This window comes from Coenobita brevimanus, chromosome 107 (genome assembly GCF_032717465.1).
Source record: "Coenobita brevimanus isolate Jiangsu-jjx chromosome 107, ASM3271746v2, whole genome shotgun sequence".
In the NCBI taxonomy this organism is placed as follows: Eukaryota; Metazoa; Arthropoda; class Malacostraca; order Decapoda; family Coenobitidae; genus Coenobita; species Coenobita brevimanus.
In genome coordinates, this window is record NC_137060.1 from 26,878,797 (window position 1) to 26,950,885 (window position 72,089).

At 40.8% G+C, this 72,089-nt stretch overlaps 3 protein-coding genes and 1 non-coding gene across 4 annotated transcripts in view; 1 reads left to right on the forward strand and 3 right to left on the reverse strand.

Moving 5' to 3' along the window:
- Positions 1 to 20,892: 20,892 nt before the first annotated feature.
- TRNAT-CGU (transfer RNA threonine (anticodon CGU)) lies at positions 20,893 to 20,964 on the reverse strand. The gene has a single exon. It is a non-coding gene; the product is annotated as a tRNA-Thr (tRNA).
- Positions 20,965 to 21,393: 429 nt separating this feature from the next.
- On the forward strand, positions 21,394 to 22,631 carry LOC145416754 (SPRY domain-containing SOCS box protein 3-like). Its single transcript, XM_080285678.1, has 2 exons — positions 21,394 to 22,187; positions 22,562 to 22,631. The coding sequence occupies exons 1-2, from the start codon at positions 21,394 to 21,396 to the stop codon at positions 22,596 to 22,598; spliced, it is 831 nt and encodes a 276-aa protein (XP_080141804.1). The 3' UTR covers positions 22,599 to 22,631.
- Positions 22,632 to 26,220: 3,589 nt separating this feature from the next.
- Positions 26,221 to 35,087, reverse strand: eIF3h (eukaryotic translation initiation factor 3 subunit h). The gene is made up of 6 exons (XM_080285615.1): positions 34,978 to 35,087; positions 33,302 to 33,452; positions 31,953 to 32,120; positions 30,678 to 30,880; positions 29,381 to 29,563; positions 26,221 to 26,710 (listed from the first exon to the last, which is right to left on the reverse strand). Exons 1-6 carry the CDS (start codon positions 35,050 to 35,052, stop codon positions 26,495 to 26,497), a joined length of 996 nt encoding a protein of 331 aa, XP_080141741.1. The 5' UTR covers positions 35,053 to 35,087; the 3' UTR covers positions 26,221 to 26,494.
- An 11,367-nt stretch (positions 35,088 to 46,454) lies between these two features.
- LOC145416755 (uncharacterized) overlaps positions 46,455 to 72,089 on the reverse strand; it is a 44,448-nt gene continuing 18,813 nt past the window's right edge. Inside the window, exons 8-31 of the mRNA XM_080285679.1 lie at positions 69,463 to 69,591; positions 68,784 to 68,977; positions 67,800 to 67,866; positions 66,584 to 66,745; positions 65,613 to 65,764; positions 64,878 to 65,023; positions 64,240 to 64,342; positions 63,187 to 63,326; positions 62,677 to 62,850; positions 61,759 to 61,932; positions 61,377 to 61,434; positions 60,694 to 60,752; positions 60,613 to 60,618; positions 59,353 to 59,472; positions 58,210 to 58,428; positions 56,289 to 56,474; positions 55,301 to 55,383; positions 54,435 to 54,605; positions 51,659 to 52,366; positions 50,491 to 51,070; positions 49,672 to 49,835; positions 48,142 to 48,247; positions 47,638 to 47,787; positions 46,455 to 46,630 (exon numbers count right to left, since the gene is read on the reverse strand). Of these exons, the coding sequence (XP_080141805.1) occupies positions 46,473 to 46,630; positions 47,638 to 47,787; positions 48,142 to 48,247; positions 49,672 to 49,835; positions 50,491 to 51,070; positions 51,659 to 52,366; positions 54,435 to 54,605; positions 55,301 to 55,383; positions 56,289 to 56,474; positions 58,210 to 58,428; positions 59,353 to 59,472; positions 60,613 to 60,618; positions 60,694 to 60,752; positions 61,377 to 61,434; positions 61,759 to 61,932; positions 62,677 to 62,850; positions 63,187 to 63,326; positions 64,240 to 64,342; positions 64,878 to 65,023; positions 65,613 to 65,764; positions 66,584 to 66,745; positions 67,800 to 67,866; positions 68,784 to 68,977; positions 69,463 to 69,591 (4,209 nt within the window). The 3' untranslated portion in view covers positions 46,455 to 46,472. The remainder of the gene's footprint in view (positions 46,631 to 47,637; positions 47,788 to 48,141; positions 48,248 to 49,671; positions 49,836 to 50,490; positions 51,071 to 51,658; positions 52,367 to 54,434; positions 54,606 to 55,300; positions 55,384 to 56,288; positions 56,475 to 58,209; positions 58,429 to 59,352; positions 59,473 to 60,612; positions 60,619 to 60,693; positions 60,753 to 61,376; positions 61,435 to 61,758; positions 61,933 to 62,676; positions 62,851 to 63,186; positions 63,327 to 64,239; positions 64,343 to 64,877; positions 65,024 to 65,612; positions 65,765 to 66,583; positions 66,746 to 67,799; positions 67,867 to 68,783; positions 68,978 to 69,462; positions 69,592 to 72,089) is intronic.

Here is a 72,089-nt window from a genome sequence, read left to right on the forward strand (position 1 = left end):
AACTCATTCACCAAGCCTTGCAGTTCACATTCATCCTCACTTAACAATACAGTATCATCAGGAAGTAACAGTCCAGAAAGTTTCCACACTTTTCCCTCTCTCATTAGATACTCAATATATTCACTTCCCTCCATATTGTCTCTCTTATAGCTCTGTCCATATACAAATTGAACAACCACAGAGACAACACACAGAAACATGACATACACAAAAACATGACATAAAACATAACACAAGGAGATATGACACACACACACACACACACATGTAGACCTGAGATTTTTGTCTTTATGCAGATTTACTTCCCATACCCCACTGGTAGAATAAGATAGCACTGTGGCCCAACATCCATTCCATAGCAGTTCTTCATGACTAGCACCATATTAGTTTTGTTTCAAGTAGCATTTACAAAGGAGTGATGGTAATTTAATGCCCCTGACTTAAACAGAGCATAGTTGAATACCCAGTAACTATTTCTGAAAGTTGTCAAAATACCTGCATCCCCCATACTAACAGACTGAGCTGACAACACATAATATATATATGGGCAGCCCTGTATTATGGTCCAGTAAATTGTGGGCTGCTGTTGTGGTGGTCCTGTATTCCTCTGTAGTGTTGTTGTAACCAAACCACTTCTCTGAACCAACATAGTGTCAGTTTCAGCATTTTTACAGCACTGTACAGTACTTGCTCCCTGACTAAGTGAAACAGTGTCAGTTGTTTGTGTAGCTTATATGTGTGTGCTGATCATCTAGCTTCTTGAATGAGATGTTGCTAAATGAGGTTTGAAATTTTGCGAAGGATATATGCTTGTCATTTTCCAAAGCAGGCTGCTGGTAGTATGATCCACATACACGTCAGAAAATTATTATTAGAGGATACTTTGTGTTGTAAGGATAATTTTGGAGCTTCCCTCTTCCGAAAGGTCATTATGCAGCTTTTCTTTCATTAAATTTGAGTACTGTATTTAGTTTCTCTAGCACTGATTGTGAATGTTAAGAAATAAAATGAGCCTGCGACTACCACAACAGCATGTATTATCCGCCCAAAAGATGATAAAAAAAAAGGTGGCAGATAAAAGGACTTATAGAAAGTCATAGTGGTTTTTTACCCAACAATAACAATAGGTGTTTTGCATATATTATCCTACTTGAAAAATTGATTTTTGGTGTGTTACATTCTTATGTCTGTTTTCTTGTATTGATATGTTATTTTTTGCATTTTTTTTATTGTCATGTCATAGTGATGTACTGCACAGTCTGCCACAGGGATAAATATGCTGAAAAATATGCACCTACTGTATAGTCCTTTTTTGGAAGAAATTGGCAACAGGTTAACTTTGAAACTGTTGTCCATAGTCTTTATTTCCCTCTCCTTATGACCTCGTCATAAGGAGAGGGAAATAAAGACTGCAATAAAGACTGCAATGTGTGCAGGAATCTCAAAATTAAATGATCTTGAATCAGTCTCACTTTTATTTATTCTTAAAGCCTTTTGTTTCTTTTCTGCATTTAAAAAAATATTGCTCTGAATACCTTTGATAAATTAAAAATAACGAGCATCCTTGGTTAACTATTATTGAGCATCTTGAGTTGTTTCCCTTTGTTTATATCCAAGAATAACAACCAGTCTGAGCTGATTCCCTTCATTTACTGTATAGAGTCCGAGCATTTACAGTTTGTATTTTCTGTTAACTTATTTTTTTTTTTTCTGTGGCTGACTGTACTTTTATATATTGATTAGGGTATGTTTTTTTTTGCTTGTTTACTTTTCTTGATTTACTCTGTAGTCAGTTTGTTTTCATCTGACAGATTTATTACCTCTTAGCTTGGTTGATGGCCAAGTGCTGTCAGACTAGAGAGTTAATTGGACGAGTAACCTAGGAGGCTCATCCCTACTTCATCACAAAGGATTTTAGAATTATATACACCCATGATGTAGTACTGAAGTTAAAAAAGTTGGCTGGCTTTGTGAGCTGAAAACAAACTGACTACAGCAACTCAGTATATGTATGCCTAAGATATAAATATATTTAAATACATCATCTCAGATCTACAGGCACATTTTCCACATTATTTCAAACTGAATATGCGTAAATTGTGTTTCGTTTGTGTATATTGCCAGCAAAAAGTAATACCTCATTTAATGATCGATATATATTCCTGTAAATTCCTGATAGGTGAACAATGATTTTAGTTAGGATTAGGTCCCAGCAAGAGGGAATTTTTCTCAAGCATTTAAGGATCATATTCAAGACAGGAAGTAAGTAACAAGATATTTATAAATGCTAAATTTAAAATAGTGATATTTAAAGATGAATTAACCTTGATCTTTCACAAAACACTTTTGAGTTTAAGTAAGAAGTTTGTGAAAAGTGTTTGTATTTTGACAGACAGATTAAGAAAGAAATTGTGCTTAGTGAAAATATCTTAAGTGAGGAATTACTGATAGGGGTTTCAGGGTTGGTTATTAATACTATTATTATTTTTACACTAACAAGCAAATTCTGAAGCTTAAATTAATGATACCTCTTGTTGGCATTGTATGACAATTGAAAATTATTATTATTATTATTTTTTTTTTTTTTTTATTTTTTTTTTTTAAAGCCTCTCTCCCTCCTTCCACTCCCCTTTCTTTCCCTCCTCCTCTTTCTTCCCCTTCGTTTCTTGTTCCTTCTTCCTCCTCCTCACCTTAGCACACATCGATCCTTCCTACAACACCACCATGCAATCAACCTTCCTACCACCACCACCATGCAATCAACCTTCCTACCACCACCACCATGCAATCAAACTTCCTACTACCACCACCATACAACCAACTTTTCTACCACCCCCACCATGCAAACAACCTTAACACCACCACTACCCTGCAACCAACCTTAACACCACCACTACCCTGCAACCAACCTTACCACTGCCCTGCAACCCACCCTACCACCACCACCACCACCATCCTGCAACCTACCCTACCACCACCACTGCCCTGCAACCCATCCGACCACCACCATCCTGCATCCCATCCTACCACCACCCTGCTCTGCTATCTTTCCTTTCCTGCCCTTCTCCCTCCCTTTCCCTTCCCAGTGTTCTGCCCTGCCCTTAAATTGCATCCTTGCCATCATTGATGTGCCCTCCCCTTCACCATTGCAGTACGCAGCCATCTCTTACCTTCCCTGCACCCTTACTGTGCCCTGCCATCCATGCTCTTCTTGCCTTGCTGTGTCCTGGCCTGCCTCTCTGCTGTGTTCTATTATTATTGTCTTGTGTCCTGTCCTGTCCTATTTTTGACCTGCCATGCTGTCCATCCTCTGCCCTCTTCTTCCCTGTTCTGTAAAATGTGTATTTTTGTTATATAATTTTTCATTAATAATTCAGATTTCTTAGTTTCTATAATTATCAAACTACAAGCAGAATTAATGTATCTTTTTGAATATGTTCATGCTCAGCTTTTGCATATTCCTAAGTCCTGTTTCATGTGTTCTAAAGACTCTATTTTCTAAGTCCAGTTGCTAAGTGCAAAATTTGTCAAAGTTCAAAAATGTTTATATGTCCATCAACAATTGGCTTTTCCATATATAGTACAAAGTGATCTCTCCTTCGTACTATTCATGTCTGTTGTAGTCTTTTTCAAAGTCCATATATATATATATATTGATGTAAGTGATATGTACAAAGAAGGTATAGAATAAAGAAATAGTAGTATAAGACATTGGTTTTATTTCCACTAGATATACACAAGAGTGGTGGATGTCAAAAAATAACCTATCTCGATAAATAGGCCAAAGAAATACGGACTGGTAACCCCAAGGTGTGAGGGTTGCCAGTCAGTATTTTTGCGGCCCATTTATCGAGATAGGTTCGGCGCCCTTCCCCAAGATACTTCCAAGAGCGTGCCCTGCTCATCACTTTGCATATGCCATGTCTCGTATTGCTGAGCAGAGCTATACACATAAACATGGCAATCAACAAAGGATCAGAAGGGCTTTGTTAACATGCACTGATTACTAAACACATTGTGCACCTTGTGTTTGCATTAATGCATGTTAAAGATCAACACAAAAATCACACGTCAAAATGGCATATCAAAGAACTGACTAGGGACAATTTACCTCTTCAGTACAAGGACATTTTATGCCTGTTGACACCACACGAGTTTACTCAGCTTAAGGTGACATACTGAAGGGGGAGGGCATGGCATATGTATGGGTATAGCAAGGGGGTGACTTCATCCTGGACGGGTAGGGCAGGGATGATGCAAGAATAAACCTTAATAAAACATGTGGGATGTTGCAACAATAAACTGGCAAAAGGCATCACTGTAATGAAGGGGTTCAAAGATACTAACATGCACTGGTTGTGATACATGCTAAATATCAATCAACAAAATCACATTGTACTGAACCTAGCAATTTCATACTCTTCACTGTCATTTGGCCCAATTTTTCATTCTTTTCCACCTGCGGCATAGAAAGACAATGCTAGGGCTCAAAAGCATTTCACAGTGTGTGACCAGCATCATATTTTAAGACTTACAACTCATAATCCAGGCTGGAAATGTTTAAATTTTTGCCCAAGTTAAATGTTCCAAGTACAATCTCAGCAAACAAATCTTTTAAAATATGTTACTCAAGGCCATATTCCTATAACAAAGGTGTGGACAAGCTCTCTCTCTCTCTACCTATAACCAGATTCACTAATCCTGTACGGGTACAATTTGCCTCACTGTCCCTTGCCGTTTCGCTGCCCTCCCTCCAATTTATAACCCTCTCTTTCACATACCTCCCCACTACATCCCTCCATCTCATCCTCAGTCTCTTCCCATCTATCACCTCAATCACAAACTCAAGTCTCCTAATCTCCATTCCCCCAAATAACATCTGCCTCCCCTCTCATATATATCTCCTCACTCCATCCCTCAGTCTTCCCCTGCCTCTTCCCTCACCTCCACCTCACTCACATACACTCCTAGTTAGTCTCACTCTCCATCCCCCCAATTTACACCATCCTCTCTCTCATACCTCTATTACATCCCTCCATCTCATCCTAAGTCTCCCCCTCCACCTCACACACACACTCCTAGTTAATTTTCTCTCTCCATTATCTCCATATCATCCTCAGTCTCCCATTTCTAATTTTTGGAGCGAAAGACAACAGAATGACCTATTTCTGAGTAGACTAAGATGTGAAATGCAGGCACATCAACCAAAAACAGGTCTTCCTTAATAAGACACCTTCACTCCAGTGATAATAAATATGGCCACAAGTTACACACAGTATTTTACAAGTTATGATGCACTATTTCTTGCCTTTAAGACTGTTCCTTTAAAAAAATTGGGGAAAGAGGGGTTGGGTTATACATTTATGAACAGCCTCCTACAGTTTACATCCCTCAGTAATTTCTTGATCATAAAATAAACAGACATGCAACTTAACCGAAACAGGCTGAAGTTTAAATTTATCGCTCATAGTCTGGTGAAATTACGCAACTAATAAAGTAATGTATGTACGGTACAAAATCAGTATGTTCCTGGCCTATTCAGCCATTTCATACCCAGGCAAGTGGTCTTAAGTCCAACATGACAGATGAACACTACAGCAGATAACTTTTAGCCAACGTTGTTCCCACAATGATTTAAATATTTTATGTAAGGAAGAAGGAACCAAAGGCTAGAAAGCATGAAACACTGTTCCCTCCAACCAAAAAAAAAAATTCATGAGCCAAATTCAAGATTCATTCCTTTTGAGATGCCTGGACACAGCATTTAGAAGACTGGAGGATCATAGGCAGTAAGAAGTGAAGAGGAGGGCAGTTTCAGAGTCGACCTGTTGCACACATGAAGGAATGGGAGTAATGGTTAACTCCTGCATTAGAGAGCTGAACAGAACAGGGATGCGAGTTTGCTGCTAGACAGGTGCTACGCACCACCCAGAGTGATGGAGGGATGCAAGCCGATGTGTCAGAGAAGCAGTGACCAATGACGTAACAAGAGAAATATATATGCAACAGTTGCAGCCAGATGGAATAAAAAATGGCATGCTGCACCACTATGTTCCACCATTGCAAAATGTCAAGAAGTTTCAAATAATAGTTTGTCTGCACCAGGAGCTTTTTTTTTTTTTTTTTTTTTTTTTCAGCTCTTTGGTTGTGTTTAGTATTTTTACTGAGAGTTGCAACTATACTTTACTCAGTGGCAAAACAAATGAAGTAAGGTTTTTAAAAGCATAATTATTTTTTATACATCCAAAATATCGGAAATTGTACGACTGCCTTGTCAAAATTAAGCTGTTTTTCATATTATAAAAGTGTTAAAGGCAAGAAATTGTGTACTCTAGATAGAATATTAAAACTTTTATATTAAAGAATCATTTATTGGAATAAAGAAAATATTCTTTGAAAGCAGTGATAAGAAACAGGGAAGTGAGCATGGAAGTGAAAAAGTTACTACATGACAGTATTGTGATACCAACTCTAACGTACGAAAGTGAAGCTTGGACATTGTTGGAAGGACACAAGTGAAGAGTGAGAGCAGTGGAAATGAGTTATTTAAGAGGAGCCTGTGGAGTCACGTGGAGAGACAGGCTGACGAATGAGGATATAAACGAGCGTTGTGGTGTGGATGTGGATGTGATAGGAAGCGTTATGAGGAACACACTGAGGTGGTTTGGCCATGTGGAGAGGATGGAGGGTGAAAGACTGACGAAGAGAGTGTATGTGAGTGAGGTGGAGGGGGGAAGAGGGAGGGGGAGGCCGAGGATGAGATGGAGGGATATATGAGAGAGGGGGGTGTGAGTTGGGAGCAGGGCAGTGAAATGGCGGGGTACAGGGCGACTTGGAGGCGATTTGTTTGTGGCCACCCCAAACGGGATTGAGGCGTCTGGCAATAGATAGATAGATAGAAAAAAATATTTTATGGTCAGCACATATAAATACACAAATAATGGATGTGGGATCATGAGGGCCGCTATATATTAAAATCTACATGAGTGAAGAACTGAAATATCAAATGGTCTGGCTGAATGGCCAAGAGATGCTCCCACATCATTAAATACAGACAGTGCATATACAGATGTCCTCGTTTAGCCACAGGCATGGCCTAAACTAACAGTATTCCCTTCATGCAACTGGTAATGAAAATTTTGTACCCTGACTAAGCTTTATATGAACACTATTCGGCTGACAGAACCGTAAAAAAATTAAAAAGGGGAGGGGGGGGAGGAGAGGGGCTGCATTATTTGACAATCCTTACTTATGAGGTATTAATCAGCTTCCTTGGTTACTTCGTTTACTTTCCTATCTCTTACAAAGACTTCAACATGCTTGCATGAGTCGGCCTTGGTCACCTAATGGCAACTCTCCATGCTACTTGATCTCCGGCAGTTTCCTTGTCCAGTCCCTTATCCCTGAGGTCTCACTATGACTTCATCCTAGGTCTCTTTTTTTTGTCTGCCTCTCACAGCTCTACCCTAAACAATCACAGCCCTCAGCCACCATCCTCTCCACATGTCCAAACCATCTCTATCTACCCGTCATCGCTACACCAATGCATTCAAATCCCATCCTTCATCTCAACCCTCCAACTGCAGTCCTAACACCCCTCCCAAGGCCTGTCATTCAATGATGCACTATATATACAAATCTAATCGGTTGTCATTTGTGTGTGGTTAAGCCTACGAACATCCTCATCCTTCACTACCCAGGTCTCACTAATATACAGTATTACACTCCAAACAAATGCCACATACAAAGATCCCTTTGCACTGAGGAAGAGCCCTCTCAATATCAGAAGGCAACAGCTCTCTGAACTTCCTCCAACCACTCCTTACCCTAGCCACAGAGTCAACACCAGCCCCACCTCCTGCGCATATCTAAAAAATAAAAAAATAAAAAAATCCACACACACACAACTCACCATCAAAATCAATCCTTTCATGTCTGATTCTCCATATGCTCTCCCCACACACACACCAAATCACCATTTTTCACAGTCTACCTCTAATACCACTAGCTACATCTCATGCACCCTCTTAACAAACACTGAACAATATGCATTTACTCCCCACATCCCTGTCGGCAAACCACACATGGCCACACTCCCTCTGCTCTGGCAGTAGGCTACTGCCACCAGCCCTAGATACCATCACCCTTGGTTACTAGTCATATCAACCCTCCAATCTGACAACACACTGCCATCAACTAAGACAAGGGAACAGGGATCAATCAGGTTTGAAAACATTCTATAACAGTTAAATTTAACAGACAATGGAGAAGGTTGCCTTCAAGAGGTGGCACAGTCTCCTTGGTTATGGTTACTAGTCATATCAATGTGGTATAGAAATAGACTTTACAGGTACAGGAGACTTGCTTTCAACAGTCTCCTTGTACTAGTTCCTCAGGTGGTAAGTGATTGTGATCATCTACTTATATATATATATATATATATATATATATATATATATATATATATATATATATATATATATATATATATATACTGTATATATACAGAACAACTTCAGATTCAAAGTTCTTGCATCCAAACTATTTGAACTTTTGACAAATTTGAACTTTTAACAAAGCATTGCTGTGGCTGTCCTTATTCTCATGGTTTAGACATGCTTTTGACACAAGCATTGTTGTTTGATCTAACTAGCTGGCTTCAGGCATCCTATTTTCCAATGTTAACACTACCATTTAGCTCATCTCTTAACTCAAGGTAATAATTATCAGTACAATTATAGCTAAAATCCTTGAAGTATGTTTCACATTTCTCTTTCCTCATCTTATGTATGTCCCCTTGTTCTAAAATGCTTTACAATTGTATTCATAATTAACATCCACCATTAAGTTGTAAGGGACAATAAGTTTGCATTCATTTTATGTAAAAACTACAGTACTGTATATGATTATTGACATCTTTCAGCAACTCACTTGTAGTGCTGCCTACTTCTTCCTTCATCTTTATCATTCTTTTTCTGTCTGTCCTCCTCCCTTCCTATTTCTCCCATCTTTGCTGTCACTCTTCTTTCCTCTTCAGGCGGCTTTACACTGAGTAACAAGCCTAATGGTTTCCAGCAAGCCAGGAAACCATTTACAAAGCTAGATACTAACCATATAACCAATCCATGCGCGTTCCTTACATGTCACCAAGTGGGTTGGCAGAGCCTTCGTACCCCTCCCCATAAAACAACTAACTCACATTCAAACAGCCACACCTTACAGGATTATGATGTCTGGCTATGGACAGATATAGCCCATCATCTTGCACTGCGTAGCGGGTTACCAGCCGATTTATGTGGTGTGATACTACACTTTTCTTCAAGTGTTGTGCAATGCTCACAGAATGCTTAGTTAATTTTATGTATTATGGTAATGTACATTTACTGCAAGTCTCCATTTTTGTAATCTTGCAGAAATATTGAAATTTTCAATAGTGATGCAGTATGTGTGTACACTGTGCTGGTGTGAAACAACTGTAAAAAAATGATGGAGGTTTATATCTACTAGACTGCACAGTAGTTTTACAATGATGCAAGCCATCTTTAAAAAAAAAAAAAAAAAAAAAAAAAAAAAAAAAAAATGGCTGCCAACCAACAATCATGCTAATTTCAATAGTGAGTAAAATTACTTGACGTCTGCAAGTGCTGTTCCATGGTGCTGCCTGGTTATGGAATATTTACAATAATTTCACCTGACGAACTTAAAATCTTATCACACTGTCTTGTCATGGAATATACTGTCATGTTTAACACCACCACAACCTTTGAAAATACGTCCAAGTTCTTTAGTTTCTGTCAGTACAAAACTATCTTCACTTTTTGGTCCTAAATGGCTGTCTTCATCACTACAATTGGTTCTCACACACACACACACAAACACACTATGTAGTTGCTGCTGCATTGTTATGTTGCATACTGTTTTTCTTCCACTGCAAAGCTAATCAGTAGAGCTAGGACACCTTTTTGAAGCCACAATTATGGTGGAATCTGAATACAATAAAACTGATTCAAAGAATCCAGAGCTTCTTAACCACAAGGAGGAAAGGCAATGTTTATTATGGGTGACCAGACACTTTACAGTGGGGTCATTAGTACTGGTTAAATGTAGCTGTCAATTTTAAATGCTGGTCTCCAGTAATTTGAGCTTATTATGGGAAATAAAAATTTATTATAGTATTCAAACTTTTCAGGTTGTTCTGTGGTATTACCTACTTCTTCCTTCAACTCTATTATTGTTTGTACTTTGTCCCCTCTCCCTTCTCCTTTTCCTTCCTATCACATTTTATTTCTCTTCTTTCCACTTCAGGAGGTTCTACAGTGGGTGACATGCCCAACGGTTTCCTGCAACCCAGGAAACCATTTATACCGCTCGGTGGTAATCATATAACAAAACAGGATGATAAGAAGCCTCCTATGGTGCCCATGTTAACTGAGTGGAGATGCAACTGCAGTATCCATCCAGGAACCAATCCTCCACACTATTTCCCACACCTTGGTATTGCAAGGCACTGTCAGCTGCAAGGGAACATTGGTTCACTGCGTGAGGTGGCCCTGCAAGGGGCTGTCACTTGCCTGTGCTTGATGTGTCTGCTTGGCCAGACAGACTGGGGCTGATCAACAACTACCGTGCCAGTAGTCCCTCAATTCACAATCCCATTAAACAAAACGTCCCTCAATTCTCTCCCTATCTTCCCTAATGATAATGGTGGACTACAGGAGTTTCCTTCATTACTAGTTATTAACTCACTTCATAGGCACTAGATGGGGTTGCCTTCATGAGTCTCCTTAGCTACTAGTCATATACCTCCCTATCCTCAAAAGGATAATGGCGGACTACATGTGAAAGGCAAATTCAGTCTGCAGACTACCATGTTTATGTTCTGGTGAGCTTGGGGATAATTCAGCACTTCTACATGGCTGGCATATAAACAAGTCTGGGGACAAAATGAGTAAACTGCTTGGATCTGAAAAAAAGTAAACGAAGACATTCGTTGTGTACAGCTATAAATCTTTCACTAACTTTCCACATCACAGTACAAATGAGGACTCTGTATATACAGCTATAGTTTTCACCTGAGGCTGGCCAAGATTTATCCTTTAGCAGCTTAATTTAGAGAAAGAAAAAAAAAAAATAGCAAAGGCTCTACGTCCTTTCCATGTACTTTGTGACTAGCATCACTAATTTTAATCTACAGTCATAGCTAAGTACTTAAGATTCAAATACGTTAATTTTAGCCCACGGTAGAAAAAAAAAAATGCAGTTTTAACACATTACCATTTTTCTTCAAACATAGGGTATTTTCCATTATACAGCTGCATTGATCTTGCTCTCTTGATACCATCTTCAACCATCTTGTTATAAGTCATCTCACCTCCTGCAGATACAGAAAGACATTACTTTTTTTTTCATCTGATGGAACTGAACCACTCCCAAAACAAATACTTAAACTGTGGCAGCAGAGGCACCAGGCACCTAAACAGTGTATCACCAGAAACCTCACCCCACCCGACCACCACCCTAATCCACTGGACCACCAGGCACCCAAACTCTCTAGATCACCAGGCACTTATACACAGTAACCTAATCTAAACACACTAACACCTACATTCAAACACCTGTCATGTGGATCATCTCAACACAGGATCAGAAATACAAATTCCATACCTAAAAAAGGACCTAATATTCCAAAGCACATCTAGCTCGACCACCATGTATATACAGTAAATAACAGACAGCAGCAAACACACCCACTTAAAATTCAAACATTAGCAATTGGGAGCACCTTGACGACGACGATGGCCAAATTTCTCTGGTACGGTAGCTGCAGTGGTGACAGCTCAGTACAGCTAAATGCACTGACGCCAGAATGGGTGGTCACAAGTTTGCCTCCGTCTTTTTGCCCATGTTGCCCTCCCCCACCTCACACTCCTGAAAAAGAATAAGACTACACTAAACACTCATCAACCATAGAATGTCCATGAAAATAAAAGCCAAACTCTGCACCCCAAACCTGTGCTCTCCACCGACCCCAATTCTTTTCAGCTTTTACAATTTTAATTATCTGAGAAAACTTTAGAAATGCTCAGGAGTATTTACAATATAAATTTAAATAATCGCCATAATCATAAAAGCAATTTGGAGGAAGAAAACGAAAAAACAGCTTACCGGTACCAAAAGTACCAACACCCTTCACCACTCCCAACTCCCGCTAGACTGACCACAGCCAGCAAGTTCTCCCTCTCCCCCAAATTCCTTCCTCCCACTTGTTCCCTCCCCAGACTAGTTTCCTCCCCCTCCATTAACTAGCCTGTTTCCACCACCTCCCTCTCGTCATTCCCCTTCTTCCTCCTCCCCTCCACCTCCTCTATCTTCCTTTTGCTCCTTTCATTTCCCCTCTTTGTCTTTACACCTCTTCCTCCTCTATGAAAAGCATGTTTCCTCCATCCTCCCATTCCTCCTCCCTCCCCTCCACCCCCCCTTTCTACTCCCCTCCACTCCCTCCCTCCTCCCTCTCCTTTAATCCTGCTTCCCCCCATTTTCGTTCTCCCATTCTCTCTGACATCCTAGAATATTCGAAATTTGGGGGCCATATATATATTACACACACACACACACACACACACACACACACACACACACTGAAAAAAGTATCAGAGGAAATCTGTAGTAAAGACATAGAGGAACACAAAAGGTTAGGGAAATACGAGAAAAGCAAGACAAGACCTCTAAAGGTGACTTTCCAGAGTGTAAACACTGTGGAGGAGATACTAAAAAATGCAAAGAATCTTATGGAAAAAGATGAGTTCAAAAATGTATGGATAAAAAGATGTCTAACACAAGAGGAACAGGAATTACTGAAAGAGAAAAGGGAGGAAGCAAAAACAAAAAATGAGGGAAGATCAGAAGAGGACAAGAAGAAATTTTTTTTACAAAGTAATAGGATTGCAGGTACGAAAGTGGTACACAAACAGGATGGAAGAAAAAGGAGGAAGTTAGTCGAACCATGTCATGACAAGTATATAAACAAGATGATAAAGTTGATGTACTCAAATGTGGATGGAATGGTATCTAAATTACTAGAGATGAATGATTATGTCAGAGAAAATGAACCACAAATAATATGCCTAACTGAGACAAAATTAACACCAAAGATATCCAATGACATACTAAACTTAGAGGAATACTATATATGGAGAAGAGACAGAAATTTAAAAAAAAGGAGGAGGAATTATAATATTAACTAAGAAAAATCTAAAAGTCAAGGAAATAAACCTAGATATACCATCACAAGTAGAACTGATTGCAGTAGAGATCGACACATCTGAAGGTAAAGTAATTGTAGCCAATTTGTATATGCCACCCAGATCAAACACATGGGAAAGAGACGAATATGAGGACCTGGCAGAGAGTACAATTCAGAGTATAAGATCCTTGCTACATAAAATGGAAGAGAAATCGGAAAGAATTATACTAACTGGGGATTTCAATACAAATATAAATTGGAATACTCTAGATATAAATAGCCAAGAAAGCTGTTGGGACCAAAAGCTCCTGGATCTCGTACAAGAGTTTTTCTCAACGCAACATGTGAGGGAAACCACTAGAAAAAGAGGACTTGATGTACCTTCAGTAATAGATCTAATATTTACTAGGCAAGAAAATGACATTGACAGTTTAATATATCACCCTCCACTCGGCAAAAGCGATCATGCAGTACTAAATTATAACTTCAGGATAGCATATGACATAGTAAACAGCAATGACAGTTACAAAAAGAGACTAAACTATAAAAAGGGAAATTATCAAGACCTAAAGAAGTATTTCTTAGAAGTTGATTGGGAAAATGAGCTTAGAGGACAAGATTTAAATGCTGTATATAAAAAATTTTGTGAATTTTATGAAATAGGAGTCCAGAAGTACATCCCACAGCACAAAGAAGCAGATAAGAAAATACAGAAATGGTTCAATACAGAATGTAAAAAATCAAAAGAAAGAAGAGATTTTTTGTGGAATAGATACAGAAGACACAATAGTGAAAGGGCGTACAATAATTACAAACAGGCAAGAAACGACTATACAAGAATAAGGAGGGAAGCCCAAAAACAGTTTGAGGAGGATATAATAAATAAAAGTAGTGATCAACCAAAGCTGTTTTACAGCTATATCAGAAGCAAAACCAAAGTAAAAGATATAATACAATCCATCACGGACGAGGGAATCACATACACAAGAGAAAGATATATGTGAAGCACTAAATAAGAATTTCCAATTAGTTTTTACAGAAGAAATAAATTTTGAGAGGGAATATGTGGAACACACATGTCCACACATACTACCAGATATACAAATAGCAGAAAAAGTAATACAAGAGGAGTTAAGTAGATTAGACAGAGGAAAAGCAAGTGGTCCTGATGAAATTTCATGTTGGGTGTTACGAGAATGTGCAAAGGAGTTAAGTAAACCATTATTTTTAATTTTCAAGAAATCCTTGAGTCAAGGGAAACAACCTGATATTTGGAAAAAAGCAAATATAGTCCCCTTATTCAAGAAAGGAAATAGACAAAATCCTCTCAACTACCGACCAGTATCACTGACCAGTGTTGTAAGCAAGGTATTAGAAAAACTTACAAGAAAAGCTTGGGTAAATCATTTAGAAGAACACAGTATGATAACAGAAAGACAGTTTGGTTTCAGAAAAGGAAAATCATGTGTTACTAATCTGTTGAGCTACTATGACAGAGTAACAAACACAATACAGGAAAGGGAAGGATGGGTGGACAGTATCTATTTAGATTTCAAGAAAGCTTTTGACACAGTACCACACCAAAGACTTTTATGGAAGCTGTACCATCAAGGAGGAATTCGAGGCAAACTGTTTTGTTGGATGCAAGACTTTCTCATAAAAAGAGAAATGAGGACAGTACTAAGAGGAAACTACTCATCATGGAAAGAAGTGACTAGTGGAGTACCACAGGGTTCGATGCTGGCACCAATCATGTTTCTAGTGTACATAAATGATATAAACAGTAACACTGGAAATGAGAGCTATCTGAATATGTTTGCAGATGATGCAAAAATACAAAGGAGAATTACTAGCACAGACTCTTGTAGGGAGCTACAAGAAGAATTAAATAAACTTCATGAATGGAGTAGTACATGGCAAATGGAATTCAATGTGGACAAGTGTCACTTAATCAAGTTTGGTAAAAGTGGAAAAAGACCTGATTGGGATTATAAGTTAGGAAATAAAACCCTATACACATCAGAAAGAGAGAAAGACCTAGGTGTGATTATCAATAACAGACTATCTCCGGCTGACCACATCAGCGAGAAGGTACCGTACGGAACATGTATACACTGCTTGCAAATATGAGAATAGCATTCACATACATAAATGAAGACATGCTAAGAAGGATTATAACATCATTCATTAGACCAACCCTGGAATATGCATCAATAGTCTGGAGTCCTCATCTCAAAAAGCATATAGACAAGATTGAAAAAGTTCAAAGGGCCGCTACAAGATGGATACCAAGCTTAAGGGACCTAAGCTACGAAGAAAGACTAAATAAACTGAATCTACCAACACTACAGGAGAGAAGGAAAAGAGGTGACATGATAATGCTATATAAGTGCATATCAGGAAAGGAGAAAATAGACATAAATGATTACTTAACATATGGAGAAGCATCAGCAAGAGGACACTGCAAAAAACTGCATAAGAAGAGAGGTGATAAAGACGTAAGGAAATTCAGTTTCCCAAACAGAGCAATTGATCAATGGAATGCACTACCGAATGAAATAGTGTGTGCCAAAACAATTCACAAATTTAAGGATATGTACGATAAATATGGTCTAAGACACGGGACAATATGAGCTTGACTCATTCCTGTAAAGATACAATTAGGTAAGAACAATTAGGTAAGAACACACACACACACACACACACACACACACACACACACACACACTATCTATAGGATGATGATGATGATTACACCAATTTTAATGGTTTTATGATCAGCCAGAATTACCATTACCACAATTACCACCAAGAACCACCATCATTACCACTATTACCCATTACAACTACCACCACCAACAACCACCACAACCACCAACAACTACCATCATTACAACCATCCCCAACTACCACCATTACAACCATCACTACCAACTACGACCACTACAACCACCACCAACTAGGCCTACCACTAATAAAACCATGACCTCCACCAACTACCACCATTACAACCATGACCACCACCACCACCAACTACCATCATTACCAAAACGACCAACCACAACTATCAACTCCCACCATTAACATCACCACCAACTACCACCATTACCATCACCACCAACTATCAACATCATCATATCACCACCACCAACTACCACCACCACCATCAGCAACTACCAACAACAACAACCAACTGCCACTTACTACCACCATCAACTACCACAATTACTGTCATCACCACCAATTAAAACCATTACTACCACCACCACCAACTTACCATTACCAGAACCACAACCACCAACAACCAGCACCACTACCACCAACTACCAGCACCACAACCACCAATTACCACCATCAGCACCCCCACCAACCATCACCATGATCACCACCACCAACTACAGACCCCCCCAGGAGAGGAATCACACCAACCGCGAGCCGATACATATCTAGCGCGGCTCGGAACATGAGCTTGACCTTGACCTACTTTCACCAATTTCGAACTCGTAATATATTTTCATCCCTACTACACACCTGTAAAATTTTGTGATGATACCTTGAGCGACTGCGAAGTTATCTGGCTAACAGACACAAAGACCTTGACCTACTCTCACCAATTTCGAACTCGTAGGAGATTTTCATCCTTACTACAAACCTGTAAAATTTTTTAACGATCTCGAGCGGTTGCGAAGTTAATCGTGCTAACAGATACACACACGGACTGACAAACTGAAAACAATACCAGCTTCGCTATCGCGACTGGTATCAATGACCACACTTAAAAGCAATTACCATCACCACAATCCTCTACCACTATAACCATCAACGACTAGCCTACCTTTACTTCTACCACCATTGTCAGTACCAGCCACCGCAATAATGGGGGGTTTCATTAAGAGTTGGAAGGGCAGCATTTCATGCCAGTTTACCACATTCATTGCACTTTTCTTCACTCCTGTATGAATTAGTAAGTGCTGGGTGGTTTCTCTCTCTCTATACCAAACAGCTCAAGTAAAAAACCTCGGAAGGCTTGTTGGGGGCAACAGTATAAGCCAAAACGTGTCTTGGGAGCTGTTTAGGCTGTTACTTGGGCCATGGTCTGCTAAGGACGACACTAGGAAGTTAGGAACGACAGTAAAAACGTCCGGAAAGGTGCTTTTGGTTTGGAGCTCGATTGTAAAAACGGCCATGTGTGTGTTATGGTGCAAACTGTCTACATTAAAACATCAAGGTGTAATAAGTATAATAAATCGCTGCGGAAGAGGTGCTACGAAGTAACCTATATCACATACAAGTAGACTACAACCCCTAGTACATGTTCACGGTTCTTTAAATGGCCGGAGTTAAGAAGCTGGGAAAAAATATACCGAAATCAAACCATCATTATTTAATAACTCAGTCTACTCACCACATATCCATACTTACTCTGACACCTGAGGATTATTTAGGTGCAAAAGAAGAATGGGCGATTTTAAGGAGCAGAACACTACTTACACACCACAACTTCCACAAGAACAAGACTCGGTGGGGGAATCCGAATGAGTGGGTGTATTCCTCCGAGACTCTGAGTCCGCTACCCAAAGTAGTGCCTCTTCTTTAACGATTTTGCCTATAACGGCTTGTCATTCTATCGTATGTAACTTAAATATTTCTTTCTTCTAACTGCACTAATTACATAGATAATATACACAGTAATAATAAAATGTATTAACAAACACAATTACGTACGGGAAGGATGCTACCTAAGCAGGTTCATGCCTGAGTCTTCGGCAGAAATATTTGTGCCATACACAGTTAATACCTAACTCTGACTATTACCACATATTGACAAATATCCATACTTAATCTCTAACGTCAATAAATTATGTAAAAGCAGAAGACACGACCATTTTAAGCAGAAAAACACACAAAAACAAAACTACACGCGAACCAGGGAGCCAGTAGGTAGCATCACTTTCTGCAGTACGTGCAAGACGTTGCAGTTTCTTTTCTGTTTTATTTTTTCCGATATAGCGTTAATAATGCCTAATACGTTATTTCTGCAACCTGTATTCATATTTATAAAAAAAAAAAAGATAAATAGAAAGGCGCAAGGGCGGCTACACTGCCTAGATTTTCGTTCACTTGCAGATTATTTGCCGCAGCTCAGTGGCAGGAAAAGACTATGCTTCCGTTCTACATCTTTTCCACGGCACTTGTTCGTGACTATCACCATATTATGATCTTGATTTACTGTTACAAATTAGTATTCAAGATGGACTCGTGGTAGTTTTAGGCCAAGTTAGAGTGAAGTGAATAAAGAAAGTGCGTTGCTCTGCGGACTAGTGCGAGCGGGAACTTTTTTTTTTTTTCAAAGTCCCGAAAAATATCTTAATTACTAATTATTACGATCGTTTCACCTTTATTATAGTTACCCCTCAATGATTTGCTCTCTAACGAAGTCAATGGAGCGAAGTCCATTTTCTTCTAATCTTACCACATACTAGTTTATTCACACATTTATTCTTCTGTATAATAATGGACTGTTCTCTGTGTTTTGCAACTCCTCTTAGACGAGTGGACCGATTTCAATACTTTGAAGGAAAACTCCCAATTTCAGGGCCCAAGAATGTGAATACACTTTTTTTTGTTCCGAAATATAGAGTGACGGATCAAGCGAGCGTAAGCCGCCGTAGGGCTCGTTTGGAACAGGCTAATACGATTGTGAAAATTAATATTTTTACAATTTCCTCGTCAGACAGTTAGTCCTTGTGAATGGACTAATTTCGCTTGATTGGTTGTAATGTTCCTCTCTTCTCAGTTACCCCATATTTTCTCTCGCTCCTGACTGTTCTCTCGTGCATCGACATCGACCGCCACCAACCAAATCAATAATTCTCGTGTCTCCCATTTGTTTCATACCTAGGTATTCTGTTGAAAATTTCCATCATTTATAAATTTGTATACATACTAATCATGCATCAATACCATAATAAATACAATTTGGAATGAGCTGATATTAAGAGAGGTCTCTCCCACTGTCAACAAACTGGCAACGTGACCAGCTTGGGGGGGTGTAGCAGCGTTCTTCCTCTTTCTTTAAAAATATTTCCCAGTTTTTATGAAAGTGACGTCCTATATACCTGATAAACAAGTAAAACGTGAGTACTCAACATCTAGTCTATGGGATAATGATAAACTCTCAAGATGTTAATATGAAATATGGCAAAACATAGGGTAAACAAATATAGTATTAACAACGTCCATGGCCGTCACATGTAAACAAACGTCAGCTTGTCCAGAACACAGGTCACGCGTCAAGTTAATTCATATAAGTAACGCGTGAAGTTAATAATATTCTCTGGTGTTCCGGGTGTGTTCCCATGGCAATATGGCGTGATTTTCAATTATGTACCGAATATTTTTTCTTATTACAGCCTTGTTTGGCGGCATTTTTAAGTCTATGCACACGTTTTCACAAAAGGTAGAAAGGAACAGCAAATGCATAGCGTACTTACTTTAACCCATCTGTACTGTGTCGGGGATCGAACTCCGGAACTTGACCCACATGACAGCTTCCCACTGCGACACGGTACACTGGCTCGTCCAGGTGTGCTGTGGACGATATTAACATGTGATACATGACTGAGTCGTGTCAGAGAGCTACCTTTACCCTTTATCAGATTCGACCCATGTATCCCCAGGCCTTTTGTGTAGGCACTATGTACAATTAATTTTTCCTTTATATTTTCTCTGCTTCCCAAACTCAGTACTTCATCTTCCACATCATTACAAGAATTTCTATTTCAGTCCTAACGCCACACAGTTCTCTAGCCCCGTTTCCTTTCCACCACACATTCTGTAATTTCTTCCCTGCTTAAGTCTCTTCTTGGTTACCTGTAATATTCCCTCAATCATCAAATGATCAGCAACTTTTTCAATGGACTCTCCTCCATGAAACTTTAGGTCGACAGTGGAGTTGGATGATTCTTTTGTTGCAAGTTGGTTGTGGGTAGATTAAGCAGCATTACCAGACACGGTACAGTGAAAAGCTGCCTCTTATATGATGGTCGGAGAATCAGCCCCCAATACAGTACTGTTGGATAAGTGACAGTTGGCTTTTCCAGTATAATAATTTTTTTTATAATACAGTAAATCAGTATACAGTGCACTCTCCTGAGAAATGTTGCTGGATGTTAGTTACCCTAGCATTTGAATACTTAAAATATCAGTGTCGTGTCTTCTACACACTATACAAGTAGGTTTTCAATGCTAGTGTGAAAGGGATACCAGTGCTCTAAGTTGGTACAATTGGAAACCAGTGAATACCAGATAAAAATTAAATTTATACTGTATTTTTAAATGGCAAGAGCACAGAAAATATTATTCTGGTTACACCAGATAATAAATTCATCTGAAGCAATTATGTAGCACCCCAACCCCAAAGAATTAAAGAATAACAGGAAATCAAGATTAAAGGATTTGATGTGTGAAAAATACTGAGCTACCATCTCTGCATCCCCCACTAACTCCATCTTTGTAATGGACAAACAGCAATTTCTTATTGGCTACTGGTGGAACAAGGGAGAAATGGAGTTCCCCCGAGCTAAGCCCTGTATTGGACTATATAGCCCCGCTAGGGTTACAGGAGCGAGCTACCACTCCCAGCACGGCAGCCCGGGCGAGGCTCGAACTCGCAATCCCTGGATTACGAGTCCAGCGCGCTACCACTGTGCTACCGCGCCCCCCTGGTGGAACAAGGGGTGAAAACAGAAAATTCCTCCTCCCAGGCTTTACAAGTACTGTAACATCGAAAGCAGTGTCACTGCCATCCCTAGTGAAAGGCACTGATACCATAGGACTCATGGGAATAAAAAGGATAGCTGATAAATTTGCATGTGGATTTCTAGCTGTAATAATTTAACGAATTTACAGATGAATGAAAGGGTACAGCCACTGTCATTCTACTGATAGCTTTTTGGATATTTTCACAATTGTTTAAGCTGCTTGTATTTCATGTGATAATATTACTTGGATAGTCAATGTCATATGCTTCATCATTCTTTTGTATTCCTACCAGATTGAAGATGTGCCCTACAACTGTAGAGCTAACACATTCATCACTGTCTAGCCACCCAGCTGCTCAGCATGAAGTAACGTGAGTGTGTCAAGTTATGAACCAGAGTGACTTGGTGCCTCCACTGCAGCATGGGTGTGAGGCACGATGGCACTGGAGCCAGCGGCACAAGAGTCCAGAGGTGCTGCTGTATGGCCGTACGGCACTTTTTCACCCCAATTGGTCACATGGTACAGCTGCAGTGCGGGGATCACACCAGCTTAATGGTGGAGTTTACTACTGGGAGGTGCAAGTATCACAACGACTCTTTGGAACAGCAGTCATGTTCGGGATATGCACAGCTTCTGCCCGTCTTCATGCCGACACCTTTGTGAGTCTGGTAGGTGAGGACCGGCATGGATGGGGGCTGTCACACAAGGGGCTGGTGTGGCATGCTGGGAAGAGCCACCGTTTCACATACCCATTCAGAGAGAATAGAGCCACCACCGTAGGTGTGCTGTTTGATGGTCAGCGTGGCACACTGGGATTCTACAAGGATGCTCGGTGGCTCGGCGTGGCCTTCACTGGACTGGACGCTATAACAGAGCCACTATACCCTGTCATTGCCTCTACTGCTGCCAAAACTGAACTCACACTTGGTGTCTCACGGAGGGCATGGGCTGGACTACAAGACCGTGCCCGCCACACCCTCCTGGCTGCACTACCAAATCCTCGCCTTGTCCATGCACTGCCCCTACCACCTGCTATCAGACACTACCTTGAAGATGATCTGCCACCCCCAGACTCTGGGGTCTCTGCCACAGTGCCACCACAAACACCAGCCCAGCTCTTTCTCACAACTGATGCTCTCTCAGGACACACAACAAACAATTCAATGCTACTCACTAAGAGGTAAGTAGAGTAATATATTGGACAAATTATTAGCATTCATTCCAAGCACTGTGGTCATGGTATCATGATCATGATGCTTGAAACACTTTTCCTAAGATAGTCCCTTGTAATAAAGGATGAAATTAACTATTTTTACCTAATAGCCTCTTCTGTACCCTCCTTCATAAAAAATTGTATACTGGTAAAGAATACCAGTGAACGGATGAAGTGATATGAATGCTAATTTATGGGTAACAGGCTGAAGTCATCTTGCCCAATGATTATACCCTAGGTCATTTGGAAATATACACAGGGTATCATATCGTATACAGTGTAAAAGTACAGTACGATATTTAATTTTCCCCAACTAATATTGTACCCTATCTGTTTTTCAGCCCTTTTCAGTTGTTAGTCAACACAGACAAGATGTGATGTGACAAGTCTTATCACACTTCAGTGACAACAGTTCAAAGAATGATGCTCAACACAAGCACTGCCCCACAACAGTGCTTCCCTACTTAACTACTAACTGTACTGTCTTGCAGTATCTAAAACAAAGCAGTTTGTTGTCTATAATAAGACCTTACTAGAAGCACACCATCTCTGCATTACCAATTCCCCTTAAATATCGTGGTAACAACTGTAAGATACTGCATCATAATGCAAATAAAAGCACTGACAGAAAACACAGCACAGTAACTATGAATCTACTGTATGTACATAAACAAAATGCCTGTCTCACTGCCATCCTCTGATAATAAAGAAGCCATCTACCACCACTATAATCATCAGGTTATTGCTTAATACTTAGTACTCTGGGGTGCCCAGTAACTTTTCTGTTAATCAGTGAAACACAGAACACAGTTTATGGTTACAAAGTAAGACTTCTACACTTGGTCAGCATCGAATAATTAAGCAGTCAACAGAAATGTGTTAAACATGTAAAAAATTCATTGCTTGCAAGGGTTTGCATCCAAGTTAAAACACTGTTTTACTGAACTGTACAGTTACCTCGATGCATGATCATCATGGCATACTATTTGTTTGAAACCCAATATTCTGCCTGGTGACATGTAATTATATTTTACTTACTGTCTAGCAAGAGACTACTTTTTTATTTGTCTAAAATTTGGTTTCAGAGTATTTTTGTTGTTGTTCCCTAATACTGTATAAAGAAACTTCCAAACATAGTGTATCCATGGAAAGCAACACTTTCTCTTAACTAATCTGCCCTGTCTATTACTTATCTCTATCAGTTTTCTTAGAGTCGGATGTTTTATTAACCACCAGTCATAACAGTATGGTTCCATTTTTCCAACATTCATTTTTCATTTTCTCAACTAAACTATTCTGAGTTCAAGTAATATCTGAGTGTATATGTCAGCTGCAAAGCTGCTTTCTTAACTCTATCTGCTCCTAACTGTCAATTATTTTCCTGATTCATTTCATCCTGCCAGCCGTATGCAAGAATTCATCCCGTCTTTATCCAACTCTTCTCTCACACACCATCCCTGGTTTATCATTATCTAATCCTGTGTTGCCCCATGAGGATCGTAGGTGCCCAGACCTAGGCAAGTTGGTCCTGACATTTAAGATGAGAGTGACTAGCCTCATTCATCCCTGAGTGGCATTACGTGAGCAGTAAACTCCAGCCACACCTTGGATATAGACCAGCAAAGGCTCAATCCGACTGGAGCGTCTTAATTACCCACTAAACTACCAGGCGCCATAATCTGGGTATATAGTTACCACCCAGGGAAGTAAATGGTTTCCTGGTGTACAGGAAACCATTTGACTTGTCACTCAAGGTAGAATCACCCACAGGCAGAAGGAAGAGGAAAGAATGAAGGAGACGAAGACAGAAGAGGGATAAGGAAGAGGAAAGATGGAAGGAAAAAAGACGAAAGAGCAAAAGAGGACAGAAGGAAAGATGGAAGGAAGAGAAGAAAGGGCAGTCACCCGAGAGCAGCGCTACATCAAGCGAGTGGATGGTAGGCGTTATCACCTTGAAAATCAAAGATACCTGATCTGTACTATCAATGGAGTAAGGTAAATGTGGTATTACAGGTACTGTATTACCAACCAAAGCAAGAGAATATTAAAGGTTGTTGTTGGTGGTGCTGTGGCCCCAGGCTCACCTGAAACAAACCCAGTGAACTGTAGGCTTAAGCTGCACTTTTGCAGTCCACCAGTTTCCTCTCAAGATAAGAAAGTAGTTGAGGGACATTTTTATAATCAGATAGTTGAGCTGCCTGATTGTAGCAATGCCACTGCATGAAAGCATCCCTTTCCAGCACCTGTATGTATGACAATGCTATTAAACAGAAGTTGAGCATTCAAAGCAGTATTCTTTCATTGTCTGCTCACAGGCACTAATGCATTATCAGTTTAACTTTGGCATGAATCAATGGATGCATTAGTATATGGGCTGAACTAGTAGACAACTGAGTGCCAATTTTAGCTAACTCTTTCAGTAAAATGACACCTTTTCCATTTTAATTTGACTATCACCAAATGACTATATGCAACATAGGAAAGACCTCATCATGAAGGGGTTAATGACAGTAAGGTTAAACCGACCCCTCCGTTTTGAAGTCTCCCATCCCTCAGCCATATAGGTTTATAATCATCTGTAGATAGTACAAATAAATTATAAACTACCTGTAAGATGTGTTGCCACACTGATGGAGTTAATTAGCAGCTCACCATTTGTTCTACTGTACTCAGGTATTATGTGACTCCATCCCCACTGATCACATATTGATATCCTTTCTACTGGTTTACTAGAACACGTCAGAATTGTAAAAATGTTCAAGTTGGCAGAAATACAGTTCAGTATTTGAAAAGATATATCGTACACCTAATGGTCCAGTGGTCTAAGCCACGTGATAGAATGATGATATGTGCTATATATGCACTGACTAGAATTGGAGATGGGAAGATGAAGGTTTTTTCTATCACAGAATGCCACCAAATGTGTATGCTGGTCACTTGTCCATATGTGTTGAGGGTTATGGTTGAATAACTTCAGGTCCCAGCACCTTGGAAGGGATACTATAGGACTGAATGTTACCTTTTAACAAAAATTACAAGGAAGTACTCATTTATATTTAAGAGTTCAATAAAGCTGTAATTTTATCTGTGTATATTATTGTGTGCCAGCACCCTTGCATACTAAATCAACACAGATTAAAAGAGAAACTTAGGTTGGACCAGTAACCAAGGAAACTCATCCCTACCTCATAATTAAGGTTCACTTAATTTCATCCACTATTTAAAGTTTTGGAGTGGCCAGGTTCCACTTCATTCACCGTTCGTCATCCAATCCTACGTTGCCCCATGAGAAGCGTAGAAGCCCGGGGCTAGGCACGTTGGTCCTGACATTTAAGATGAGAGTGACCAGCCTCACTTATCCCTATGTGGCATTACATGAGCAATAAACCCCAACCACCCCTTGGATATAACCCTGCACTGGCTCAATCTGACGAGTGCCTTAATTACCCACTAAACTGCCAGGCACCATAATTTGGTTATAAGGTTGCCACCCAGCACTGTGCATGGTTTCCTGGTGAACAAGAAACCATTTGGCTTAACTACAATAAATGGCAAACACCTGAAGCCCCCCTCCCGAACCAAATGCTAAAGAGGGGTGCCTTCGTGCATTGCTCTAACTGAATAATGCTGCTGCAGTTATGTAAATGTCCCTCAACTTCCTGTCACTCACTTCAGCATGCAGTTAACCAAGTTCAAATTCAGATGAATCTGGGCCCACAATATTGATTCAGGGCCACTTGGCCAGTCTTATTAACCCTGTCATTTGGTATACCATCATCATCCAGACTTCCTTTTCAACAAGAATAAACTTTTGCTCAATACCAATCTACAGTACTTAGTGAACTTAAAGTGCAGCACATCAAGAATAACCTTCTCCGTGTGTCTTTTGTTTTATTCTTGCTACCTGCAGATTATTATATTCAGGCTAGGAGAAACTTTTCAAACTGGATGCATTAGATACAGCATCACATAACTCTTTCCTTACGAGATGTTGCCCTTACACCGTACAAAATTATCTGGCAAAAGTAAGAACAATATATGTCACTGTAATGAAGGGGTAACAGTTAAATTTCAAAATGGCTTGATCTGTTATATTGCCGGAAAATTACAAAATAGTGAGTTGGGGTCTTCAGTTTCAAAGAAGAAGAAGAAAAAAAAAGACATCATAATGCATTATCTCCAACTCACCATCCAGGGGAAAAAAAAAAAAAAAAAGGCAAATATATCCTAATGCACTATCTCCAACTCACCACCCAGCCTTAGTCATGACTCTCCTACTTCTTTTCCTGCTGTAGTGCTTTGGCCACATACAGCTTGCCAAGAGATTGGCTACAGAACTGTGATATCTGTTTGCAGTAGTTGGAGATCTGACCAGAGGTAATCATGGCATCCAATCGTGGCAGCGGGGCAATAGGCTTGAACTGTTTGCTAATATCCTCTTCAGGCAGCGGTGGCTCCCCACGGGCCTGCCTTTGGGCGTTCTCTGCAGCCTGCAATGAATGCATTAGGGTTAAAAAACTGAATTCATGATGGAGGTGGGGATGGTTAACTTGACAATGACAGGGTTAGGGTAAGGATGTTTAACTCATGATGGATGTAAGGATGTTTAGGTTGGTTGACCTATTTTGACTATGAAATACATTGTCTTCCTTATAAGTTGGCCCTGAAGTTCCCTTTTTATTATACAGTCCACAGTAAATTACAGAGAAGCTGACAACAAAAGTTCCCTTCACTTGTTACCTACCAAGATGATTTGACAGCTACCCCCAATATACAGTGCCAGAATTATGGAAAACATTCATGATAACTGAAGAAATCTCTGACTAGTATCATACAAAGATTGTTTAAGAAGGACTGAATATGGAAAGATCATGCAGCATGGACAAATGCCATTAGGTCACCAAGGCTGACATATACAAGCATGTTGGAGCCTTCATAAACGAAATGAAACAATTGTTTATCCTAGTATACAGCAGAAGTCTGACTCAAATATCCTAAATCTGTCCTCAAATATCAAAACCTTCTTTCCTGTAATGGGGTTTAGAGGGATCATGAAACCACCAAAAATTAAACAGGAAAGAAGTCCTGTATTAGCAAAATGTGCTTCTGGCACTTACCATAACAGTACGTAGGTATTTTGTGGTTTTAAATTGTCGTAAAAGGAAAAATGCCTGGGACCTATAAGGATAACTCATATAAGGCCTGCGTATTCATTATCGCGCAAATTTGCTATCAGGCCCCATGTTCGGTTCCAATTACGCACATTAACCAATGGATAACTTAAATCCTGATTTATACAGGAATTCAAGCAAAACCTCACAATTCAACATTCTATAACAATGCTTGCTTTTCTAGCCATGAGTGTGTTGTCCCAGATGATTGGCTGAAGAGTGTACTTGTAAATGTGTATAAAGGGAAGGGTGATGCCCTGGAAAGAGGAAATTATAGAGGTATAAAGCTTTTAGATCAGATAATGAAGGTAATGGAGAGAGTTTTAAAAGGTATGATTAGAGGAAGAGTGAATATTGATGAGATGCAGTTTGGGTTTATGCCAGGTGGGGGGACCACTGATGCCATATTCATTGTTCGACAGCTTCAGGAAAAATATATTGGTAGGAGAAGGGATCTTTATTTTGTTTTTGTTGATTTGGAAAAGGCCTTTGCCAGAGTCCCTAGAGAAGTGGTGAAGTGGGCAATGAGAAAGCTTGGCTTGGAGGAGTGGCTGGTTAGGGTGGTTATGGCCATGTATGTGGGTGCCCACACCCAGGTGAGAGTGAATAAGGATCTGCGTGATGAGTTTTCCGTGAATGTTGGTGTGCATCAGGGGTCAGTCTTGAGTCCCATGTTGTTTATCATGGTACTTGAAGCCCTTTCACGTGACCTTAGAAACGGACTCCCGTGGGAGTTGTTGTATGCTGATGATTTGGTGTTGATTTCAGAGAACGAAAGGGAGGCGGAGGAAAGGTTTAGGAAGTGGAGAGATGGTATGGGGAAAAAGGGTTTAAGGGTAAATGCAGATAAAACAAAAGTGATGATATCTAGGGTTGGTGGCGGTACTGTCAAAGACGAGGGAGAGTGGCCATGTGCAGTTTGCCACAAGGGCGTGGGAAGTAATTCCATCTTGTGCGGTGTGTGTGATAAATGGGTGCATAAGAGATGTATTGGTATCAGAGGTAGACTGCGAGATAATGCTGATTTTATGTGTACGGAATGCCGGGGTGAGCAGGTGGAGATTGTCAGACGTGAAAGGATTGAACTTGCTGGTGAATCTCTTGAGTGTGTGGAAGAGTTTTGTTATTTGGGAGACATGTTGTATGCTGGAGGTGGGACTGGAGCTAGCTCTGTGGCTAGGGTGAGAAGTGGTTGGAAGAAGTTCAGGGAGCTCTTACCTCTCCTGACATTGAGAGGGCTCTCCCTACGTGCTAAGGGGTCTTTGTATGCAGCATGTGTTAGGAGTGTAAAGCTGTATGGTAGTGAGACCAGGGCAGTGAAGGAGGAAGATATTCACCGGCTCATACGTACAGAAATGACAATGATTAGGTGGATGTGCAGTGCGTCCCTGCGTCCACGGCCTGGAGGGGCTGGGTTTACGATGGAAGAGTTGAGAGGTAGGATGGGACTGGAGTGTATTGGTGTTGTGATGCGGAGAGGTAGATTGAGGTGGTTTGGACATGTGGAGAGGATGGGGGATGATAATTGGGTGAGGAAGGTGAGAAGTGTTAATATTGGGGGTGGGGTTATGAGGGGCAGACCGAGAAAGACATAGGACGAGGTCATTAAGTGTGACCTTACGGTTAAGGGACTGAACAGGGAGGCTGCAATGGATTGTGCAGCGTGGAGAGCTGCCATTAGGTGACCAAGGCCGACACATGCAAGCATGTTGGAGCCTTTAAAAAAAACGAACGAAAAACGAAAATACAAATCATGTGAATTATAACTGACTCAGACCTTTTCTTGCTAGCAATATGTTACTAAACTGAAAAGGACAAAGAATAATTGTGAAACACTCTGAAATTATGATCTGATGATCACTGACATAAACAATCCAATTATTACAAGTTACAACTGTTTGATTTTAAAAAATACTTCTGATTGTCAATGGATTAAGAGAGGTATAAATGTGCATTCTACAAGTCTAAGTATTTTTATGCAACACTAACCCTCTTCTGCATGAACTTGTGCTTGTCCTGAAGTTGCTTAGCATTCTGACGTTGATAATTGTTGAACTTGTTGGCCTCCTGACTGAGGTCATCCACATACTCCATCAGACAACGCAACTGCCGGTCTAGAGTTGACATTGTACCCAGATCCAGGAACTGTTTGCCCTCACTTCCTGGCATCAGCTATTAAACGAGAGCATCAGTCTGTGACTCATCAATGACCAGGTAAAAAAAAAAAAAAAAAAAAAAATGCTGCAAGGATAATTCAATCTGCTGGTGTGGGTATAGCAGAAGCTATGGTTGTTTCATGAAACTAGTTGTCAACCATGCAAGCACAGGATGTAGAAAAGCTACCACTATAAAACATGAAAGATATGAAAGTCCAGTCCCATACAAAATGATGCAGGCTAGATACTGGTACTGGCGAGTGAACTGTCCCAACAACATAAACGGATCCAACAACAAAGATTTGCAGTAAACGGATCATCCTGTGTACAGTATAATGATGCATATATGGATCCCTTCTAAAGCCAACATGAAAAAGCTCAGTTCACCAGGCATATCTCCTGAGTGCTAAACAGGATAAAACTATTAATAAATCTCAATATGAAATACCCATTGGCTATGATGTTATGAACTCCAATACAGTACATACAGCCCTGTACTAAACACAGTCCTTTTTAACCCATTAACTGCTCTATACAGCCTGGGCTGTTCCGAGTGCGACTGCTCAATATAGCCCTGGCTGCACATGTGAATTTTGAATATAGTGCCATGGTGACCAAGGCCGACCCATGCAAGCATGTTTGAGCCTTCAAAACCAAAACCGAAAAAGAAAACGAAAACCATACATTCCAATTGGGAATCAGACACTTTGATGTTCATCCATGGCTTTACCAAGGTAAATATTGAGCTAATATTTCGTTACTATATACTTTGGCATGTGTTCTCTCAATTCCTAAAACAAAATTTGGCCTTTGGGAAATTTCATTTTTACCCTTATGTCTGCGCACCGCGGACACCTCCAAAAAACCGCCATGCGCAGTTAACAGGTTAATATTCTCTGATTAGCTACCTGTATTAAGTTTTTGATGAACAACAGTAACATCTAATATTCACTTATTCTTTTATGAATGAGTGGTTTCTGGGCATTTTACCCCTTCCATCAAAACCTGGATGTATGTTTCACCTGGAGTTGCATTTGTGAGCACATATCCTAAAGGTTACATAAGAACTGACTATAACAGCATTTACATGACATATTCTGAACCGCATAACATCCCGTCAAACCACCCACCTCATACAGTTCGGACAGGAGTGTGTTGACGAGGTGAGAATTCTTGATAACCAACCGTATCTCTTGGAACAGTGTTTCAAAGCCGAGCCTCATCTTCTTAAGTGTCTCAGGCGTGTAGTCCCGCTCCTGCACTGTATTGATGGCTTCAGGAGTCAGCCGATATGCCTTAATTGACAGGAATCCTCGTGCAGTCTTAATTGGATCTGTCCAACAGGTGGAAATTTTAAAATGTAACATAGTTTGGTTAAGAAAGTAATCATCATCATCTTTATTCTTCATCATCCGGACCTCCTTTCCCACCCTAGGGCAGAGTGAGGAGTAGCAACATCCAGACAGCCCAAGTCTGCTCACTCCAATGGGCCATGCTTCCATTCACTCATCATTCAAGCCCTTGGAATCCTGGCTCTATCTGATACGCCAAAAGCTTTCACCACATTCCGCAGCTTCACGTAAATGTATTCGATTGAGTCAATCTGAATGGCCATGCAAATCTGCCCATTTGGCTGGGACCCTGGGAAGGTATTGAGCCCTCTGAAACATCTGCCATGATTAAAAGATTTTAGATAGTAGAATCTGGGGGAAACTTAACCCGGTCAAAAACCCTGGTTATATGGTTACCACCCAGCGTAGGTACCAGTTTCCTGGGTAGAAGAAACCATTTGGCTTGTCACTCAGTGTACAGACAACAGGGCACCCCTACATTAAGTGAGTGGATGATGGGTGCCCCCACCTACCACTTTGATACTGTTGTTAACCCCTTGAATCACATGATACATTTAACTGGTTCATTCTTACTACAGTACTTCCAGACTACTGTATTCAATTCACTTTAGGAAAGACATCATTTACTGAAGAAATGTCTGTTATCAGCAAGAATATAGCAAAAAAAAGAAGTTCTTGGGCTGACAGGGTTAACATGGCAGGTTGTACAACAGCAACAAATTTCAGTGTTATGAATTGTTCATTCATTCATCATCTAATCTAGTGTTGCTCCATGAAGAGTGTACAAGCTTGGAGCTAGGCAAGTTGGTTCTGACATTTAGGATGAAAGTGACCAGCGTCACTCATCCCTGAGTGGCATTACGTGAGCAATAAACCCCAACCACACCTTGGATATAAACCTGCACTGGCTCAATCCCATCGAAGCACCTTAATAAATGGAAGAAATTATCTAACGATCTTTAGCTACAGTATAAAGAGGAATCTGTGACAATCCTAGTAGATTTTCTGTGGTGTATAGCAATATAACGCTGTATTCTTGTAAATAAAACTGACCATAGATAAGGACGACAGACTCTTCAATGCTGGTCTGGTATGAGAACTGAGACTCAAGAAGCTGGGTGGTGATGAAATTGCCAAGCTGTGTGCTCTGGTACCATCCCACACTCAGGTGGTCCACGTTAACTTTACGCAGGTGTCGCATCATCTCCAGCTGATAGTCCTCTGATGAGTAAAAAAAAAAAACTCAATCTCTTTAAATTATTACCATCCATTTACACAGTGTACTAACTTGAAAAATACTGGAAAAAAAATAAAAACAAACCATGGGACAAGTAGACTAACATATAAACTAAAATTTCCCTCAAAGTACTAGTATCTGATATTTTTATGATCTATAAGTTTTAAAAATATAGTACACAAAGTCATATTAACTCTTCATTTACACTTCACTGATGAATCAACCCAACACCCATCACTTCAGTACAGTATCTGTCTATATCTAATTCACTTCATGCCGAGCTAGGCCTAAATTACTGTACAATGTTAACTCTAAATGGTTGATATGATGAATGCTGTCAGGAGGCTGAAGAATTGGAAGGCAGGTGCTGAGGAGATAAAACGGAGATGATAAAACAATGGAAATAGCAATGTCAAAATACAGTTACGTATTACAAATCCAAGAACAGGAAGGCGCGTGTTTGTGAGGTATATACAGTACTGTACATATACAAGTAGGTAACATGCCTGGACCCTGAAATGTTCCTGCCACTGTATAAGGCACTAATCATGCCACGACTCAAGTATTCCATCCAGGTATGGTCTCCGTATACCAGTAGGGACATACTGAAACTGGAGCAGGTGCAACATTGAGCCACAAAATTAGTTCCACAACTGACTGGGCTTCCATATAAACAGAGGTTGACTTGCCCTGGTATCGTATCAAAAGAGCAGCACAGGATTAGAGGGGATATAACTGAAACCTACAAAATATTAAAATGTCTTGAAAAGGTCAAGGATGGTTGTTTCCTACAGCTAACACCAAGGGATACCCACCTATAAACACAGGGACACAGTCTACAACTAGCAAAGCCCCAACACAGAACAACCCAGAGGAATAACTTCATTAGTACGAGTGATAAATAAATGGAATAGTCTAAGTCTGTAATTAGTAGCCCCAGTCCTAGCATTTTTAAGAATAAGTACAACCAGCATGAGACTGAGCTATTGAGAAAAGGCACCCTTTATGAGCTTCGACAACCTTGCCTCTTACTATCAATATGGTACAGTAAGGTATGCTAAGGTAAGACAGTTAAAATAATACAAATAGGCCTATATTGGTCCTACTGCTTATAACATTGACTGTTTGCTGGGAATTAAGATTACAAGACTGAAGCTAAACTGACCTTCATCGACATCATCAGCATGGCGGGGGAAGGGGAAGCAGTTGGTGATCTCGAGCCGTTCATCCACCACTAGCCCCAGCAGGACCCCCTGGGCCACCTCTGTGTTGCCAGCACCCTCCTCATGGCAGTGCTTGATTATTTTCATCAACGCCTGGCAAAAGTACCGTATCATGAGGTTAAGACCAATGCTTGCAAGCACAATAGGTCCTCATTATTTGTAATGGATGTGTTTTCAAACACCACAACCTTTTCCTTACAAGTGATTACGGTACTGTGCATGAATTAGGTGAAATTCTGACATATCAACTTAATAGGTGAGAGAGTGGTGGAGACTGTGACAACTGGGAAAATTAGGATGCAGGGAGGAGGGAGGTTCAATTAGTAAATAAGCATTATTAAATAGGAAGACTCCATGCAACCAAATATTTGAGCTCTGATTTTCACAAATGGTTCACCAAACCAATCCATGGTACATCCTTCACATCTAAGCATGACACAAATCATATACACCTATCACAAGCAGACCTATCTGAGAGAACCTCATTCTGAGGTCCTAATCTGAGTCAAGCAAGCCTTTCTTCTATGACTTGGATGCATTTGTGAAAACCGAGCACATAACAACTGGTTTTATAAAGAATTTAGCAGTGTACCAATTGTATAAGCTACAAAATGATCATATCAGGCATCACAGCAATCCATCCATCCATCCATTGCCAGACGCCATGTATCCCAAACGGGGTGGCCAACAGCTTAGAGTTAATTGTTTTACAGGGAGGGGCACTAATCCTCCACCAACCCCACTTGACACATAGGGATGCCAACAGCATCTGGTGTTCCCAGGCGGTCACCCATCCAAGTACTGACCAGACCCAACGTTGCTTACCTAAGTGAAAAACCAGTTGTAAAACATAAAAATCCCAAATTCTCTGACTGTATACCAAGGGTGTAAAGTATTTTTACTCCCTAACCCTGGCAATTTACAAAACATGTTAATTTATTTATAAATTCTACCTACCTATGGTCAGATGTTTTTAATTTCAACTTTTGAAATTTTGGCTCAGACTTTCAGAATCTCAGTTTCCTAACGGTACATATTAACTATCTCCCTTATATTATACTAGGCATAAAAATGGTATCACCAAAATGATGTATTTGATGAAATACATCTGTAACACACCAAACTGAAGTGACTAAACTGGGAATGATGTTCCAGTACCAATAAAATTACATCCCACTTACCCACTCTGAACAGCTGGTAACACCAGAAAAATTCCACTTTAGGGAAGTGAGTGATCTAGAAGTCAAGAATTTCCCCTAAATCTATGCCATGGCACATAAATGAAAAAGTCTTACCCCGAATTCAATAATGAGTGAAATTATTAAGTATACTGGTCAAAGTTCAAACTCTTCCTGTGAAACAACAGAGACCACAATATTGTGACTCTAACACTCATACTTAGTAAAAAATCTCCTACTAGGTTATTTAAAGGTATACTTTTATCTATTTATGGCCCGACTTGCTCCACATTAACTAATCCTACCAGCACCTGAAAGACCTTGCACTGACCGGAACCCTTACCTTACAAGTGTCACATAATGCTTTCAGAAATATGTTTACACTTAGGGTAATGGGCCAGTCCTAGTCTGTGCTTGCTTTTGCACTTAATCGTACTCACCAGACCTTCAAGCTGCACCACATTGATGTTGCAGCGGCCACTATCTGACTCCCTCTTATTGCGTGAGGACGACATGTTTACTAAGAGAATGAAGCACGTCGGCGACTCGGCCCGTCTAGCGCTGGGGACAGAGAAAATTGATTTCATTCCAATAAGGATATATCTTCACTCAGTAAGAGATATCTGACCCTTTAAATTTATTTACATTTATATTTGTTTAATAGAAATTTTCATGAAGATTTTCCTTTGTATATTACTACGAGCCTAAATAATTGTATAATCATCATCATTATCATCATCATCATTGTCCTTTTCCCCACCTAATGATGATAAAGTAGAATGAAGGAACAAAAAAGAGAAAGTTAATTACAAAAGGGATTGAGTGATTGAAAGGTTTGGTTGGCTGATTGAAAGGTTTATACAGTAATTTGTAACTATCTATCTATCTATTGCCAGACGCCATAATCCCGTACGGGGTGGCCATTTGACTCTGAGTTGTTTGTTTTACAGGGAGGGGCACTAAAAAGAGAAAGTTAATTACAAAAGGGATTGAGTGATTGAAAGGTTTGGTTGGCTGATTGAAAGGTTTATACTGTAATTTGTAACTACTGACTGAACATAGTTAATTTTTCGCTGAAGGAGGTGTGTGGCATGGCTCACCACCTTATTTCGTATAAATACAACTCTGTATACCTTTACAACAATAAACTCCATTGCCTTGCACTGCCTTGATTGCTTCTTCCCTTTGTGGCCTCTTTGAAAGTTTTCCCCAACTGAACAGTTGAGAAAAAGTTTATCTTTCACACTCCTCCATATCTGGTCAGGTACAGCCTCAGACCCACTTTTCTCCCAAGCCTGATCCCATCAACTTGAATAACTTGGGTCTTCCTTCTCTTATTTTGCCCAAGTTATCAATAGGATCAGGCAATATCTGACCTTCACTGATTGTCCAGTGACTCTGCTCACTCCCTCACTGTGAACATGTCCCCTGTTTTCAGTCAGCCCTGCAGGCATTTTCCTCCGAGTAGCTGCACACTCTCAAGTTCTACCATGACACACTAACACTACACACAAGAAACACACATGTGGACCCACACTGCACTTGCACAGGTACTTCCTGCGGTTGTTACCAGACAATACAGGCAAATCAGTGTTCTCAAATATTCAAATCCAACTTGTGCAGCTGCTGCCAGATAGTGCTAATGATACTTCTGGAGCAGTGCTTTCTTTGTCAGTTGCATAGCCCAGTAATTCCTGACCTCCCATCACCTGATGGAGACTTTTCCCTCTCCTCTCTTCACCAACCTTGTTGCCTTAGTCTCATCCCATCCAATCTGCCTGCTTGATCCCTTACCCACCTGCCCTACCTGACCTACACTAACCTACCTTCCCAACATTCCCCTTTTCACCTATATATTTGCTCAACATGCTGGACTAGTGAATGACCTTATTTGACCTCCAGCCTATTTCTTACCAACTTCCAATGCCCGATTTTGTTTAATAAGAAAGAATACTGTATCATTCCACCCTCATGGAAATGAATCAGACATAAAAAGGTCAATGACTGGGGAAAGAGTGGCGAGGCAATTGGACTACAGGTGAGGCACAGGCAGAGCATTACTCCCCTCTCACTCCCAGTCCATACTGACACGGACAGAAGCCATACTGAAAGAGATCCACAGCTAGGCTGGGAGAGGTGCCTGCCAGGAGAACCTTAGTCACATTGCCAACATTCTAATTCATCCTTAAGGACTGTGAGGACACCTAGGACACTGTGGTATTGGAAAATGTACATGAGGTCCATCCCTCCCCCTCCCCAGTAATCTGAGGAAGGCTACAATGATGGCACATGGAGGACATGCCATTAAGAACAACCAGTGCCATCTCAATGGCATCTGTTGAAAGAATAGTGCTATACAGTAGAAATACTGAGCCAATTAAATGTTAAAGGTTCAATTAAATATAGCATACAAAATGCCATCAGTATATCTGTGCTCCACCAACATGCACAAGTTGTTGGAAGGACACAAGTCAAGAGTGAGAGCAGTGGAAATGAGTTATTTAAGAGGAGCCTGTGGAGTCACATGGAGAGACAGGCTGACGAATGAGAATATAAAGGAGCATTGTGGTGTTGATGTGGATGTGATAGGAAGCGTTATGAGGAACACACTGAGGTGGTTTGGCCATGTGGAGAGGATGGAGGGTGAAAGACTGACGAAGAGAGTGTATGTGAGTGAGGTGAAGGGGGGAAGAGGGAGGGGGAGGCCAAGGATGAGATGGAGGGATGGGGTGGAGAGGTATATGAGAGAGGGGGGTGTGAGTTGGGAGCAGGGCAGTGAAATGGCGGGGGGCAGGGCGACTTGGAGGCGATTTGTTTGTGGCCACCCCAAATGGGATTGAAGCGTCTGGCAATAGATAGACAGATAGATAGATAAGAAAGAATAACACTTAAAAGTAAAGAAAGAGAATTAGACTGGAAAAAATGACAATAAAACCCTTTCACAGTAACATACTATTGTACAATGGGATGCATGGGAGTCTGGAGGGGAGGGCAAGGGGGGGGCAGTTGCCCCTCTTTGGAATTCGACGGCTTCTGTTCTTGTTCAAGGATGATTGAGTGATTTGGGTCAATTCATGCATTCTGTCACTATGAATTTGACGTAAGTCATGTAACTCATGTAAGTATATGCCTATGCCTATTTGGAGTGTGTGTATTTTGATATATTATAACCGCACATATATGTATAATTATTTTGCTCCCCCTTACAAAAAATCCTGCGGATGCCCCTGATGGGATGCTCAAAGTGTGGGCATATTATCCAAGTACTAGTTTTTCATGTCAAATGTTTTTTTTTAGAAAGATTATTCTACTTTATTTATGACATGTCTTCTGCTGTCAAAAAACCTCTAATGATCCTTGATCAGAGTTTCACTGCTCCTTCCTTAGAATAATTCACCATGTGCAGTACAGTATGTGACAGATACAGTACTGTAGTTATAAATCCTCCCTCCCTATCTATCTATGGCCAGATGCTATAATCCCATAATGGGTGGCTGTTTGACTTCAAGTTACCTGTTCTGTTGGTTAGCTTGATTACAAAACAGAGTCTCACATAATTTAAGTGTCTCTCTCTCACCCTGGCCTCTCATTTCCCACAGGGAGCACAACAGGATTACCAAAAATCTTTTATTGTCATTCTTTCATTCTTGCTCTTTATGGATGCCTTTCCTGCCACTCACACAGTACTGGTAATTTCCAATGTATGGTATTATTTGACTACATACAATCACCATCATCATCACTGCAATCCTGGTTGTTTTCCACATGTAAGGATATCGCGAGGTGGAATCATGAAACAAGGATAAAATGCACTAGTGGTGTGGATGTGGATGTGATAGGAAGCGTTATGAGGAACACACTGAGATGGTTTGGCCATGTGGAGAGGATGGAGGGTGAAAGACTAACGAAGAGAGTGTATGTGAGTGAGGTGGAGGGGGGAAGAGGGAGGGGGAGGCCGAGGATGAGATGGAGGGATGGGGTGGAGAGGTATATGAGAGAGGGGGGTGTGAGTTGGGAGCAGGGCAGTGAAATGGCGGGGGACAGGGTGACTTGGAGGGGATTTGTTTGTGGCCACCCCAAACAGGATTGAGGCGTCTGGCAATAGATAGATAGATAGATAGAACTATCAACAGCCCAGTGAAATGGACCACTCAATCATTATTTATCATTCAAGCCCTGCAATCCTGGCTGCACCTCAAAAGCCTAGCCATCAGCACTTTATTATTTATAGATATACTTCACAAAAACCTGTCAGACTGTCAATCCATCAAATGTCAATTTGAAAGTGGGGTGTAAAAGCAGGTTATTATAAAGAGACATAAACATTCACAATTATTTTCACTGCTATGTAACATTGTGAATACAAATATGTATTAGTGTGACATTGGAGTTTGGCACATTGAGTCAAGTAAAGCATTTTTGGAAACACAGGGTGAGACACTTGTAATCATAATAGCTGATTCATGAACAACTTTATGATCAACTTCCTCTTGTACCTCAGATCTGATATGGAGGAGGAACATGAAATATGGGAAGGTTCTGCTATCTCCTTCTCTTATCCTCCTTCCCCCCTTCCCCCTCATAAAAGCTGTTATACTTTTCTTTTTATAACTGTGCATAAAAACACAGGATATGGGATGCTTCTACACTTGTCTTTCCTGGCAAAACATACCTGAGTTACGAGAGAAAGCTAATCATACTGTAAGTCTGTTTGTGAATTCTGGCCATGATCAGCTGTGTTACTGAGCATGATGTGGTATTATTATTAAGTAAAGTCAAATACACTATCAAATTGCAACAATACATTTTAAACAGGGTAATGTGCTTTTTGGTGGATTCCTTCAATAAAACATACCCTTATGACTCACCATCATTTTTACAGCAAAACAGAGAAAATATAGATACTGTATATCAATATACAGTAATTCATAAAAATGTGATTTAACACAAGGACTTTTAAGAAATTCTGGTTCAAAATTCTCTTAAAACCTTCCAATAACAATATTCAACAGAGCTGGTAACATCATTATAGAACAAGCAACTTAACAAACATCTGATTATATACACACAGTACGATTATCATAAAAATGCATATAACTTGGAACTATAGAAATGTATAAAGGCACTAGCTCACTACGAAGCGTCATCTAGTAACAGCGCTTGTGGTCATCAATAAATATAATCTCGTTCAATACTTGTCATCGTAGTTTGTTTTCTTTTTAGTTAACCTTTTCACACCAGCTGGTATACCTTGGTAATATATACAGGCTAATGCCAAAAGATTTGGTTCAACTGAGAGACATTTTAGCAGTTACAGTAAATGCTTCAAAAACTGGCTCACGTACAGGCCAGCAACAACTGATGTTGTACTGCTGACAGATATCCTAGTAGTCACAATTAACTATTAAGCTGTTATCATTAACACTTGTATACCTCATTCTAACTAATGATGGACAGTTTTATTCAACTATGAGAAAAAAACACTTGCATACCTCATTCTAACTAATGACAGACAGCTTTATTCAACTGTGAAAAAACACAATCATATCAATTACCTGTCATATCTCAAACAATTCATCCTGCTTTACCTTCTCACTGTGATTGTTGCCATAAACATGGTTATATGTACTTCATCTGATCTAATGTAAAACCACTTTAGTCATCCTTGGGAAATAAACAATCACTTCTATTATATACCTGCCATAGCTCATACTGTTCATCCTTAAACAGCTTTTCACTGTGACTGCCAAACTTAAGCCCTTCATTCCAATTAAATGTTGTAAGTCATATCTGATGAATGGGCTGAATTTATCTAGATTAACCTTGTACTGTGACTTCAAACTAAAGAATTTATTTTACTTAACCCCAGACAATTTTCCTCAGCTAATCACAAATGGTAACAGGAATAAGCACTGTACCTCCAGCTGTAATCTGCATATCTGCATCTTCAGCACAGTCATTGCAACAGTAAAAGCAATGCACACACAGGCCAGTATAATATGATAGCTTTTATATCAGCACACCTGCTAAAATTCACCTGCAGATCAGTCACAAGATCAAAGCAAGTCAACCACAGAACAAACAATTCACTTTTACTCTTTGCAGCAAAGTTAGCCTAGTTGACTATGTAATACATACTACAGCTTACCATCAATTACACAAAGTCCACAATGACCATTCAAGCCCGACACACCATGCTAACTCAGAATCCATTCCTGTACAGTATTACACTTTGCCGCAGATTTAGCCACACTGGTTATGCAACACATGCTTTACTGTTCAATTGATTACACAAATTCCATAACGACCACTTGCGCCCTACCCATCATACTAACTCTAATATCCACACTTTTCTCTATAAAAGCATCTAAGCTCAAGGTTATACAAACAAATGCCATACCCTTCATTCTGCTTACCTCCCTATGGCAGTGATACATTTGAACTCTGCATTTGAATCCACTTACTAGTTAAGATTGTATTTGCTTGCATATGTGTACATGTACATACAAAAATTCATTTTGCTATACTTAAAAACTATTATTGCAATGATTAAAAATGCACATTGCTGTATGAATAAGTTGATATCATGCTTTGAATTATGACTGGGTTGTGAAAGTTGGTGTAATGCTTTGGTCTTATAAATTAATTGTAAAAAAAAGGCATTAGTTAAGGGCAAGTGTTATAATGTTATGATTTTTCTGATGAGATGGTTTGTAAGAAACATGTAAACAAAGATAAAACATTATCAATGCAAATAAAGATAGTTATAGAATATTTGAACATAGGAACACGTCAGTGCACTTCTCTTCCACAGCCTATAATCTTGTTGGATTATAACACCTCTTCAGCAATATATTTTCTTGGTACTGTACATATTAATATTTTTTTGTATGGTAGGTGGGGGCGCTCACCATCCACTCACCCGATGTAGTGCTGCTGTCGGGTGTCTGCCCTCTTCTCTCCTCCATCCTTCTTTCCTTCCATCCTCTTCTATCTTACTTTACTTCGTTCTTTCCTTGTCCTTCTGCCTACGGGTAACTATACACTTCCTCTTCTGTCTTTCTTTCCTTCATTCTTTCCTCTTCCTTCTGCCTTGGGTGACTCTACACTGAGTGACAAGCCAAATGGCTTCCTGTACACCAGGAAACCATTTACTACGCTGGGTGGTGACCATATAACCAAATTTTGGCGCCTGGTGGTTTAGTGAGTAATTATTGCGCTCCATTTGGATTGAACCGGTGAAGGTTTATATCCAAGGGGTGGTTGGGGTTGATTGCTCATGTAATGCCACTCAGGGATGAGTGAGGTTGGTCACTCTCATCTTAAATGCCGGGACCAACTGCTTAGCCCCGGGCTCCTACGTTCCTCATGGGGCAATGTAGGATTGGATGATGGATGGATGGATGGATGGATGGATATTATTTATCTAAACAATGACAATAGTGTACTAAGTCAAAGGAAGAGTTTTCATATAGTTATTAGAGGGATATAAATAACATACAATATTAGGATGTAATATGGAAAATAATTGCCACTGAAAATGGTGCTATGATGTTTCCTATGACAAGGAGAATACAGCTCTTTATCATCATACACTAATTATGCACATGAACAGCACAACATACAAAGCCATACTCAAAATTTTATATTATAATACAGCACTTGTTAAAATTTTCTTGATAACACATCCAAATTTAAGTAGGCTGCTTTTATCCTTTAACCCACTGAGTCCAGGGATGCCTTTTCATTTTTTCTTGTCATTTCCTGAGGATTTTCCTCAGCTCAAGATACACTTTTTTTAACTGGAGAAGCTAGATAAAGACTTAATAAATCCCTTTCATGTCACAGGCTTTTCTTCAGCTAAATAAATTCATCCACTAACAGCAAGAATGAGCTAAAAAGGACCTCATCCTGATTCAATGGCTTAATAATGATGAAGTTTTATATGATGTTCTCCTGCTACCTCCAGACAGTTTTATAAAGCTTGGGGAAGATCTATCAAGAAAGCCTTCTAATCTCATTACAGTTCTTTAACCTTAATTTGGCAGTTATTTTCTCCTTTTGCAGCTAATTTCACGTAGCTCCATGGTACAAAAAGACAATGCTATGGCTCTATATCCTTTCCATTGCACCTCTTCATGACTAGCATTAGTCAAGCGTTATACTGATTGCATATTTTCATGGACGGAATATTTGTACAGCATTAGTAAGACTGACCCCTCACTGATTCTTTCAATATGGGGTTTCTTTGGTTTATTATCGCCATCTCAGGACAATTTCGTTTAGCTTAAGGGACTGAGCGGGAAATGACATGACATGAAACATAGAGAGCTGTCATTAAGTGAAAAGATCTACACATACTATACTGTTTTTACTCTAACTTGGTCCAGATTTTCATCCTTTTGCAACTTATATCACTCAGTTCATTGCTAGAAAAAAGACAATACTACTGCTCTAAATTCTTCCACAGCACTTCTTTGTGTGTGGCATTAAATTCTAGTGTTAAAATATTATCACAAGTTTGCATTCCAGATGGAGAGAGAGCAGTTTTAAGCCAAGTTCAAATAAAAACAGTATAGTGTGACAACTGCTCACTGAATGTAAACATTAAGAGAGACTTTCTGAACTGAAGAGGTTACACATAGCCTTTATTAACCTGTTCACAATAAGAGACTCAGCTAAGTTGAAGAAAATAGTCTCATGTTAGCTAGAACAAAGTGAGAAAGACATTTCCAGGTTAACAACCTCTCTTTAATTATTTTTTTCATTCTGATCACCTCCAGATGATATTATTCAGCAAGGGATGCACTGCTGTATTAAAGCAGTTAGAAACACACTCCATTAATCTTCTTAGTATGGTGACATCTATTTCAGTTCAATCTACCATTTGCCACACAAGATGAATTTATTCAATTCAAGATACCAACTGTTGCTGTTGCTACTGTTACTCTGGCACCAGACCCACACTCAGAATGTGAACCTAGTGGGCAGCAAGCTTAAACTGCATTTCTCCTCCCATCCACCATACTTCCTTTGGGGGATAAGGATGGACCTGAGGGACGTTGGTATAAATAGGCAGCTGCAGGAAAGCGTCCATCTTCAGTGAAAGGACTAATTAAATGGAAAAGACCTTAACCCCTTCACTCTCAGACATATTTTTTAAAGCTGAATAAGAGACTCTGAACGCAGCATGAATAAAGTGTACAGGGAAATTTTAGTACTGAAGGGATTCATGGGGCCTGTTTTTAACCCTTTCTGTTCAAGAAGTCCCTCCTGAGGTCAACAATGCCATCTGATGTAAGACACAAAAAAGAAGAAAAATATATCATCATGGTGAATGAATTACTGCATGTAGAGAGAAATATTAAACACATTACATAAACTTGCTCTAAGCTTCGATGGCAACTGATCAAAGACAACAAATCAATTACAGAAAAAAAATCTATAGCTAAAAATTACAGAAAATATTCCACAAGTATTGCTCTCTCTCCCTCTCTCTTTGACCAGGTGTTATTTATCAGTTTTAATTCTTGTTCACAACATCCTTCTCACTCTTACATTTGCTTTGTTCTGTTATGTACTTCACCAAATTTTAGTTTCACTTAATATGAATTTGTAGTTATTTTTTATGCCATTCCATTCCCTTTCTCCCTTCCCCATCTTCTCCACTGTACTTTTAATCTCTACATCTCTTTAGTCCTTATTAGAGGTATCTTGTATTGTTTACATTTTCAATGTTCTTTCCTAATGCTAATTTCCTTGGTGTCTATTTTTTTTCTTCTTATTTTCACTTCATACATTCCTCTTTCTCTTTAAGACAAATTTATGAAAATCTCCTTCATTAGAGGATATCACAGAAAACAGTTTAACTTTTAATACCATGGTCTAAATATGCCTAACACCATACTGTAGGTAAACTCATGTGTTGTGCACACAAAGATTTGAATCCCAAAGAGGCTGCTGGAGGTTTAAAGATTGTGCAGTGACAACAGGTTCATACTAGCACTGTCAATAGCTTCCTAGGTTACAGGAAACCATTAGGCTTGTCGCTCAGAGCAGAGTCACCTGAAGTGGAACGAAGAGTAATAAAAAGTGGCAAGAAGGATGAGAGAAAAAGGAAGCGAGGAGGGAGGACACAGAAAAAATGATAAAGGTGAAGGAAGAAGCAGGCAGCACAGCATCACGTGAATGGATGATGGCTGCTACCAACAACTACCACCTGGACAATGTTTTCAACTACAGCACCTGTTCAAATAAATCTTACCCTTTTGCTTTCCATTTACTCTTTCTCCACTTTAGACACCTCTTGGGAGGATTGATAACTTGGGTTTTAAAGTGTTGTGTCTCTAGATATTCCATCTTGAACTGCCTTCTTGTGGAATATCTCTGACAATTTTGTTCAGTCAGATGAACAACAGTAAATAAACACTGTCATCGGCAAGAACTGATTCTCAGTCCCCTGAGATGTATGTCTGCTATGTGTCAGTTGAGCCAAGAAGAATACTCCAATTGCTTACCAGGCTATGGAGGCTTTTATACTGCTCATTAAGTTATAATTTCTGAGGATTGTTTCCTTTCATAGATACTAGAGTCATGATATAAACACATGCAGAATTGTGTCGACTGTTCAGTGCACAAAAAGCTCTTGCCTTTGTTAGAATACAATCATGGTGGATCAGGTGCTGGTTGAATGCAGTCTGGTTCTGAGTACTAGTTTTGGTCATATACCAAATATCAGGGGATGGAATCACTAAAGGCATCCTGTTAACTTTTCAAGTAGAGTAAAGTATATCATTTTTTTCTGGCTGCCACTGGACAGTATCATTCAATTTGGAAAAGATCAGTCATAGTGAAGAATTAATATGAAATCTGAGTTATAAGGCAAATCCTAGTAAGCCCCAGAGCAATGAAGATCATGAGATCAGTCTTGGATGATGCTGGGAACAGTCTGAGGATTTGAACTTCATTCAAACAATCATCACTCATCTTCCTCATGACCTACTGACATACTGTGTCATAAAGATAGCCCTGCTAATAGCACTCCATTAGTTCTGAATGAAATGGCACTAGCATACCTTCAGCAAAGGCAGCTCAATATTATTAGTGGCCAAGTGGTGACATACATAGTTGTTGCTTGGGATGCTGCTGGGGCTTTTACAGAACAGACTGACTAATGTATGATCAAAGTCTGGAGGTGAAAAATATGCCAGTGGGTCATGGTCCATTGAAATACATCCCTACAACACTGCTGGTTTAAAAACCTTAACCAAATGCCTATGAAAATCTGATGGAAAATGTATGAGAATGATTGTGACTCAGGGTCCCAGAGTCCATTCTCTTTACTTACTATCCACCTACATTGGCACTCATGATCAATGATGGCTGCATGCTGGCTCTGTATCAAAGATACAGTACATGCTCAATTTAAAAGACTAATTCAGCCAAGCATAGTTCCATTATAACAAGGTTTCCGTTAAATACAGAGAATTATATAAAAATAGCCTTTAAGTACACCCTGTACCTAGATTTCAAATTACTGTTAATTAACACATGAAATACTGTAAGAAATTTGGCTTATCTCCACAAAAAGGGTTCTGCAGTTATTGCAGAAATATACCTGACACAGGTAGCCATACTTGATGGCCCCCCAAACCTGTGTCAGGCCTGGGGGGGTTTATGGTGCAGTCACATCAGCCACAATTTCATCCTCACTTTGGATGTGGTAGCCAGGATCTCCAGTGTCAATGTCCTTCCACTCCTGAATGTCCTGCATTTGCAGGACATTTAGTGGAACTGCTACATTTAGCAGAATTGTTTCTGCTATACCTAGCAGAGGAAACAGATTTTTTTGTCCACTACATCGAGCATTCCGCTAAATTGCTCTCTGTTAAATCGAGCATGTACTTCTGTCATGTCCATTCCCTTTCACCCCCCTTCAGGTACAGGGGTGGAGATCTGCAGATTGTGTGACTGCAGGGAGGGGGACAGGGGTGGGGGCGCGGTGTAGGGTAAGGTCACGCAGGCACCCCACAAAGCGACTCTTAAACTCACCGCCTGTCCCGTATCTCACTCCAACATCACCTCGGAAACCACCTGGCGAAGAAGGGGAGAAGATCTAGTAAACAGACACAGACTGATAAACAGACACAGAGGCAATTCCATACCAATGAAGATGTAACTGGTGCCACTGTAGTGGGTACCAAATTTGGTGTAGTGTTGTATTATAGCTTTGTTGAGTTTACAAAATTTATTTCATGTGCATTTTTCTCAATAATTATTTTCAAAACACTGAGTATTTTCTTGACAGCTGGGCTGCAGAGATATTTAACTGCAACTACAGAGATTCTAAGGTCATTACTAATTATTATGAATAAATCCTTGAAAAGTGAACTTTGCATGACAATTTTATTTATGTTTCTAGATTAACATATTTACATACTGTACTGTGACTATATGTTCTGTGTTCTAAAAGTCTTATTTATGACCAGGTAATGCATGACACTGCACTGTTATCACCTTCACTATGAAAACACCTTAATTTCATCTTGGCTATCTAAAGATTTGAGTATATACACTTACTGTGCCCAAAATACAATATTATTATCATCATAAATGAGGTGAAACAGACTGAGTTGCAGAATCAAGAAAGACACAAAAGTGAGAGAATTAACATTATATAGCTAAGTGAAAACTGGGCCCATTACTATTCAATCATATTTCATGCTTTGGAACTTTGATGTATACTCTTGAAGAACATTTATTTCATCTATATTACTCATCCATACTCAATGCTTCTTCTTTTCTCTCTCTCAGTCCCTTCCTGTCACCTTCTTTCCCTGCCCCACCTTCCTAATTTTTTCTTTTCTCTTCTTGAATTTTCTTATCTTTCCCCTTTCCTTCCTTCCTTTGCTTTCTCTTTCCCTTCCCTTTCTTCCTCTAACTCCTTACTGCTCCTCTTTTCTTTCTCTTCCCTCCCTTCCTTTCCTTTCTTATACCTTTTCTTTTCTTTTCCACCTTCTCCTTTAATTTCCTGCATCCCTTTCCTTTCTTTATCCTTCCCTTCCCTTATTTTCCTCCAAAATCTTCCCTCCCTTTCTCACCAACATATAGGAGTCCCCTGCCATCATTGAGCTGTGTGAATGTGGTGTCGGGTGTGATAGTGTGGGGATGTCGGCCGTCCAGCACTGCCGTCACTGTTGCCCCACGCCGCCACACTGCCAAGCTGTGCCATGCGCCATCTGACACTCTCTCTGTGAGGTGTAGGAAGGAGTTAGGCAATGGTCAGCCTCTGAACCCTCATATCAAATTAAATTTTCAGTGTCTGACTGCCATAAATACATAATTCACCCTGTTATGGGCACGACAACGCTAGCACTTTAGCTAATGTCAGACAGCTTTATTCAGCTGAGAGTAAGTCACAGCAGGCAGAGAGTGTTAACCATGATCCCACTGACCCTCACATGGTATGGAGAGCTCAAGTATTCTATGCCAACATATGCCAGACAATTATACTTTGCTAAAGGTGGGTCACACAAACTTAAGAGTGGTAATACATACACTTTATACACTGACATACATAAGGTTCGGGTTATTTACAGACTAACCAGGTAAGGTGAAGTGGGTGACAGTGCCTCCTCCCAGGTGCCAAGCCACTCTCACATGTCCACTCACCACACCCACACCCAAGAAGTCACCACTAGCATCCTCAACCTGAGGGAAAACCAAAATATACATCAGCTAATTAATGAAGAAGTATTCATACAGAAAGTAGTAGATGACTACTACCAACATACTTCCTTAATGTGTTACAAGGAAACTATCTATCTATCTATAGCCAGACGCCACAATCCCGTAAGGGGTGGCCGTTAATTTTTGAGTTAGTTATTTAACGGCAAGGGGCACTAACCCTCAGCCCACTCACTTGTTGACACCTACGGAACGCGAGTGGGTGGGTTATATGGTTACCACCCTGCACTGTAAATGGTTTCCTGGCTTGAAGGAAACCATTAGACTTGTCACTTAATGTAAAGCCACTTGAAAAGGAAAGAAGAAGAATAAAAAGTGACAGGAGATGGGAGATATAGGAAGAGAGGCAGGCAGACACAGAAAAAGAATGATTAAGATGAAGAAGTAGGCAGCACTATATCAAATGAGCAGATGATGGTCGCCACCACCTATCACAAACAAGGAAACTAATACAGTATGTACATATAGTGGTACTGTATGAGTGGTGGCTGAACCTCGCCCTCCAGATACGTGGCCACATCACCAGCAAACACTTTACTGCAGAAAGGCCTTTACTTCATAAACCAAGGGATGGGGAGAGGGGGGGAGGATGCTATATCAAAGGTTTCCTGTTTCCTACAATTAATATCTCCAAACTGATCTGAGAACATTACTCTAGATCCTACTTTGAAAATGAGATTATGCTACACCCTTTTACTCTAACCTGGCCTAAAATTGCCTTCTCTCCATCCTGAATGCTGAACTATAACACAAAATCAACAAAGAGAAATAGCATTAATCAAGAAGAGGTGTTATGGAATGGATGTGTAGAGTTGTGGTATTGTTTTTCTTTGTCAATGAGCTACCGTATGTAAAGGGATGAAAAGATTTAAGATTAAAGATTAAAAGTTAAGGTGAAAGATGTATGGTAATCTTAACAGTCACGTTACTAGCTGGATCACCAGCCAAAAAGCAGGTCAATGCTTTGGCAATGCCTGGCCCTGGCTTCTGAGGTATAGGCATCACAAGACTGCTCCGCTCAAATGACATTCACCTGTGTCGGCTGTATGTCTTTCAAACAACTTTCAGTAAGGTCACACCTTACTTGCATGTTCAAAGCCCCAGAGAGGTTTCACACCTCTGGCTAGGTTTGTCTTACCACATGCTAGCACAGCTGACATTTTGAATATATGGTTATCAACATGCCCAATAATATCAGTAAATAAAAACAGGAACACCACAAGAAGCAACCAATAACACATACTAGTCTTTACAAGGCTATTTTTTAGCATGGAAAATATCCCACAGAATGTCAGAACACTCTCTACAGTTAGGATAAGTCACATACATATATATTATGCTCATCTGTTCTATCAGAGTGAGAAGAAACCATTGTGGTATTGTCTCACCTTCCCACGCCAGATCAGAAGACCCTCTGGGTTCCTGGTGGTGAAGTTGAAGGCAATGGCATCTTGTGTGGAGGATGGAGTGCCATAACGACCCCCACCCACCACAGCCCAGCTCTGCCCACTGAACCTCACTCCATCGACACTCCACCGCCCATCACCACTTCCTGAAGAAGGAAAGGAGCAAGATATAACAGAGAGTGGAGACAGGAGAAGGTTGCATTGTGACTGTGTGGGGGGAGAGTGGTTTGTGAGTGTGTGAGGCACTGGCTATATGTCAGGGATAGACTGTGAATTGGTGTGAGGGGATGAATGTGAAGAAAGGGTGTGAATGATGTGGGTGTGAAACAGAGTGACTGTAGGCATGAGACACAGGAGATGTTCAAGATAAAGGGGAGGATGGTATATGACTATGTGTTAAAAAATATCACAATTATTTCCATGCAGCTGGTACTGTAAGTCAGGGAAACTGGCAAGTCAACTTTATGGGTAGCAACAGAATATTAAGAGGGAATTTGTGTTACTGTGGAGCTAAACCTTTCGATTCAATGGCATATTTTACGTTTTGTTTTTGCTATTTCCTGATTATTTCATTCAATTTTGACTTGGAGGGGTTACATATAGCCTTCTTAACCCCTTCAGTACATCATGTCTTCCCAAAGTTGAATAAAATTATGTAGTGATAGAAAGAACAGAAAAAAGATTATATCACTAAACTGAAGATATTAATAGTAAAAAATAAATATATAAATAAGCAAATATCAAAAATTAAAAAAATTATAAAGACGACTATCTCTACAGTATTTTGAAGGAGGTACTTACTTGTCTGACACCTGGAACCATAGAAGCCTTGAGGACAGACACACGTGTATTCCTCTTCACTCCTCTCGTCTCTCCCCCACTCATCTTCCTCTTCATCTGCTAATCTTTCTTCTTCTTCCACAGCTTCATTCACCATTTTTTCTGCTTCTTCTTTCTCCACAACCTCATCTTCTTTCCCTTCTTCTAGTGTTCTCCCTTCTCCATATTCCTCCACTTCTCCCTTTTCTGATTCTTCCTTTTCTTTTGTTTTGCCTCCTCTCTGTTCTCCTCTCTCTTTGTCTTCTACTAATGTCTTCCCATCTTTCTCTTCCTCCTCGTATTTCTCTTTGTCTTCTTCCTTCTCAGTGTCCACATCTCTGTCATTATTGCCAGTCTTTTTGTTCTGTTTTTCTTCCATTTCTTGTGTCTCTGTACTTCCTTCCTCATCTATTTCACTTCCATTCTTATCTGCCTCTTCCTTTTTTTTCTCCTGCATTTCTCTGCCTCCCTCACCCTCTCTGTCATTTTCCTCTCCACTCTTCTCTCCTATAATTTTTCTATCCTTTATACTTTCTGTCTCTTCCTTCTCCTTTTCCTCTTCCTTTTCACTGTCTAGAGCTGCCTCACTTCTACTTAACTCTTTCTCTTCTCTTTCAATTTTATCTTTTTCCAGCTCCTCTTCCTCTCTTTTTTTACTATCTTCCTCCTCTTCTTTTTCTGATTTCTTATTATTACTCGTTTCCTCATTGCTTTCCTCTTCTTTTGCTCTCCTTTCTTCTTGTTCTGTCTTCCTCACTTTCATTAGTTCTTCATCATTTTCCCTTCCTATCATTTTCTCTTCTTCATTATACCCTTCATCTTTGCTTTCTTCCTTCTCTCTTTCATTCAGGAGTTCTTCTTCACTCTTCATTCTGTTTCTGGTTTTTTCATTTTCCTTCGGCCCCTCTTCATTTTCCTTCTCCAATTTATCTTCATCTTCTCTTTTTATATTCTCCTCAGTTTTTCTTCCTTCCCTTTCCTTCTCCTCCTTTTCTACATCACTCGTTTTCATTTGTTCTTCGTTTTCTCCTTTCATAGAGGGTCTTCCTTCTGTTCTTCTATCATTCTCTGTCTCCCTTAATTCATCTTCTTTCATTTTCTTAATTTCTTCTTCCTTTCCCACTTCTTCATTCTTCCATCCCTCCTCATCCTCCTCTCCCTTTTCTTCCTTTCTATTTCTCTGGTCCTCCTTTTCTCTTTTCCTCTCCTCTTCTTTTCTCCATTCTTCTGCTCTCTTCTCTTCCTCTTCTTTCTCCTTTTCTTCTTTCTCCATCTTATCATCTCTCTCTCCTCTCTCCCCTTCTTCTTTATTTCCTTCTTTCTTCCATCCCTGTTCATCTCCTTCATTCCTATTCCCTCCTTCATTCTCTTCTCCCTTCCTTTCCTCTTTCCTCGAAATTTTCTCAATCACATTTTTCTCTTCTTTGTGTTCATCTACCCACTGTCGCCACTTCAACCAATCCTCTTCACTCTTACTCCCTTCCTTTTCTTGCCTCACTCTGCTTTCCTCTTGCCTCCCTATGCCTTCTTCTTGCCCCACTCTGCCTTCTCCCTGGCTCCCTCTGCTTTCCTCTTGCCTCATCATGCCTTCCTCCTGTCTTGCCTTGTTTCCATTCTGCCTAGTCCTCCTGCCATCTTGCCTCTCCCTGTCTTCTTCCTGCCTGATTGTGTCTTCTTCCTGCCTCACTCCTCTTCCCTCCAGCCTGCTCTTGCCTTCCTCCTTCCTCACACTGCTTCCCCCTTGCCTAGCCTGTCTCCTCTCCCTTCTGGGAGTGGGAGAGGGGAGGCAGGTGGCACCATTTTGACACTTGTGGTTCTGACAGGTGATGGGGATCTGGCACTTTGATCCTGTGTAGTCCTGTAGGAAATGGTTGGGAGGTAGAAAAGAACTGAGAGAAAGGGTAATGGGAGGCTTGTAGAAACGAAGGAGAGAAAAGAGACAGAGAATACAGTATACATCACACTCTAAAATCTATCTATCTATCTATCTATTGCCAGACGCCTCAATCCCGTTTGGGGTGGCCACAAACAAATCGCCTCCAAGTCGCCCTGTCCCCCGCCATTTCACTCCCCTGCTCCCAACTCACACCCCCCTCTCTCATATACCTCTCCACCCCATCTCTCCATCTCATCCTCGGCCTCCCCCTCCCTCTTTCCCCCTCCACCTCACTCACATACACCCTCTTCGTCAGTCTTTCACCCTCCATCCTCTCCACATGGCCAAACCACCTCAGTGTGTTCCTCATAGCGCTTCCTATCACATCCACATCCACACCACAACGCTCCTTTATATCCTCATTCATCAGCCTGTCTCTCCATGTGACTCCACAGGCTCCTCTTAAATAACTCATTTCCACGGCTCTCACTCTTGACTTGTGTCCTTCCAACAACGTCCAAGCTTCACTTCCGTACGTTAGAGTTGGTATCACAATACTGTCATGTAGTAACTTTTTCACTTCCATGCTCACTTCCCTGTTTCTTATCACTGCTTTCAAAGAACCAGCAACCTTTCTTCCCTGCTGTACCCTTTCAAGCACTTCACCCTCCAAACCTCCATCCTTACTCATCACACTACCCAAGTACTTAAACGTACTCACATTTTCCAATTCCTCACCATCCAACCTCACTGTACATTCACTGACTTCACCTCTCTCAAAGACCATCACTTTACTCTTCCCTACATTCACCTTTAAATTCCATTTCTTACACACTCTCTCAAACTCATCCACCAAGCCTTGCAGCTCCCCTTCGTCTTCACTCAACAACACAGTATCATCTGCAAACAACAGTACAGGGAGTTTCCAAACACTATCCTCTCTCACCAGGGCCAATCCAACATCCACTACCCTACCTTGTACCTCTTTTATTACCCCATCCATGTACAGATTGAACAACCATGGAGACATGACACATCCCTGTTTCAACCCAACTTTCAAAGAGAAAAATTCACTTAGTTCACCATCCACACGCACTGCAGCCTTTGCACCATCGTACATACTCTTCACAGCATTCAACAACTTCCCATCTACTCCATATATTTTTAACACTTTCCACAATCCTAGTCTATCCACCCTGTCATATGCTTTCTCCAAATCCATGAAAGCCGCATACAAGTTCTTTCCCTTCTCTAGAAACTTTTCCACTAAAGATCTGAGAATGAATATCTGATCTACACAACCTCTTCCCTTCCTAAAGCCTCCCTGTTCTTCTCCAACTAATTTCTCTGTTCTTTCTCTAACTCTGTCAATAAGTATCCTACCATACACTTTTCCTATTATACTAAGAAGACAAATGCCCCTATGATTACCACACACTTCTGTTTCCCCTTTTCCTAAAATCAACATTAAAAAAAAAAAATAAAATAAAAAAAATAAAAAGAATATAGTAATACATACATTGCTACATACCCTTACTACTCCTCCACCTCCCTCCCCACATGCTTCAATAAACCACCTATATCCACACCTATACATCACGGCCAACACATACTACAAGACAACATCCTAAGGACACTCAAACCCACACCAAACCACACATATTCTCCCTTCACATACTCAATCATATCCATCCACCCACCACTCATCCACACACTCACATGAGCAAAGCAAGACACCCATAATCCCTAATACCCATATACCTCACAGTCACACTTACACCAACACCCTCACTCACATTCCCTTATGCCCAGACTACAACAACATCTACACCCATCCCATATACCCAGACCTACACCAACACTCTCACCCACAATCCCTTGTCCTTATATTCCTCACACTCATCCACACACCAACACCCTTATCCACATTCCCTTATATCCTCACCTATACCAACACCCTAAACCAATATCCCTTGTACCTACATTCCTCACACTCACACCCACACCACCAGCACCCTTACACTCTTTCCCACATTCCCCCCACACCCACCTGAGTACAGCTGCAGACAAATGAGTCCCCTGCAGGTGAGCATGTGCCCCCATGGAGACAAAGATGGCGGCCACATGGGGTTTTGTCGCAGTCCCCAATCCCAGCACCACCCACCACACTCCCTCCTTCCCCAGGCACTCGCAGGTCATGGTCCACCCCATTAATCATCACCTAGTTGAATGCAGTGGGTTGAATACGTGACAGGAGTGGAAAGAATATGGGTAAGAATGAAAGTGGGGTGAATGGGATGGGGTGAATAATGTTTGGGAATATCGTGAATATGGGCAGAATGGGGGTAGGGGTGAATATGAGTGAATTATTTAACTAATATGAGTGAATTATTTAACTATCTCAATAAAAGGACATCATTATTATTTTATTCTTGTTGTACCCAGACAATCTGATACAGTTTAAGTGCTGAAACAAGAAGAGAAGGGTAGTGAGGCATGAAGCAAACAGTGATAAAAGTGAAACTAGGAATGAGGAAAATCTATCTATCTACTGTATAGCCCGACGCCCTAATCCCGCAAAGGGTGGCTGCAGACAAAACGCCTCCAAGTCGCTCTGTCACCCACCATTTGACTACCCTCCCCCCAACTCACCCCCCCATCCCTCATATACCTCGAAATATGAAAAGGTGATGAAAATAAAACAATGAGTGAACATAAGTGGTGAAACAAAAAAAAAGTCATATAAGAAGCAAGAAGTAAACAGTCTATCATGGTGAAGTGCAACATAAGACAAGTCAGGAATTAAGAAAAACATAATGCAAAAGATTAAGCAAGAAGCAAGGAATGAAGCAACCAGGATGCAAAGAAAGGTGGTGGAACAAGCCGGTGATACAAGAACATGAGTCATCCCCTCACCTTACTGATGCAGCCAGTGAAAGGGAGGAGACTGAGGGGTGGCCCGGCCAGAGGAGGAACCATGGTCTGGTCAGGGGCACCACCTGCATACACACACAAAATATCCTTTAGCTTAATTTTAAACCATATTACACGACTCATATGCAGTCCTCACTTAACATTTCACTACACTGGAATACGTTTAATTTTATTTTTGCTCTTTCCAAGAGATCATACTATTTAGAGGAGACTTTTCAAACAGGAGGGGATAGATATCACCTTCACTAACCATATTAATAGTAGAACCGAATTAATAATGTACAAGACAATAATAACATGTCATACACCTACATGTACAGTATATAAATGAGAGTGGTATGCTATGGGCTGAGGTGTTGTTACTAGGTAAGAATAGAAATGCTTCGAGGTCCTTTAGTCAGTGCCACCTCTTACAAGATGCAGCACCAGCCAGTAGATAAGAGACAGATATACACACACAAAATAAGGAAAACTATTATCTTGACATATTGGTTAATAGCTGAAACTGACACTCAGATAAATGAAGGGATGGATATTCCATCTCCTTAACTTTGTATCAACAGTATGTGTTTCACATTAACTGGAACTCTCTTCCCTCCCCACAACACACACACATCATAGTGAAAAAAGATATCAAAACAGTGTGCTGTATATGCAAAAACTATCCAGAGGGCCAAGAGAACCTCCTTAGACGCAGTAACCCAGGCAGACTGAGTACTCTAATGACTGGTACAGTAGGTTTTCACTTTTTGATGCAGTTACCCCCCCCCCTTTTTTCTTTTTTTTTTAAGTTCACAGAAAGTTTTCAATGATTTGTCAATTAAAGTTTCATCGTTACCTATACAGCTGACTTGCCTGATTCTTCAAAGTCACAGCTGCATGGAGTGTCTCGCATTATTCTAGAACACATCCCTGAATAATAATGAAAATCGACTGACTACAAAAAACCTGGTAACCTGGTATGGCCAACCTATGTACAGTTCAGGGCCGACATCCAGCCAACGCCAGTCATTGTCATCAGCCTGTGTCTTTGTGGTGTTACCACGGAAACGAAGGCCCCCTTCTCCCTCCTCCCGCCACACCTGCACCTCCTGCCAAGCCCCCACCTGCACTGGGGACGATGACATCACCACTACTGGGGCAGGTGATGGCCATCCTGTGGGAGGTATGGAAAATGTGATATGGGAGGATGATATGGTGGATAATTTGAAAGTGGATAAGGGAGAAGTGGCTGAGGGTTTAAGGGTGGGATAATACAGTGTATAGCTTAGGGATGGGATAAGGGTGATGGGCTAAAGGTAAAGTAAGGGTTGTGAATATGGGTGAGGGGATAATAGGGAGGTAAAGGAGAATGGACAAGAGGGAAGTAAGGGAGGAAGGATAAGGTGAAGGTACTGGAGATCAGATAAGGGAATGAGATGATGATAGCTTAACCCATGATGACATCTTTTTCACTGTGTTCTTGTTATCTCCATTATTTTCATTATTTAGCTTATGACGAACTGGCTAAACTGAAGAGCTAAGATATAACCTTCTTGGCCTACCACATCTTCTCTCACTTTCAGACTCATTCATTTTATTCATTTCACCACCCAACTACATCAATTTCCTCTCTGTGATCATACCACCTAAGCACTCTCTCTTCAACCCGATCATTAACGTATCTCCTTACTTCAAACTACATACCACAGAGCACACTTCATTTTCCTAAAATATAATTCACTATCATTTCCCCCCACCCCCAAGTGCCTGTGGTGAATCTACAGTTGACATGATATTGCTGGTTTATGTTATCTACTGAAGAAGACAGAATAAATTACTGTAAATTTTATTTTACTCTTGTGGTAGGTAGGGGTGCTCACCATCCACTCACTCGATGTAATGCTGCTGTCGGGTGTCTGCCCTTTCCTCTCCTCCATTCTTCTCTCCTTCCATCCTCTTCTGTCTTCCTTTCCTTCCTCTTCCTTCTGCCTATGGGTGACTTTACACTCCCTTTTCTGTCATTCTTTTTTCTTCCTTCTGCCTGTGGGTGACTCTACACTGAGTGACAAGCCAAATGGTTTCCTGTACACCAGGAAACCATTTACTATGCTGGGTGGTAACCATATAACCAAATTTTGGCACCTGGTGGTTTAGCGGGTAAATATTGCTTTCCAATCAGATTGAGCCCGTGAAGGTTTATATCCAAGGGATGGTTGGGGTGTACTGCTCATGTAATGCCACTCAGGGATGAGTGAGGCTGGTCACTCTCATCTTAAATGTTGGGACCAACTGCCTAGCCCCAGGCTCTTACGCTCCTCATGGGGCAATGTAGGACTGGATGATGGATGGATGGAAAACTTTACTTATTATTTCATAGAAAAATACTGCATGGTAAAAGTTTATATCATCACTGATGGATGAATACTGCATAATACCCAATACAGTAGTTCCAAGACCTAATCATGGAACTGCAGCCTTTAGACATTCAGTACTCATACACTTGCTGTGGAAACATCTGGAGTGCATGAAAGATGAGACTCAAATTCATTTTGTATCAACTTTACACTGAAAAATGGGTCAGGATGATGACAGGTGACGATGACGATGATGATGACAAGTTTCTTTCATATTTAAATCCAAAGAGGAGTATGTGTCCTACCCTCACGCACAGCTATGGTGCTGACAGATAATGCGGGTTCCTCTTCTCTCCTCTCTTACACCAAAAAGTGATCCTCTCAGGGCACTGTCACTCTTCCTCTTCCTCATGGATTCCAGTACAGTAAATATCTAAGTTACATCCCATCGCTTCATCCACTCTCCATAGCAGAAGGTACCCACTGTGCCCTGTTTAAACCTTACAAATACTGTACCATTCTTTAACATACAATTTAAAATGTGTTTTTACTCACCCAAATGAAATGACAGAACCAGGGTACCATTAACCAGGACCAGCGCCAGCCAGTCCCCAACTATGCGTGGTCTGGGGGGTATTGAGAGAACCAAGATGCCATCAAGGCTGGTTGGTCTGAAGGAGAGGGCCAGATGAACCTCACGACGAAGGGAGCGAGATGGCTGAAGGGCCAGGTAAGACCCCTCACCAGAGAAGCTGGGATCTGTGATGTTTAGGGCTGGAGATGTGAAAGACAGGAGTTAAGAGAGTATCATTACAAGTGATGAGTAGGAGAGGTAGGAGAGACAAATTATAATATGCATCCTAAGAAAATTAGACAAATAATAAAGATAAATTTACCCAGCAGTTCTTAAAAAGGTTGATCCAAACATTTTTCCATTATCTATAAACCTGTCTACCTGCACATCCAGTTAGCCATACTGTACATTCATCTATTCATCATTCATTCACCTAAGCAGATGAGGGCACAAATTACGGACATATTGATTACGAGGCAAGCACTCCAGTATTTACAGTACAATAGCGTTGTGCACATTTTTTCTCCATGAAAGATCTGATATGCCTATAATACTCCACCTTTCACAGGTATATACTTATCTCAACCTTAGTTCAAAGGATGGAAAGCCACTTAAAGCTGAATACAGATACTTAACATTCCCCAGAATAAAATAATCAATCTTTCCCACATCCTGTAAGAGTAACAGGTGACTTTTTTTAACCCTTTCAGGACACAACAGCAATCTTAAGCTGAAAAAAATAATTCAAGGTTACTCAATAAAAAAGTTAAGATTTTTATCTCCTGAGATGGTATACTTGGTGAAACTAGACTGCACTTCCATTCTGAACGGCAAACCATGATTGGGTTAATCTGGAGAGGCTACAAGGACTAAATTTTATTACAACTGATTTTCGACTGCAATTTGCTCTTCCAGTATACAGTACTCAGTAACTCATTTTGCCTACACCATGGGATTAAATATAATGAAAAGTACTAAAGGGAAAGACGATGTATAACATTATCTTTCCCACCAATTCATCAGTAATTCAGCGTCAAGAAGGGTGGGACATCTTTACGAGGAGATGTAAAACAAATTAAACAAATCTATATTTATCAATTCCTTCCTCCACTAAACCCTCGTACCTCTATCACATCGAGGTCCAGTCTTCCCCAGGGGACAGATACAGGTGGGACCCCCAGACTCTGACCTCACTAGCAAGCAGGAGGACCCCGGGGGGCAGTGAAGATAATCACTCTTACTATCTTCAGTCACACTCAGGATTCCTAGTTGTCTTTCTTTCCTTTCCTCAACAGTTTGGTCCTTGTTGTCTTTTCGTCTCTCTTCTTCCTGCTGTCTTCCTTTCATTTCTTCACCAATTTTGTCTTTGTTATCTTCTCTTCTCTCCCCTTCCAGCTGTCCTTTCCTTTTTTCCTCCCTAGTTTTGGCTATTTTGTCTTCTCCCCTGTCATTCATATTGTCTTCTGGTGGTTGGACTGTTGCTGGTTCTTCTCTTGTATCAATCGTGCTGTTTTCCTCTTCTTCAAAAGTCAATATATCTAGCTGTCTTCCTCTCCTTTCATCACCAGTTTTGTTTTCACCATCTTCTATCCTCAAACTCACAGTGTCTTCTATTGGCTGTATTTCTACCAGCCACGATTTCATTCCATTCTTTAACCTAACTTCATCATTCATAGTTAAGTTCTGTACCCAACTTTCATGTTCTTTAGTGTCTACTGAATCTTCCTCATTTTCTCTCTGTTCATCTTTCAATCTGTCTTTATTGTCATTTTCTTCAATGCCCATTATTTCTAGCTGTCTTCTTTCCATTTTTATTTTGTCTCCTCCATCTTCTATACTTCCATTTTTAATTTCATCTTCTTCTTCCTCCACCATCAATATATCCAGAACTCTTCCTAAATTCATTTTGTCTTCCCCTTCCTCATTTAATCTTAATTCAAGGTCTACAGCTTCATTCCTTGTTTTGTTTTCTTTCTCTTCTTCAACCACAGATGGTGATTTTAACTGTCCTCCTGTTCCTCTATTCTTTATTTCATCTTGTTTTTGTTGTAACTCCTTTTGTTTTCTTCCTCCTTCTTCTTCTTTGGTTCTTCCAAATTCATCCTCTTCTCCATTTGCTTCCTCAAGTTTCTGTTTTTCTTTTTTTACTTGTGCATTCATATGAATTCTCATTTCTTCAGTTATTTCTTCTTTTTCTGTTGTCATTTCAGTTCTGTCCTCTGCTACTCTATTTTTTTCTCTCTCTTTTCCTTCCTTTTCCCTTTCCTTGCTGTGTATATTATCCTTAGTTTCTATGTCTTCTTTCTCTTCTCCTTTTATCTGTTTTGGCCTTTCCTCTCTTGCTCCTTGTTTTATTCCTAAAAGTATCTTCCCATCCTCACCACTTCCTTCTTTCAATTCTCTATTTATCAATCTTTCTCTCTCTTCCACTTTCTTTGTCCCATTTCCTCTTCTTCTTCCCTCACTGCAGATGTGACTTGGAATCTCACATCTGGGGCCTTTCCACCCGACAGGGCACTCACACCTGCAACAACATGAAAGAGAGATGTATAGTCTGATATTCGGAAAGGAAGATAGTTAGATGAGCAGGGTGGCAGCTAGATAGGTAGGAGACATACAGAACAGACGTATACTGTAGTTAGACATTTGGAAAGGGAGATGGATGAGTAGGCTGGGTGCTAGATGGGTAGGAAAGAGACATATAGAAAAGATGTAAAGTCTGACATTCAGAATGGGAGATAGATGTGCAGGCTGGCAGTTAGATAGGTGGGAACGAGACATACAGAATTTATGGTATCACTTTATGCCATTAAAACTGTATCATCAATATACAGACAAGTCAAGAGTTTCCCCTGTACATTATCATGACAACATAACACCCCTGTTTTAGATATACATCAACTGTCAAAGAATCACTAGTTTTTTTCCACACTGTCACACATGCATTACCTGCATTATCCTCATAAAAGAACTTTACTGCCCTCAACACTATCCCTCTTACACCAATACTAAGCTCCCAATTCACTCCATCATAAGGCTTTTGCCAGTCCATGAATGCAATTTATATATTATTCTTTTCATTACAATTCTCAGGTGATGTCCTCAGTGTAACTATCTGAAGGGGTTAATCAAAGAAAAGATTATGTACCTGTAAGTAGACCCCAGGCTAACACACCAACCACCATTATAGCAAGGGGGTTGGCTGTCTGGGCTGTCATATTGTAGGCTGTCTAATTGTTCCCCATGGTTGCTGTCTTCTTGGTGTCTGATGGGGGACCTCTTGCGCCTGTTTAGATTTTCATACAGGAGTCTCTCAAAGCTGACATACTCTTGAGTGGAAAAGGAATCCTGATAGCTGGATGTGGTTGTCTCATGGTTTTCAAACTGGCTGGAGGTGGAACGTTCAGGCTGGCTCTCCTGGATGTCAAGCTGGTGGTTAGGGATGTCAACTTGGTAGATGGGAGAGACCATCTGGTGGCTGGGGGTGGCAATCTGATGGCTGGAATCTTGGTGATTTTTGTTCTGGCGGCTGGTACACACACTATGGCCACATTCCCCAACATTAGTTGCTGCCGCCACTCTGACTGCTGTCCAGGGCCCTGTGTTGGATGGAGCAACGCGCAGGTCAAATACACAGCCTCGGAAACCACCCAGACGCCAGATGTCTGCGGGAAGGTGAGACATGTTCCACGAGGGGTGTCCTCCTGGGGGTGACAGGAAAAAAGTTAATGTCTGGTAACAACTGGGGATGTTGGACAAGTTGTGGAAACAGTGAAGTAGTCTAAAGAAGAACCACAAATTACAAACAGTGAGAGAGCTCTCTTCTTTTAAATGTACCCAACCTCATCATCATTGAGTCTATTCCTATTATTATAAATCTGTTATACTGTACTGGAATAGGCTAAGGATGATGAATCTTTTCTTCTTGATTGCATGTTATAGTCCACGTCTGTTTTCCACATTCCTTTATTTTCTCTGTATACTGAATACTTCCCCTGCAACTAATATCTTCATGGTTTCTTCCTACCTTCCTCTTCTCTCTATAGTCTTTTCCACTAATAATATCTGTACTCTTCCCTCTTCATTTTATATTCTTCCTCACTTTCTCTACTATTCTTTCTACATCCTCCTGATTTCTTTCTATGCCCTTGTATCTTCATTCTATATTCCTTCCCAGCACTTTTCCTACACTATATCCACTTTGTTCTTTCTATATTGTCCACTACTTTCTTTCTAAATTTTTTCAATATGCTTAATCTCATTCCTATGTTTCTACAGAATATACAGTTCTTTCATCTTCCTATCCCCGTTCCCTCAGTATATTTATTTCTCTTCTCTCATTTCTGCACTTTTTCCTTTCTATAAAATCTCTTCTTCCTACATAGTACCCTTTCTTTCCCCCCCCCCCCTGCATCACCCTTCCTTTTTTCTGCATCATCCCCACCTACCAACATAAAGGAGGTTATTGGTGTTGAGAGACGAGAGGAAACCCGGAGAGCGTGCAGATGTATTGGTCTGAGTGTCCGCCACCAACCACCCCACCCGTCCCACCCTCCCTGCCCGCACAGTGTGGGTGTGCAGGCGGGGGTCCAAGGGGTGGGGAGTGATCACTCGCCGAGGACCTAGGGGGTACAGAAGGCAGTGTGAGGGGACAGAGAACTTATATTACTGTACTATAAAGAGGGATTATGATTGTTTCAGGTAGTTGGTTAATAAGGCAGATTTATCCCTGCTGACTGCACAAGAAGAAAAGTTGAAAACTGCTATGGGTTTAAAAGTTGAGGACAGGATCCTCACAACCTTCATTTCCTGAGTTATAAGTGGGAGATGGTAAATTGGTGAATCTACAAAAAGCTCACATGCCACTAATTCTTCCAGTCAATAAACGTCTGAGTTGTGAGAGGGGTTGACGATACATTGCAAGTCCAGGCCGAAAAATATATCCCACAGCTACCCACCAGCACCTAGGTCCCAGGTGAGCATGAGGTATCCCCTGACGAGACTGAGGGCAAAGAAATCCCTTGTAGTGGACCTCACACTGTTCCCCAAGTAGGCCAGGAGGCTCACCTGCTCCAGTGCACCAGTCGTGAAGTGCAGGCTGGGGAAGGTAAGAAGTTGTGTGGAGAGAAAGTGGTACTGTATGCAGTTTGTTGAAAGAGTTAGTACAGTCTGCTGACCTAACAGTCTGCAAATATTTCCCATTAATTAATGACAGAATAAGGCAATAATATGGCTCTACCCCCTTCCCCATAATACTTCCTGACAGTACCTTTCTTAAGTTCTGGTTACAGTTCAGCAGCAGAATAAGGCCATAAAACAACTCTACACCCTCTCTAAAGCATTTCTTCATGATTACAGAGTGTTTGTTTTACCCATATGAAGACCCCTACTCTTTCAGCTATGTTGATGGCCATGGGTAGTCAAATTGTAGGGTTGGTCTGACTAGTAACCAAACAAAATACATTCTACTTCACAACTTTGGGTCATCAAGATTAATACAACCATGACTCAGTACTCAAACTGAGGGTGTGGTTTAGTTTTATCAGGTGAAAATACACCAACTACTGTATAATGGCAATAAGTTTGTGGTCTGCTGAAACAGTAGTTTAGAGTTAGTGGCAGGCTGACATTATATTGTGCTTTGAATAATTAGTGGGTGGTTGGAATGGTTAGTAGTTGCTAACAGTTCATAGTAAGTGGAAACTGTTATTGATAAGTTGTGAGTTGCATTTAAATCAAACTAACCAAACCATATTTAACCTAACCCAGCTTAATATAACAACTAAACCCAACCTAATTTATGTTAACCAAAATTGATAACCTATTATAAATGAATTTAATGAAGTCTAATCTTATTCAACCCAACCCAACTGAGCCTAATCTAATCTAGCTTAACACCTGATCTAACATAACCCAAGCTATCTAATCCAAACTACTCCTAACCCAACCATGTCTAATTTAACATAGCCTACTCCAACGTAACCCTTGCTATATGTGAGTAAGGTGCTGACCTGAAAGCCAGTGAGTGTGTAACATAAGGGTCCATCCTATAGACAGAATGGGAGGTGTAGCCCTCCACACTGCCGGAATATGAGGGGCGCTCCACCATACGCTCTGTGGGAGTGTATAGACTTCTAAGTTACTTTCATTCACACACACACACACACACACACACACACACACACACACACACACACACACACACACACACATCCAAAATTAATATACTTAGACACATAACAATACATACAAACACATATATTGTTGTTAGCCTAACCAAAAGACCAAGGGGCATCATTACCTGTGAAAGGGTAACTCTTTTGACTGCTGTAATTCCTCTATTGATAAAACTCTCCATGGAAGTCTGAATATAATACCAAGGAGCATCTACAATTGCAAAAATTGTTTATACAAAAAGTTATCAGTCATTACCAGCATCATTCAACACCCTGACCCTTTTTCCAACTTTAGGATGGGGTTAGCAGGATTCAGAAACAGGAGAGAAAGTATGAAAGTGAGAGAACCATGAACAGCATGGTCAGAAACAGACCACACAACTCTCCTGTCTCAAAACAAGGAAAGAGAAAAATACAAAATTAGGAGAAAAAATGAACTACACAATTCTCCTATCTTTCCTGATGCTCCTTACCCAATTCACAGTAGAGACCATGTTTGTGGGCGGGACAGAGACAGAGTGGGTATGGACGGTGAGAAGTCAGTATACATTGCCCACTCTGGCACGGACCATGCCCACCACCCTCACAGGCAGACACCTCACACAGTTCACCCTGGTATCTGGAGGAGAGGGATAACCGATCAGGTTAGGTTAGGTTCAGCTAGACTGGATTGGGTTAGGTATGAAGTGTTGGTAATGAGAGGGAGTTGATGCACGTATAAGCAGAAACCATGAAACACACAGATACACACACCTTCTTCTTTTTCTACTCTTGCTTCAACCTCCCTCTTCTTCTTTCAGTTTTACACTAGGTCTTTTACTTCAACCCTCAGTGTAAAGAAGGGAAAGAACCTAGACCCAGCCTTGCAAGATGCTAGTCTGCAATGTTCCCAACTGAACAAAGAAGATTCTATGCACATTATTATATCAGTGGACCTCTTCACTATACTGTAATAATGTATCTATCATTCCAACCATGCCACCAGCACTTGATTTTATTTGACAAGTTTATTTAACTCCAGCAGGGAATGGCATAGGTAAGGCTATATCTAACCCCTCCTGTTCAAAAAGCCTATCCTAGGCTGAATGAAAATGACTGGAAGAAGGAAAAATAAGCTAAACACACACACACACACACACACACACACGCAAACATCACTGGACTGAAGAGATTAGGAATCTCTCACCCCACCCACACTGCCAACCTACCCAGGGGGACAGAGGCAGGACCAGATGGATGGGCCAGGGACACAGGATCCTCCATTGAGACAGGAGCGTGGGGGGCAGGGAGCAGTCCCACACTCCCCCACACCCTCCCCAGACACACCACTTGTCCACATGTCCACCTCACGCCCATTCACCTGCGGATGTTAGAGTCGAGGATATCTATACAGAGGGACAGCTGTTATAAAAATCAGGAAAGCTGCTTAGATATTTGATTATGTTTGGATAAAGGCATCTCCCATAATGATTCACAAGAAGGGTTACACTAAATTTCTAAAAATGACCAGCCACTAAGTCTTCTTTTTGTAAAGTGAAATCATCAATGACAGCCCTTAGACATCAAAATGCTTCTATTCTAGATGCATATCAACCAAGATGCCAAATTTCAAGTACAGTACAGTATTGTAATTAGCTGTATAACTGAGAAGACACAAGAATTCATGAAATCTGCCAGTACAGAACTATTAGCTCCTGAGCTGGAGATAATCATTCCCTAGCTGACTTAATTGTCAGTTAATCAGAACAAAAATAAAAATGACATCCCCAAGCTGAAAGAGTTAATGACAGGAATAAAATGCACTTAATTCAGTTACAACTGCAACAGTGAAGAAAGCAATTCACAGCCAAGGTGTCAAAGAGATCTGTGTAAAAGCATTAGCAATCACACTTACAGAAAGCACTACAAACATAAAATTCCATATGCACAGTCATAATACTGTATATGTTTAGAAAGGAATGTCTGCAAAGGAGATACATCCTTGCAAAGAGTTCTGATTGTAAGCTATAGAGGTTATTTTTAGATATTTTGGTAGGGATGACACATTAAATGTGAGTGACTGAATAGTTGTTGATTTTTTGATCGCACAACTTTCCTTTAATGAATCTGGTGAGGAGAAAAAGCACAATATATGGTTATCTGGGTATTGGCAATTACAGTACTGTATTATGAAGCCTACCTCAAGGATAGAGATGCAGCCCTTGAGTCTAGGTCGCAGCCCTGCCTTGACCACAAAGGGGAAGGAGTAGTCCCTAGGAAGTCCCCCCAGATACAGCACTCCTAGCCGTACCTGGGGGCTCCATGCACGCTGTTCACTGTACACTGGGGCTGTACCATTCACCTGGGGGAATATATATTATCACCTCCCACACCCTTACGACTCTTCCTCTCCCCTCACACCCAAGCATTCATTACATTTCCCTCATACATCAAATGAACTTTTAATATTCTCATCCCTCTTACTCCTCACCTCTCACCACCCCTACCCCCACCCTTTACTCCTGTCACGCTGCCTCATGCTTTCTTCACACCTTCTTCTCTCTCCCACCTTCTCACTTCTCTACTTCACTCTTTACACTCTCTCTACTCTTCCCTTCAAATTTCTCACACCTCTGTCACACCTTCACTCTTCTCACTTCCTAACACTTCATTCCCCCATGCTTCTGCTCACCTGTCCTTCATCAAGTCTCACATCTCACACTCCATGCACATCACCTGAACTCTTTCTTCACCCATTAAAACATCTTTCTTTCACATTTTCATCCCTCTCTAGTACACCAAATCAAACATTTCTTATCTCTCTCACCTCACCCAAGTCCTCTCCCCACACCTCCCAATCTCCTCTCTCCCCATGCCTTTCATACATAACATTCCTTCCCTCTTTCTCGCACTCTTGAACCCCTTCACTATGATGTCTTTCCTAAGATGGATAATATCACTTGGTATTTGTAAGATTAAACTAAAAAAAAGGCATCACTGCAAAGAGGTTACTGAAGACTATCTAAACTAAAAGAAGTCTCCTTACACTGCATAAATTACAGGGTATCATGATCATATATATATATATATATATAAAATGTACTGGAAGTTAATCCCTCACCAACCACACCACAGCTATCCTCAACTCTTTTTTACCATACCATCCTCATCCTTCACCTCTCACATCTACTTCACTCTTCATCTCTCAAATTTCACTTCCCTCAGCCCTCAACCCTCATATGTCACCCCACACACCTCCCTCATTCTTCACGTCTCGTATTTCATTTCCCTTACCCCTTCTTTCTCATACATCATACATCCTTCACTCTTCATCTTCCTTAATTTCCTGATCACTCATAAATCCACCTAATCAATCATATTTATAACCCTCCCTCCTCCTCCCCTTCCCCTCTGACCTGCATGGATGCGCTGCACATGCCGGGTCCCCAGGGAACCTCAGGGTAGTAGGGGGTCCACCACATCCTGTAGGAGGAGACCAGGGGGTTAGTGTGGGAAGGAGGGGAGAGGGGTTGTAATATGTGTGCACAGCCTATGTATGTATGTATTACATAAATACAAACATACACATTCACTGTATTACATCTATCATCTATCTGTCAACTTATCTATATACATAACCAGAGAGAGAGAGAGAGAGAGAGAGAGAGAGAGAGAGGGGCAAACAATAACTACTACTACAACCAAGCTAAAAGTCCTTGACATCACAAATTGTATCTGAAAACAAAAACCAAGCAAAAACAAAACCTATTTCTCTTTCCCTTCCATGCTTCCTAATTTAGGCCTGGCAAAAACCTCTCCCTGCTTCTCCTATCCTTCTCCCTACTCCTTCCCATCATTCCCCATCCTACCTCACCTACCACAATTCTTCCACACCCTTTACCCACTCTACCACAGCTATTTTATCCCTCTTCACCCCACCACAACCACTCCCCACCCTACCAATCTTTCTCCCCATCCTCCTACACCTATCATATCCTTTGTGTAACTACCACTCCATCTCCTCACCTTATCACACCTCCTCCTGAACTTCCCCATCCCCTCCTTACCCTGTCAAAACCCTTCCATACCTATACCCCTCCCCATCCTACCATACCCCTTTTACCCTACAATACCACTTCACCCTACTGCACTCCCTTCCCACCCTTCAATGACCCTACCCCACCCTATCACATCCCCTCCCCACCATACCATATTTTCTTCTCACTCTACCACACCTCCCCCTTGCCCCACCACAACCCATTCCATCCTACTGCACCCTTTCCTGGTCCCACCCTACCACATCCCCTTCTCACCCTACCACACCTCCTCCCAATTCTACCACATCCTCTTCCTGGCCTAACAGACCCCCTCCCTTCCCCACCACACCCCTGCCAGCCTACCTGAGTGAGACATCAGTGAGACAGTCCCTTGCCAGCTTGTCATTGCCCTGTAGGATGGCCACCGTCTGTAGGCCACAGGAGAAGGCAAACTGCAATACTGAGTTCCTGAGCAGAAGCATGAAGTACGTCTTACCTGGACCCTCGCTGTACACCACCAGCCCATTAGGGTCTTGGGATGTGAACTGGATGTAAATCTGAAGAAGGGAAAAGGATATGAGTCCAGTTTTCATTCTTTTAGTGTGTAAGTTGTGCTCATTCTCATCTTGTTGCATACTCTCTGTGTAAGTAATCCATCACCAATTAATTCACTCTGTCATTTCTCTTTCCTCCCTCTCCAACCAATCTCTTTTCCTCAAAACCTTGGGTCATGAACTAGATACAGATACAGAGGGGAAGCAGATGGGATTTTATAGATTAGTTTTCGTTCTGCCACTCAGTAATTGTTCCTCGTTTCACATCTCACTGCCTAACCACTCTCGTTCATTTCTCCTTGCTCTCCCTCCAACCGCTTCCATTCATTTCTCCTTGCTCTCCCTCCAACCACTTCCCAGTTCCTCCCCCCTCCCGTACCTTCCTCCTCTATCAACTTTCCCGCCATTTCTCCAAGGGCAATCATCGTTGTTCTTATGCCATCAAGACAATTTGCTCAAATAATCCCCAGTCCCCACCCCCAACTCACCTGCACCCCACGCCGCAATGATAGGACACCCACATCAAGGCCAAGAAAGGATGCCCCTGAGAATAGTGGCTTGTTGACGTAGAAGTACAGCTGGCAGGACTCACCACGGTAATTGAAGGGACACAGGCACTGGGGAAGGGGAAAGTGACAATTACTGTACATAGATACACATAACGTATAGCCATTACTCAGCAGTCCATCCCAAATAATATCGGGCTGAGGGAAGTTACAGAGTTACACACAGTTTTAAAGATCAACACACCTTACAGATCAGTGGGCCAGCCTAAATATTATCAGACAGTTAGTAGATTACTGAGTTAAACACAGTTACATAAATAAACACACGCAGCATTTCTTATTACGTGGTCTGGTCTCATTATTATCAGCCTGTGGGGAAGATTGCAGTCACATGCAAATAAAACTTTTCTCTCTCTCTCTCTCTCATCAATTACGCATGTCTTGATAAGGACACAAGATAACGTACAACAGACATATTAGTATTCAAAAGTACAATCAATTTAGCATTTGTACTACTCTCCCTTTCCCCCTCCCTACACCAGATTTCGTTTTATTTTCGTGGCCAGAGTTCGTATTGTCAATATCGGTAGTGATATTTTTGCTTTAGATCACACACACACACACACACACACACACACACACACACAGTCTCTCTCTCTCTCTCTCTCTCTATCACATACACACACACACACACACACACACACACACACACACACACACACACAGTCTCTCACACTCTCTCTCTCTCTCTCTCACACACACACACACACACACACACACACACACACACACACACACACACACACACACACAGTCTCTCTCTCTCTCTCTCTCTCTCTCACACACACACACACACACAGCTGTCCACAATCAATAAGGCTGATCCAATAGCCTGATAACCTTTGGGCCAACTGTTCATGTGAAGCTGCTAAATAAGTCAATACACTCATCCCCCGCCATTATCGATTTGGTGACGGCCTTGTCCATATTATTGACCTCCCTTTTCATCATTATATCTTCATCATTATCACTGTCGTCATCATTATCATTGTAATATCATTATCACTTTCATCATCACCGTAAATATTAGCATCTTCCTCCTCCTTACCATCATCAAAACTATCAACATCTCCTCACCATCATCATCATCATCTCCTCCTCCTCCTCCCTATCATTATCATCATCATTATGTTAACCATCATAGTAATGGGACTAAGTCGCCTCATTATCACCTGCGGGAAAGAGTAATTCCGTCGATTGTCACGTTAACCCCTTCCATTCAGGCATTTTTGATTTAAATTTTGCCATCTTCGGACGATTTTCTTCAGCTTCATGGCAGCTTAACGAATTGGAGGGGTTAGTACAGCCTTCACTGACCCTTTCAAGACTAGAGATCCATCCTAAGTTGAATTAAATCGTCTGGAGATGGCAGGAACAAAATAAGTATGCCATTGGGTTGACGTGAGCAATGGATGCGTCTTCGGTCATTTCGTCTTGCAATTTCACACATTTATTTCCAACATTTATTAGCGCCTTTACATACGACGGCGTTTTTTACATGATATTCTGGTGCTGGAGAGGGACGCCTTCATGTGGTGGCACCAATATAAACAAGTACCTCTCCAGCCCAATTATTAACATCCCTCAACTCTCATCGATCAGAGGAGGTCGGTGGACTGCTGGAGAAGAGGAACTTGAACCTGCTGGAGTCTACTGGTTAGGCTACACATTCAGATGAACTTCAGCTACAACAACCACTACATAATATTCTTTGCATGAATAAGTGGAAATCGTCGAGAAGATTTGGGCCTGTATTCTCGTCAGTTAAGGAAGCACTCCAATGCTTCTTCCTCAGCGAACTGTCCTCCTGTCTGTTATGTCAGTCCTTCTAATATCACCTCACTACTGTCTGTTATGTCAGTCTCTCTGATATCGTCTCACTACTGTCTATTACATCAGTCCTTCTGATATTGCCTCACTTTACATACATAACACACAAAACGATATTACCCTGGCATATCCAAAAATAATTAGTTAAGGAAGAAGTGTTAGAGTGACTTCTTAACCGTTCGAGAATACGGGCCTATGAAAATGCTTCAGGCAATTAAACAGCTACTTGCATCGGACAAAAGTTGAAAAAGTCATCATGGATTTATAGTTGCCACGTGGACCTCTGCGCGTGGCATTTTTCCCTCTTATTTTCATGGCTGTAAGTACTTTTCAATTAATTAAGGTTGTACTGCTTACGTGCAACACTGCTAGGTATAAGACTCATCATTCTCCACTTTCGCAGTTAAACCATAACCACAAGTATTTATTTTCATGTGACATTCTGATAGCCTTGGAAATCGTAAACAAGGCTTATGTTATGTGCACCCATTTATTTATTTATTTACTCATCTATTTAGTTATTTTGTGTAACTGAAAATTTTTCTGGCTGGATACAGCCTACTGAATCATGATACTGTATGGAAGTCTGAATTCTACTCTTTCTGAATCACTGCACCATCAAACAGCTCATGTAGGCATCTCTGGTTTAATTTGGAATGGAATTCATCTACTGGTTTTAAAACGTACTAGAGGTAAGAGGACGATTTTTCTTATTGATT

What these genes read in the sequence shown, in the direction of transcription:
- LOC145416754 (XM_080285678.1), top strand. Translation starts at nt 21,394, where the DNA reads ATGAACCAGAGTGACTTGGTGCCTCCACTGCAGCATGGGTGTGAGGCA. An exon ending in TCAATGCTACTCACTAAGAG is followed by an intron (nt 22,188 to 22,561) that starts GTAAGTAGAGTA and finishes TCTGTTTTTCAG; the next exon opens with CCCTTTTCAGTTGTTAGTCA.
- eIF3h (XM_080285615.1), bottom strand. Translation starts at nt 35,052, where the DNA reads ATGTCGTCCTCACGCAATAAGAGGGAGTCAGATAGTGGCCGCTGCAAC. An exon ending in TGCTGATGATGTCGATGAAG is followed by an intron (nt 32,121 to 33,301) that starts GTCAGTTTAGCT and finishes TTTACTCATCAG; the next exon opens with AGGACTATCAGCTGGAGATG. An exon ending in ACAAGTTCATGCAGAAGAGG is followed by an intron (nt 26,711 to 29,380) that starts GTTAGTGTTGCA and finishes CATTCATTGCAG; the next exon opens with GCTGCAGAGAACGCCCAAAG.